General features: G+C 45.8%; 1 protein-coding gene, 1 non-coding gene and 1 pseudogene across 2 annotated transcripts; 2 read left to right on the top strand and 1 right to left on the bottom strand.

Annotated features, from left to right (window-relative positions):
• Positions 1 to 29038: 29038 nt before the first annotated feature.
• LOC146763092 (uncharacterized) lies at positions 29039 to 48276 on the bottom strand (annotated as a pseudogene).
• Positions 48277 to 64532: 16256 nt separating this feature from the next.
• On the top strand, positions 64533 to 67196 carry LOC146763090 (large ribosomal subunit protein eL37-like). Its single transcript, XM_085571124.1, has 4 exons — positions 64533 to 64592; positions 65329 to 65464; positions 65739 to 65823; positions 67085 to 67196. The coding sequence occupies exons 1-4, from the start codon at positions 64590 to 64592 to the stop codon at positions 67152 to 67154; spliced, it is 294 nt and encodes a 97-aa protein (XP_085427250.1). The 5' UTR covers positions 64533 to 64589; the 3' UTR covers positions 67155 to 67196.
• Positions 66903 to 66983, top strand: LOC146763091 (small nucleolar RNA SNORD72). Its single transcript, XR_014952691.1, has one exon. It is a non-coding gene; the product is annotated as a small nucleolar RNA SNORD72 (small nucleolar RNA).
• Positions 67197 to 72089: the final 4893 nt, after the last annotated feature.

Genomic DNA, 72089 nt, shown 5'->3' with positions numbered 1-72089 from the left:
TTACATTTTTTTTCATTTAGTTTTCTCCTAGTAAAGAACTTTTATTCCCATTCCCATATCTTTGCCTGAGAGCCTTTTAATTTTGAAATTGTGGTAATTTGGATGGAGGGGGTTTACCTTTTCCATTTCACAGGAGGCGTTTGCCTCCCTTCACAGACTCCTGTCTTTTCAAACCAAGACAGTGCCTCTGAGTGCTTTTACTGTAAACAAAAAGGGCACTTCAAGAGGGATTGTAAAAAGAGGATGAAAGATGAAATTATTTTTCAGGAGGAATAGAGGTGTCAGGGGCTCTACAATTTGGGGTCCAGAACCTTTGGAGAGCCCTTGATAAAATTAAAAGTCGGACCCCAAAAACAGGAGTTGGTTTTTCTGGTTGATTCAGGAGTTGAGAGGACTACAGTTCAACGGCTGCCTTCTGGGTGTTCAAAGAGTAAGTACTCAATGATGGTGATTGGGGCAAAGGGATAACCCTTCCAAATTCCCATTTTAAAGGATGTGGAAATTCAATCTGATAATAAAATTTGCTTGGGTGATATTTTATTGGTAGAGGAAGCTGACTATAACTTATTGGGGAGAGATTTGATGGTGGTGCTAGGAATAAGTGTAATTGCAAAAGACTCACGGCTTATGGTAAGTCTGTATAAATTAAGCACTGAGGATGAGGAAAGGCTCGATCCCAGGGTCTGGCACACTCCAGGGGAGGCCGGGAGATTGGACATGGAGCCTATACATATAGAAATTGAGAGACCGGAAGATCCCATAAGGATCAAGCAATACCCTATCCTGTTAGAGGGAAGAAAGGGGCTGAAACCAATAATTGAGGATTTACTAAAAAAGGGTGCATTAGAACCCTGCATGTCCAGACATAACGCACCTATATTGGCAGTACAGAAACCTGATGAGAGTTACCATCTGGTACAGGATTTAAGGGCTGTAAATCAGCCAACCAAAACCCTGTTTCCCACGGTCTCTAATCCTTATACTCTATTGAATAACATATCTTTGGATGACACTTGGTACAGTGTAATTGACCTAAAGGATGCCTTTTGGACTTGTCCTCTAGCTGAGGAAAGTCGGGACTACTTTGCTTTCCAGTGGGAAGACACGGAGACACAAAGAAAACAACAGTTAAGATGGACCTCCCTGCCTCAAGGGTTTGTAGATTCACCAAATCTTTTTGGACAAGCCCTTGAATAACTATTAAGTGAGTTTGTGCCAGTGAGGCCTTCCAACCTCTGACGTAGTTAGAAATTAAGAGCTTGTGGTGCAGTTAGAAATTGTATTAAGGTGTGATGGGAAGCACTGGGCTGTCTGGGTGTGAAGTAGTATAGGTTTATAGTGTAAGGTTTAGGCCACCTTAAGACAAAGACAAACAATGTTTGCTTGCCAATGAGAGTGCCTTTGTAAACTGTAAACTATATAGAAGTGTATAAAAACTGCCATCTTCTCTCGAATAAATGAAGAACGTTGCATTAATCATATTGATTGGATGTGTGTTCTGTCCTGTCCAGCTTTCCTGTTATCTGAGGTCCCTGGTCGCAGGCTGGGATAATTACATTACCTCCCCCGCAGACAAAAAGAGAGGTCAGACAACTACTGGGACTTTTGGGCTATTGCAGGCAGTGGATTGAAGGTTACAGTGAAAAGGTAAGATATCTTTATGAAAAGCTTGCCACAGACAGACTCAAATGGACTAACCAATATGAGGAAAGCTTTAAGGAGCTAAAAGAAACCCTTATGGGAGCTCCGGTGCTAAGTCTCCCCGATGTAAAAAGGCCCTTCCAACTGTTTGTGGATGTAAGTAACCACACTGCCCATGGAGTTCTGACTCAGGACTGGGCAGGGCCAAAAAGCCTGTTGGGTATTTGTCAAAGCTCCTTGATCCTGTCAGCAGGGGGTGGCCCACTTGCTTACAAGGAATTGTGGCTGTAGCATTATTGGTAGAAGAAGCCAAAAAGGTAACCTTTGGGGCTTCACTAGCAGTCTACACCCCCCACAACGTAAGGAGCATTCTACAACAAAAGGCTGACAAGTGGCTGACAGACACTAGGCTCCGAAAATACAAGGCTATCCTGATTCACTCCCATGACCTAGAATTAAGGACCACCTCAGCCCAAAACCCAGCTCAGTTTTTGTTTGGGGAACCCACCGGGGCCCCTTCTCACAATTGCGCTGAAGTGGTGGAATTACAGACCAAGATAAGACCCGATTTGGAAGAGGAAGAACTTGAAGAAGAGGAAAATGTTTTGTGGATGGGTCAGCAAGGGTCATGGATGGGAAAAGAAAGTCTGGGTATGCGGTGATTGATGGAAAAACTGGAGAAGTGGTAGAATCTGGACCTCTGAATGCGGGCTGGTCAGCTCAGGCTTGTGAATTGTATGCGGTGTACAGGGCATTGCAGGGACTGAAAGGGAAAAAGGGAACTATTTCTACTGACTCAAAGTATGCTCTTGGGGTTGTGCACACCTTTGGGAAAATTTGAGAAGAGAGGGGGCTGTTCAACACTCGAGGTAAAGGACTAATACATGAAGAGATAATTAAACAGATATTAAAGGTAATCAGGGGACCAGACGCTATCGTCATAATCCACGTAAGAGAACACCAAACTGGGATGCAGTTTAAGATCTGGGAGAACAACTTAGCAGACAAGGAGGCAAAGAATGCCGCATTACTGAAGGTAAGTACCCCGGAGATTGAGGAAGGGGAAACCCAGGAGCTCCCCCCCCATTCCCTCTCCAAAGGAGGTGGAAAGTTACCAGAAGATTGGGGCTCATCTGGAGGAAGGTAAGCTCCCGGGCTACAGCCCAAACATTATCAAGGTTCCTATTGGAAGATACCATACCTCTATATGAATTAGTAAGTTACATCGATTCAGAGAAAGGAAAGCACTTCACTTCAAAGATTATCAAAAATTTTGCAGGTGCTCTGGGAATGATGAGGTCATTGAATCTTTCATTAGTAAATTTGCAGACGATACTAAGCTGGGAGCTTGTGTTGATCTGTCGGAAGGAAGGAGGACTCTGCAGAGAGATTTGGATCGATTGGATGGATGGGCAGAGTCTAACAAGATGAAGTTTAATAAGTCTAAGTGCCGAGTTCTGCATTTTGGACACAAAAATCCCTTACAGCGTTACAGGTTGGGGACGGTGTGGCTGGACAGTGTCCAGGCAGAAAGGGACCTGGGGGTGCTGGTCGACAGTCGGTTGGATATGAGCCAGCAATGTGCCTCGGTGGCCAAGAAGGCCAATGGCATCCTGGCCTGCATTAGGAATTGTGTGACCAGCAGGAGTAGGGAGGTTATTCTTCCCCTATACTCGGCGCTGGTGAGACCACATCTGGAGGATCAGGATGACAGGGTCTGTCTACAATATGAAAAAACATTCTGTTTTGCGAGGGATAAGGAAGGAATGGACCCAAAAAATAAAATTAAACAGGTAACTCAAGAGATAAAAAGGCAGGAGGCTGAAATGAGGAGGAAAAGGGTAGAACAAGAAAGATTAAGGACTCTAAGTGAACAATATGATCAGTTAGAAAAGCAATACACAAATTGGGGCTTACCAACCTTGGATCAAAATTTATTTGTGGATTTGATGCAAGAAATTGCCATGGAATTAGGTCTGTCTAATTGCTGGATCTGCGGCGGGCTTAAATCTTCCAAGAAATGGCCCTGGAATGGTGAAAGCTTAACCCCAGAGCAATTGCTAAATTGGAAAAATGACAAGGCCCGGAAAATAACTCAACGACCCAAAGGGTGGGTCCTAGACACCAGAGTGATTGGGACATTCCATCTCAGCAGAGAGGGGAGGGAGTATTCCAAAGTGGTGGGGTACACCCCGTGTGTATCCACTCTAACCGTGAATTCTATTAGCAAAGGCAAAGTCTGGCAACCAGAAAACCCTACCGGGTGCTGGAGCCAGGAGAGAAAGGGCCAGTGTGAATGGAGTGACAAGTTCGGACTCTGTCGGAACAAAAGCCCTGGGGCCAACCCCTTCCAATCATTGAGTGAACTAAGTACTGGGATGAGCCTGAGAGTGTCAAAATAAGATGGAAAGCACCAAATGGCTTGTATTGTATCTGCGGAAAGAAAGCCTACAGTGAGCTCCCACAATGCTGGAAAGCATCTTGTACGGTAGGACTGATAAGACCTGTTTTCTTTACCCTACCCCGATCTGAACGTAGCTCACTGGGGGCCCCCTTGTATGAGTCCCTAAGCCGGGAGAGGAGAACCTTAAAGAAAAAGTTTCCTCTCTTCAGTGGAGGGCAAACTCCTCAGTGGGGAGGAATGGCCCACTGAAAGTATTATTGAGTACTATGGCCCTGCCACTTGGGCACAAGATGGGGCATGGGGATATAGGACCCCAATCTATTTGTTATCAGATTGCAGGCTGTGGTGGAGATTGTTTCAAATCACACCTCTGACGCTCTCAAATTATTATCTAAACAACATTCCCAGATGAGGGCCTTTGTGTATCAAAATAGAATAGCCCTCAATTACTTACTAGCTGAAGAAGGTGGGGTTTGCGGGAAATTTAATGAATCACAGTGCTGTGTGGAGATCGATGATTATGGAGAGACTATTAGGGACTAAGCCACAGAAATTAAACGAGTGGCCCATGTCCCGGTGCAAAAATGGAATTCAATACTCCAGGCATCTTGGTGGGATCATTTGTTTGATGGGACATGGTGGGAAAAGGTAATATTCTTTATCCTGTGTTCAATAGCTGGACTCATCTTTCTGCCTTGCCTTATACCCTGCTTCATCAGACTGATACACTCAGTGGTACAGGGGATGCAGGTAGCGGCCATGCCCACCGATCCAGAATGTGCAATGGGAAAAAAACCCCAGGTATCCAAAATAATGAAGTTAGGGGAGGATAACCCACACAGCAGAGCCGCCAAAGCCCTAGCTAAGTTTGAGAGACAAGTAAGAGAAGAAGGAAAGACTTACCAATTTTATCATGAGATTCCAAGCAAGGATTGGGATAATGAAAACTAAGAAAAAGTGAAAAGATTGTTTGTTTATGAAAATAAAAATAAATCTATGTAGACCTTAGGGTGCAAATTAATGAATTAATGTAATGAATTAATGTAAAAAGGAAGGGATTGTTATATGTGATGAATGTAATTGGCGCCAATATAATGTTGTTATATTTCATTTGTGCCAGTATAATATGATATGTGTTAGGAAAATAAGGCCTTTTTGTTCATAATATAGAGTCTCTCATGTTCACAGAATAGAGTTTTAATTAGAGTTTTTACTTGTCTGAACATGTTCTCATCTTGCCAGGCATTCCAGTGTCTATCTCATGCATTCCAGTGACTATCTCTCAAGGACGACTTCGTTACAAACTTTTTAGGGAGTTAAAACTGTTTTGAGAAAGCTGCTGCTAGGCACCCAAACACCTAAGCGAATAGATATGTTTCAAGGACAGTTCCGTTACAGACTTAGCAAAACATGTAAACGTGCCTAGAGATAACATTTCTTGTTTTTGAGGGAATTTCCAGGTCGCAGAGACAACCTTAAAGAAGACCACTGGCGCCACCAAGAGGCAGAGAACGACCACCTAACAACAGGGTGCGCCTGCGCAGAAGAGACACCAGAGCGTCACCAGAACGTCACACATCCGGAAGAGACAACCCAATAAGTGGGGGGGAAACAGGAAAGTAGGCGCGGTAGTTGAAACGACTGCCGCCCAGCGCGCGCTGGTTTGCTTTCGCTTTCCGCTATTAATAAATCCTTTTAATTGGATTTGACAGCCTATTGTGCTCGTTTATAACAATTTGGTGCCGTGACTCGGATCGGGATCTGGGGAACCTCTCTCTGAGAGGGGCGCCACGATTCCGCTCCCTTGAGCGGACTCAGACCGGGGTTTTTACCCTCATCCCGACCGATGAACCTAAAAGCCTAGAGAGCGAAAGCAAAGAAAGGGAAGCGGGCCCAGGGTACCCCGTAATTTTTGTGCACAAAAGTCCGGACGAAGGCGCAGGACGCGTGAGTATAAAGGGGATCCGTTCGGGCGGGGTTCGGGATCCCGGAGTACGGCGAGTGTGTGTGTGTGTGAGAGGAGGACTGGCAGCCGGATTCTCCAAGCGAGTGTGGACCCTTAGTAGTGCGTTTTCCAGAGCCCGCGAGGGCCTGGGCCACGAACCAGGGGAAGCGATTGTGCTGTCGTGAGTGATTGAAGGTACTCCGGAGGACATGGGGCAGGGGAGAAGCAAGGATAAATCCCCCTCCCCGGTGGGGGTAAAACTTCCCCCAATTCCTAAGGAGAGTCCCTTAGGGTTTATGCTGACAAATTGGGAGCACTTTCCAGGGGCACCTGGGAAGGATAAGGCAAAGATGATACACTATTGCATAGAAGTATGGGGAGGACAAGAGATTTCTAAAGGTGTGTTTTGGCCCATCTTTGGGTCCTCAGAGGACTGGGTAAAGCAACTGTTGAATGGTTGGGTACACGCTAAACAACCTCCTAACCTTGAGGAGAGTGCCTATGCCCAAGTCTGGATAGAAAAGCCGGAGGTGCTCGTGTTTAAACTCTCGGAGGTTTCAGGGGGAAAGAAAAAGAAGGGGCGAGCGGAAGAAGTAATTATTGCACCCCCGCCCTACATTCCCCCTGCACCAAATGCACCCCCTCCTCCTCCACAATCGGATGAGGAAGAATCAGACTCAGACTCTGATCAACCCTCAGGCTCGCGTGGTCCTCTTACCCGGAGTAAGACGCAAGGCAAACTATTTCCTTTAAGGGAAATGCCGATGGGGGGACCACAGCCGGGGATTGGATTTATTTCGGTGCCCTTAAGTTCGGGGGATGTTAGAGACTTTAAGAAGGAGATGGGAAATTTGCTAGAAGACCCCCTGGGTGTGGCAGAGCGGGTGGATCAATTTTTAGGTCCTAATATATACACTTGGGAGGAATTACAAGCTATACTTAACATTTTATTCACGGCCGAGGAAAAGAACATGATAAGAATTGCTGGAATGCGAGCCTGGGATGCCCTACCCGCGCATGCCCAGCAGCCAGCCGACACCAAATGGCCTCTCCAAAATCCTAATTGGAATAACCAGGATGCGGCCCATAGAGCTAATATGCAGGACTTTCGAACCATATTAATTGATGGCATAAGAGAGTCCGTTCCTAGGGGCCAGAATATAAATAAAGCATTTAACGACAGACAAAAGAAGGATGAAACCCCCACTGAATGGCTAGAGAGGTTAAGGAAAAGTTTCCAGCTGTACTCGGGGTTAGACCCGAATAACCCAATGGGACAGGCAATTCTTAAAGTCCAGTTTGTCTCTAAATCTTGGGATGATATTAGGAGGAAGATACAGAAAATGGATGATTGGCAGGATAGGGATTTAGCAGAATTATTGCGAGAGGCGCAGAAGGTTTATGTCCGCAGAGAGGATGAAAGTCAGAAGAGACAGGTGAAAATGATGGTTGCTGCAGTGAGGGAAAGCAGGCGGGTAGAGGAAGAACAAAAGAGAGTCACTCGGAAGGGGGGGGGTGACAAGGGAAAGGTAGGAGAAAGGGTATGCTATTATTGCGGTAAGAAGGGACATTTCAAGAGGGAGTGCAGGAGGAGGCTAAGGGACGAGGAGGAGTTCAAAATCGAATAGGGGAGTCAGGGGCTCTATTTTATGGGGACCAGGAAACATCAGAAAGAGCCCTTGATAAAATTGAAGGTGGGTCCCCAGGGCCAGGAAATAGATTTCCTGGTCGATACAGGGGCAGAAAGATCTACTATTCAATTTCTGCCTCAGGGCTGTAATTTGTCAAAACAGACAGCCACGGTAATAGGGGCTAAGGGGGAACCTTTTGAAGTACAAATTATTAAAGGGGTGGTGGTGGAATCGGGAACTAAAGTGGGGTTGGGTGACTTCCTATTAGTTCCTGAAGCAGATTACAATTTGTTAGGGAGAGACTTGATTGTCGAATTGGGAGTTCAAATTGAGGTGGTAGAGAAGGAATTAAAGATCAGACTTTGTTCCCTCCGTTTAGAAGATGAAGAGAAAATAAACCCCGAAGTGTGGTATAATCCAGGGACTGTGGGCAAATTAAATATAACCCCATTTACAGTAAAGATCAGAAATCCCGAAATCCCGGTAAGAATAAAACAGTATCCAATTTCACTAGAAGGGAGGAGAGGGTTAAAACCTGAGGTTGAAAGGCTGTTAAACCAAGGACTGCTAGAGCCTTGTATGTCGCCTTTTAACACCCCTATACTCCCGGTAAAAAAGGCAGACGGATCCTATCGGCTGGTGCACGACCTTAGGGAAATTAATAAGCGAACCGTGGCCCGGTTCCCAGTAGTGGCAAATCCCTATACTCTTTTAAGCAAACTGGGACCTGAAAATGAGTGGTATAGTGTAATAGACCTGAAGGATGCCTTTTGGGCCTGCCCTCTGGACGAATCCAGTCGAGATTATTTTGCCTTTGAATGGGAAGACCCTGACACGGGGAGGCGACAGCAACTCAGGTGGGCGGTACTTCCACAAGGCTTTACGGAATCACCCAATTTATTCGGGCAAGCCCTGGAACAAATTTTGCAAGACTATAAAACAGACCCAGAGGTAAAGCTAGTTCAGTATGTGGATGATTTGTTAATAGCAGGTAAAGAAGAAGACAAAGTCCGGAAGGAAAGTATTAAACTATTGAATTTCCTGGGACTGAAAGGATTAAAAGTCTCTAAAGCAAAACTACAATTTGTGGAAGAAGAAGTTAGGTACCTGGGACATTATTTGAAAAAGGGAGAAAAGAGAATTGATCCAGATAGAGTACAAGCAATCCTATCTCTGCCTCTACCGCAAAGTAAACGACAAATTCGTCAGGTATTAGGACTTACAGGATATTGTAGGCAGTGGATTGAGAACTATAGCGGGAAGGCAAGATTTCTGTATCAAAAACTTACCCAAGACGGGCACCTCAAGTGGACAGAGGAGGAAAAATCTAAATTCCAAGAATTAAAAGAAACTCTGGTCCATGCTCCAGTCCTAAGCCTCCCAGATTTAAAGAGGCCCTTCTTTTTATTTGTTAATATCACAGATGGAGTAACTTATGGAGTACTTACCCAGGACTGGGCGGGGAAAAAGAAACCTATTGCATATCTGTCTAAAATTTTAGACCCTGTAAGCAGGGGATGGCCGGGCTGTTTACAAATAATTGCAGGCTGTGCGGAGTTAGTAGAAGAAGCAAGGAAGATCACCTTTAATGCCACTCTGAAGGTATTAACTCCACATAACATACGGAGTGTAATGCAGCAAAAAGCAGACAAATGGATCTCTGATGCCAGGCTCCTAAAATATGAGGGGATTCTATTAGAAACCCCTAATTTCACTTTAGAAACCACCTCATTACAAAATCCAGCCTCCTTCCTCTTCGGAGAGCCCGAAACTGAATCACTGATACATGACTGTGTAATTACTATAGAAGAACAAACCAAAATTAGACCTGACCTGGAAGAAGAGGAATTAGAGACTGGGGAAAAATTGTTTGTTGATGGATCATCCAGAGTAGTTGAGGGTCAAAGGAGATCAGGATATGCCATAGTGGGGGGGCCTGATTTAAAGGTAATCGAATCTGGAGCCCTAGACAAAACATGGTCAGCCCAAGCCTGCGAGATATACGCTATCCTAAGAGCCTTGGAACTATTAGAAGGAAAAGAGGGGACCATCTATACAGATTCTAAATATGGATACGGGGTGGTGCACACTTTTGGGAAATTATGGGAAGAGAGAGGCCTCGTAAATTCACAGGGAAAGGACTTAATCCATCAGAAACTAATAATAGCCCTCCTGAGGGCTTTGAGAGGCCCTACCAGGATAGCAGTGGTCCATTTAAAAGGGCATCAACAGGGAATGGATTACCGGAGTAGGGGTAACAATGCGGCAGACTATGAGGCAAAGAAAGCTGCAATTATTAAAACATTAACCTTAAGTGAGGGAATTAGGAAGGACCTTGTAGATACCCCAAAGGACCCTGGGTCGACTACCCAGGATAAGCTTATATTTACAATAGAAGAACAGGAGAAGCTTACAAAATTGGGAATAAAAGAGGAATCAGGGAAATGGCTGTTAAAGGATGGGAGGGAGGTTTTACCTAGAGCCATAGCCCAGCGGATGCTCAGTAAATTACACCAGAGAACACACTGGGGCGCTCAAGGACTGGTGGATCACTTTGCCACCCATTATATGACGGTGGGCCTACATGACTTAGCAAAAGGGATTACTAGAAGCTGTCCAACCTGTCTACGAGTAAACAGGAGAAACCTAAGGAAACTACCCCTGGGTGGGAGGCCAGTGGCAAAGAGGCCCTTTTCAAATCTGCAAGTAGACTTTACTGAGCTCCCCAAGATAGGGAGACTAAAATATCTTTTGGTTATAGTGGACCATTTAACACATTATGTAGAAGCAATCCCCACTGCCAGAGAAACAGCTCGGACAGTAACAAAAGCCTTGCTGGAAGAAATAATACCTAGATATGGGGTCCCAGAAACGATAGACTCTGATAAAGGCCCCCATTTCACTTCAAAAATAACACAGATGCTAGCAGAAACTCTGGGCACAAAATGGGAACAACATACTCCCTGGCATCCACAGAGTTCGGGAAGGGTAGAAAGAATGAATGGGGAAATTAAGAAACAACTCACCAAATTAGTACTAGAAACTAAATTATCCTGGATAAAATGTTTGCCGTTGGCATTATTAAATGTTCGAACTCAGCCACGAACTGATATAAGACTGTCCCCATTTGAAATGCTATATGGGATGCCCTATTCCCTAGAAAAAGTTCAAACCAATCCTAATATTACTGATCAAAGTATTAATAAATACTTAACCATTTTAATGAAATATAAAAAACAGTTATGGGAAAAAGGGATGTGGGCCCAAAGACCACCCCTAGATCTTGTGTTACACCAGGTACAACCCGGCGACTGGGTCCTCATCCGGAGCTGGAAGGAAGATTCAATCACCCCAAAGTGGGACGGACCATACCTGGTTTTAATCACCACTGACTCCGCAGTCCGTACAGCAGAGAAGGGATGGACTCATGCTAGCAGAATAAAGGGGCCGGTGGATCCAACTCAATTTCATACAGCTTCCAAAGAAGCGAGCTGGAAAATTGACGGGAAGCCGGGGGATTTAAAGCTAACAGTAAAGAGAACTTACAAATAATTTTCATGAACTCTATCAGCTCTAAAGACATTTGGGTTGGAGATAACTGGGAACTGCAAGTACAACTAGTTGGAGAAACAAAACCTCCAGGATACTGTAAACGTCTAGAGGATTCAGCCCAGCAGCCCTTCTATCGGTTCATCCGACTTGAAAAAGAACAGAGACCTTGGGAAGGGGAGGGCCACGCTGAACATCAAAGTATTAGAGTAAGGTGTAGCTGGTTAGACTGTCATTGTTACCCTTTTGCCTGTTTTTCCTGCAAAATCTGTAAAGGATTGTGGTGGGCTCACTGCAGAAAGGGGAGAGCTCCAAAAAGTGTATGTCAACGCTGCTGGCTGGAGCAGCGCAAATTGACATCTGAAGTACTAAATTACAAGGTTGCCACTCGGGAATTGACTAAAGGATCCCCTGAGTGGTGGGAGATTTTCATAAAGGGAATAAACCCTGAATTCCACTGTTACCATTCCAACGAGCCCCTGGGTCCGTTCCTCACGGATATAGTCCAGGTCAAGTGTCGCAAATTAGTTAAAAAACTCAGGTGCGACACCCCACAGTTGAATACAAAAAATTGGATCTCCCGGAGATCAAAGTGGGAGAGAGGGAACGATCCCACCCCTGAAGAATATCTCTGCTGTCGGGAAGATGGCTTGCCCTGTAACTTGTAGCAACCAAGTTGACAGGCGAGACAGAGAGGTAGATAGTGGGGATGAGGGGCCCTCCCAAACCTTGAAAGAGAACGTAAATCATCATGAGTATGAGAATGGTGACAACGGAATGGGGGAAAATGGGAATGTAAAACTGAGCATGATAAGTAACATCCTCCCCTGCAGTGCGTATCACTCAATCCTATGGGTTTTTATGTTTGTATGGTTTCCCCTTCAGAGTGCTACAGTTAATTTACATGAACCCTTTAAATGGACCTTAAGCAGATGGGAGGATCACGATACCCGTCATATTTTACAAACAATAACGGGACCTGGAGCACCAAGCTTCAAAGTTGGGATCTGTGATTTAACTCGGAATTTAAAATGCGGGCGACTGTTAAACTTAACAAGCTTCTATATGTGCCCCGCTTCAAACCCAGGGAAGCAATACTGTAATTACCCCAAACATTATTACTGTGCCTATTGGGGCTGTGAAACAATAGCATCAGCGTGGGCTCCGGGTGGGGGATTAGACAAATATTTAAAAGTAGGACATGGACCAGTAGGATGTAAACGACCACGAGAGTGGCCTTGGACTGGGAAAAACTTACTTGGAAACTGCACCTTTCTTTACCTAAATGTCACTCAACCAAGCGATTCTGGGTGGTTAATAGGCAAAACATGGGGAGTTAGGCATTGGATAGAAGGACATGATCCGGGAAATCTGATTCAAATAAAAAAAGAAGTAGCGCCACACGACCCTAGCCCTATAGGCCCAAATCCAGTAATAAGCAATGACTTAAAAGAAAGTAATAAAGCCAGAGATAATGTTATAGACAAAGGTAATCAAGAACCTCAGTTATTAGTGCAGAGGTATACAACTTTATGGAAAATCATGCAAGCTACTTTTGGAGTTTTGAATCATACCCATCCTAACCTAACTAAAGGATGTTGGCTTTGCTATATGATAAATCCACCCTTTTATGAAGCTATTGGGATTACATCTGAGGCAAGGGAAATAAATGGTACAAATCCAAAAGAGTGTCTCTGGAAAAAAGAAAGAGATAATGTTCCAGGCATTACCTTGTCCCAGGTTAGTGGGCAAGGAAGATGTGTAGGAGAAGTTCCAGCAGATATGCGACACCTCTGCAACACAACAATGAGCATTAGCAAAGCAGACAAGCCTTTTGATTGGCTTATGCCAGCAGTCAATACTAAATGGGTATGTCAACAACTTGGAGTTACACCCTGCTTATCGGTAAGAGCCTTTAATAATTCAGACTTCTGCATTCAAGTTCTAATAATCCCCAGAATCGTATACCACCCAAAAGAATACGTGTTAGAACATCAAAGGACCCCTGAACACTACCTGGTTAAAAGGGAACCACTTACAGCACTAACAGTAGCAATCTTGCTCAGCATAGGAGGAGCAGGAGTAGGAACAGGGGTCGCATCCCTAGTAAGTCAAACCCAAGGTATGAAAGCTCTGCGCACATCTGTAGATGAGGATCTGAGTAGAATAGATAAGGCCATAAGTGAACTAGTTAAATCAGTAAAATCCCTTTCTGAAGTAGTCCTCCAAAACCGAAGTGGATTAGATTTGTTGTTCTTACAGCAAGGGGGACTATGTGTTGCTTTACAAGAAGAATGTTGCGCTTATGTAGATCACACAGGTATTGTAAAAAACACGATGGCTGAGTTACGCAAACAAATAGAACAACGAAAAAGAGAAAGAGAATCCCAGCAGAATTGGTATGAATCCTGGTTTACATATTCTCCCTGGCTAACCACTCTATTGTCCACCCTTGCAGGACCAGTAATTTTACTAATTCTAATACTTACTTTTGGGCCATGCATTCTTAGCAAACTTATTACACTAGTGAAAAATAGGTTAGAAGCTGCACATTTAATGATAGTAAGGCCAAAGTATGAGCCACTTAGCGAAGTAGAGACTGAAGAATATTTAGAATTGAGCAAAAGAGAATTAGAGCGCTTTAATGAACAAAAAGGAGGTTAAAATAAAAAGGGGGGATATTGTTAGGAAAATAAGGCCTTTTTGTTCATAATATAGAGTCTCTCATGTTCACAGAATAGAGTTTTAATTAGAGTTTTTACTTGTCTGAACATGTTCTCATCTTGCCAGGCATTCCAGTGTCTATCTCATGCATTCCAGTGACTATCTCTCAAGGACGACTTCGTTACAAACTTTTTAGGGAGTTAAAACTGTTTTGAGAAAGCTGCTGCTAGGCACCCAAACACCTAAGCGAATAAATATGTTTCAAGGATAGTTCCGTTACAGACTTGGCAAAACATGTAAACGTGCCTAGAGATAACATTTCTTGTTTTTGAGGGAATTTCCAGGTCGCAGAGACAACCTTAAAGAAGACCACTGGCGCCACCAAGAGGCAGAGAATGACCACCTAACAACAGGGTGCGCCTGCGCAGAAGAGACATCAGAGCGTCACCAGAGCGTCACACATCCGGAAGAGACAACCCAATAAGTGGGGGGGAAACGGAGAGCTAGGCGCGGTAGTTGAAACGACTGCCGCCCAGCGCGCGCTGGTTTGCTTTCGCTTTCCGCTATTAATAAATCCTTTTAATTGGATTTGACAGCCTATTGTGCTCGTTTATAACAATATGTGCAATATTTTATATTGTTGCAAGCACACACGCCAGCATTGAGACCTGCCCCCACATACTTGAAACCAGTTTCTGACAAAACCTCATTTGGAACCTAATACATGTGGCTCACCCTGAGACGGGTCATTCCTCGAGGTGATACAGGAATCATCCTGGCAAGGACCCTAGATTGGGATCCCCTAGATTGGGATTGCTGGAATCCTCCAGGCTGATGCATCTGAAAGCAAAGGTTCCTGTAACTCCATCAAGGAAAATCATCACCACCTGTACCCCGAATTGTTCAACCACAGCACAGAGAAAAGAAACTTTATGAATATGTGGGACTTTGAATGGGAAGAAAAGACGGATTGTCAAAATCCTGGCTTCGGGTGGAAAATTTCCTATAAGAACTGCTTGTACCAAGAGGGTAGTGTGTGGGCATAGGGGGAACCTCTGTCAAGGACATCTGCTCTGTAATGCACCCAGTGCCAATCCCGGGCTCGCCACTGTCTTTTTCCTTGTGGCTGGCTCAGAGAGAATTAGATATAAAATAGAATTTTTATTTTTTCATTTTTTAATTTGGCTGGACCAATTCTTATCTATTACAAAGCAATTGATGAGCCTTCTGCAATCATGGAGTCAATGCAAATTATTACCCGGCTGGGGGCCTGCGGCGACAGTAGGGCAAGCTGATATAGTTATGAGTGAACTATTTGTTTGGTCGGGATAACATCCAGTGAACATGTAATGAGGACCCTGCTATTGATATGCCAACTATCAGCATCTGCCATCTGAAGAAAGTATGGACCAAGGCCCAAACTGGAAGTGATAAAGAGGAGCCAAATCCAAAACCAAGAAACACGCATGCTCCAAAAAGGCAGACCTGAGTAGGGGCCATGTAAAATAGTTCCTGGAATATGTAAACTAGCTTATGGATATGCATACGGGTCTATGAATATGCAACAGACTGATGTAATGGAAAAGGTATTTAAGGGATATCCCTGAGAGTGAAGGTGTGCTCTTGGCTGAGTGCTTTACTGTCTTTGTCTCCTATTGTCCTTTATTAAACTGTTTAAATTTTCACAGGGGAGTGAACGTGTTTTTCACAATTTGAGTGGTTTGCCCAGGATGTAACACCTCGCTTCTGAGATCCCAGGGGACACAGAACGGGGTATGTGCCCCGACCGAGTTTGGCGGCCTCACTTGCTTTTTCTAGCATGGATCGGCAGTTGCAGGTAGACACCCGGTGGACAAAAGGAGACACATAAAGCAAGGAAAAGGCAAAAGGTTCCCTAAACCACAGAAGCCCCACAAATTGCTGTGTTACAGAATTTCTGAGAGAGAGAGGGCATGATTTATGTCTGGAGTGAGAATTGAACTACCCACTTAGACTAGGCCCTGATAAGCGGCCTTGATGGGGCCTAGAAGCCTTTGATGCAGTGAGAATTCAGTTGTGGCACAGTTAGAAATTATGTTAAGGTAACTACAAAGTAATGAGCTATTCGAGTGTAGAGTAGAGCTGCAGTGTGAAAAGCCTGACCACCTTAAGGCAAAGGTAAACAATGTTAGCGTGCCACTCAGAGTGCCTTTGTAAACTGTAAACTATATAGAAGTGTATAAAAACTGCCATCTTCTCACTAATAAAGTGGAGAACGTTGCATTAATCATATTGGTTGGATGTGTGTTCTGTCCTGTCCAGCTTTCCTGTTTTATAAGGTCCTTTTGGCTTTGAGTGGCCCCTGAACTGGGACTCAGGATGCTACGAAAAGCTCCCAAATTACTTTTAGGGTAACAGGGAGCAGAGTTTGAGTCGTGCGACGAAAATCACTTCCACATTACTTTATAGCGACTGGGTTGGGATACTAAATTCACTTTTTGTGAACAAGGATCAGGTGAACGGAGCAAAAGTCTCCAGGATCTCCAAATCGTGCTGTTCACGACGGGAGGAAAAAGGCTTTTCGCATTGCTGTTTGGTTGCAGGAGACCGCTGGAGCAGAGAAAAAGACCCCAGCGTTCACAAGAAGCCCGAAAGGCAGTTGTGGACGTGGCCGGGGCTGGGAGATGGAGCGGAGGTGCTGCCGCGCCGAGTAAAGCGAATGGAGCGCCCCGCAGAGGTGGAGGTAAGCCATGAAGGGAAAGAAAGGGGACGTATAGAGAGCGTCCAAGGAAGAGCACCACGGCTGCTTTCATATTCTCTCTGAGACAGGGAAATGATAAAAAGATTCCAATTTTAGAGCAATTGACTCTGTGGGCAAAAGACAAAGAAAAGTTACAGAAAGCCCTGTGAGAAACTGCATTGACTTGTTTGTTCATCAAAAATATGAAATTAGGATAAAAGGGTTGGGGGGTCAGGGCATGGAATTTGCAAGCTTGGGCAAGGCTGGTAATCGCAAACAAAGATTGTGAAAGATCTTGCAGGACTGGCTGGAACTGATAACCGCAGCGGAGGGAGATCCATCACCCCCACTTGTGATGGATAAAAAGGGACTGAAGAGAAGAAAGGTTGTCAGCTTTTGGCAGAGCCAGGCTCCCCGCTGAACCCAGCGTTGTTTGCTTGCTATCACTTGCTGTAATTAATAAAATTATTAATTGATCTTAAAAGGCTGAATCAAATTATTCGCCTCAATTTATAATAAATTTGGTGCCGTGACTCGGATTGGAACACCTGGAGAGGAGGTCTCCTGAGGAGGTGCCCCACTGCCTTTGCTTTAACAGTGGCCTTGCAGGGACACTCCTCCCCGGACTCCGACCGACGAACCTAAAATCCGATAGCAAGCAAAGAACAGCCGGCGACCCCCTTAATCTTTGTGCACGAAGCCCCAGGCAAAGACACCGGATGGTGTAAGTATTTTCCGAAGGACCTGGTGTCCGAAGGAGGCCTGTTCTGGGAGAACGGGACCGCCTGGTCAGGGGTCGGGGATTCTGGAGTGTGACGAGTGTGGTGTATGAGAGGGGAGCCAGCAGCTCGGACTCCCCAAGGAAGTGCGGACCTTATAGTAGTGCGGTTCCCATATCTGGCGACGGACTGGGCCACGAATTGAGGGAAGCAAGTGTGTGTGTGTGTTAGAAAGCACTCCAGAAGATGGGTCAGAGGAAAAGCAAGCCTGCTGAATCCATGGGTGGGGGAATCCCTGTAAAACTTCCCCATATTCCAGAGGATAGTCCATTAGGCTTAATGATTAAATACTGGAATACCTTTCCTTCTAGGAAGGGAAAAGATAAAGTAAAAATGGCTCATTACTGCATGGAAGTTTGGGGGGGGGGGAAACAAATAAGAGGGGATCAGTTATATTGGCCGGTATTTGGGTCTTCTGAGGATTGGATCTGTCAGGCCTTAAATATTTACGTTAATTCCAAAGAACCCTTTAATCTAGAAGAAAGTGAATATGCAGCCCTCTGGATAAGAGGAGAGACAAGGGCAAAATTATTTGCTCTCAATATCGAGAGGAAGAAAAAGAGGTCAAAAGAAATTGAATTACCTCCAGGCATTCCCCCTCCCTACATACCACCACCACCCCCATCTCTTCCATTGCCACCTCCACCGCCACAACCTTTATACCCCCCACTCTCGGAACCTTCGCTAATCGACCACCCGGGTCCCTCGGCACCCACCCAAGAATTATCGGAGAATGAGGGACCGGAAGGTGAAAGGTTGGAGGAAAATATCCCTGAGGGTTCTCGGCGAGTAACCCGAAGCCAGACCCGACAAAAGGGAAAGCAAGAATTGGGTATATTTCCCCTTAGGGAGCATGGAATGGGAATGGTGCCTACCCCAAATGCTGCGCAACCAGGACAGCCTGCCCAGATTCTGGGAATAGGGTACATATCCGTCCCATTAAACTCAGGGGATGTTAGGGAATTTTAAAAGGAAATGGGACATTTGTTAGAAGATCCTTTAGGGGTGGCGGAGCGGTTGGATCAATTTTTGGGACCTAATATTTATACCTGGGAGGAGATGCAATCCATGTTAGGGATTTTATTTTCTGCAGAAGAAAGGAGAATGATCAGAGAAACTGGCATGAGAATCTGGGATGATGAACATCAACAGGGACCATTAGCAGATATTAAATGGCCCCTAAAGAATCCCCAGTGGAATAATCAATACCTGTTACACCCTACCCATATGGGCAATTTGAGAAATAATAATACAGGGAATAAGGAAGGCTGTCCCTCGTGGACAGAATGTACAAAAGGCATTCAAGGAACAACAAAAGAAGGATGAAGATCCAACTGAGTGGTTGGAGAGGCTGAGAAAAGCCTTTCAGTTATATTCAGGAGTGGACCCTAACACTCCTGAAGGGGAGACACTGTTGAAAGTGCATTTTGTGGTAAACTTGTGGGTGGATATTCGAAAGAAGTTGGAAAAGTTAGAAGGGTGGCAAGCAAGGGGGCTGGATGAGTTACTGTGAGAGGCTCAGAAGGTTTATGTTAGGAGGGAGGATGAGAACTACAAGAAGCAGTCTAAGATTATGTTAGCAGCCGTAAGGGAAGGACAGAGGCAATCTCCCCAAGGAAGGGGTGGTGGCCACCCAGGAGGCTTGAGGGGAGCTGGTCGACAGGTGCATGAAGGAAGACAAGGTGGAGGAGATAGGATTGTTTGCTTTTACTGTGGGAAAAAGGGACATATGAAGCGGGAATGCCGACAAAGGATGGCTGATGAAGAGCAGTTTAAGGAAGATTAGGGGTGTCAGGGGCTTTATCTGCTGGGGACAAGAGAAAGAACAGAGCCCCTATTAAAATTAAAAATAGGTCCCCAGCAGCAAGAATATGAGTTCCTTGTGGACTCAGGGGCAGAAAAATAGACCGTCCAGACCCTTCCCCAAGGGTGTAAGATTTCATCTGAAATAATACAGGTGATTGGAGCCAAAGGGGAACCCTTTGGAGTACCTGTAATCAAGGATGTACTCTTAGGAGGTAATTCCAAATTAGGAATTGGATCGTTTTTATTAGTACCAGAAGCAGATTATAATTTACTGGGAAGGGATTTGATGATTGAACTGGGGATAGGGATAGAGATTAGTGAGGGAGAACTGACAGTAAAATTGTGTCCTCTCCGGACTGAGGATGAGAAAAAGATTAATCCAGAGGTTTGGTACACCCCTGTTAGTGTAGGAAAATTAAATATTGAACCCTTTGAAGTAACTATTAGGAACCCAGAGATACCTGTCAGAATTAGGCAATATCCTATATCTAAGGAGGGGAGGCAAGGACTGAAACCAGAAATAGAAAGGCTTTTAGAAAAGGGACTTTTAGAACCATATATGTCCCCTTTTAATACCCCCATTTTACCAGTAAAGAAACCCAATGGTAGTTATAGGTTAGTACATGATTTACGGGAAATTAACAAAAGAACCATTGAAAGGTTCCCCATGGTAGCTAACCCACATACCCTTTTAAGTCAACTTGGCCCAGAAAACCAGTGGTATAGTGTAATAGATCTCAAAGATGCCTTCTGGGCTTGTCCCCTTAAGGAAACTTCTAGAGATTATTTTGCTTTTGAATGGGAAGATCCAGATACACATTGAAAACAACAACTGAGGTGGACAGTCCTTCCCCAGGGATTTACAGAATCCCCAAATCTGTTTGGACAAGCTTTGGAACAAGTACTAGAAGGTTATTCTTTAGGGGAAGGGATGGTGTTACTACAATATGTGGATAATTTATTAATTGCAGGGAAAGAGGAGAAAAAAGTAAGGGAAGAAAGTATAAAACTCCTAAATTATTTAAGCCTTAAGGGACTTAAAGTCTCTAAGTCAAAATTGCAGTTTGTAGAAGAAGAGATCAAATATCTCGGGCATTGGTTAACAAGGGGAACCAAGAAATTGGACACTGATAGAATCCAAGGAATACTTTCCCTACAGGCCCCACGGAACAAGAGACAAGTCCGACAGTTACTGGGACTCTTCAGGTATTGCCGACAATGGATCGAAAATTTTAGTGGAAAAGTTAAATTTTTATATGAAAAATTAACTAATGATGGGTTATTGAAATGGAGCACCAATGATGAAGATCAATTAGAAGCATTAAAAACTGAACTAGTCAATGCTCCAGTCCTTAGCATTCCAGATTTGAAGAGATCATTTTACTTATTTATTGGTGTAAATGAGGGAGTAGCATATGGTGTGTTAGCTCAGGATTGGGCTGGAAAAAAGAAACCGGTAGCTTATCTCTCCAAACTCCTGGATCCCGTTAGTCGGGGGTGGCCCACATGCTTACAGGCTATAGTGGCTGCTGCTCTTCTGGTAGAGGAAGCTGGGAAGATTACCTTTGGAAGTGAGCTAAAAGTCTTATCTCCCCATAACATTTGTGGAGTTTTGCAACAGAAGGCTGACAAATGGATAACGGATGCCAGACTCCTAAAGTATGAAGGCATCCTAGTCTCCTCTCCTAAGTTAAGTGTAGAAACAACAAGCCTGCAAAACCCGGCCCAGTTTTTATATGGAGAACGAATTACAGAACTAACACATGATTGCCTTCAACAGATAGAGGAACAAACAAAAATAAGGCCGCATCTTGAGGAAGAAGAGATAGAGGAAGGGACTCGATTGTATGTAGATGGGTCCTCTCGAGTTCTGGAAGGGAAAAGGAAATCCGGGTATGCTATAATAGATGGGGAAACATTTAAGACAGTAGAATCTGGTCCCCTTAGCCCCAGCTGGTCAGCCCAAGCATGCAAATTATATGCGGTGCTTAGGGCTCTAAAATTATTGGAAGGAAAAAGTGGGACTATTTTCACTGATTCTAAATATGCCTATGGAGTAGTCCATACTTTTGGAAAAATCTGGGAAGAAAGGGGACTTATTAACTCACAGGGAAAGGGGCTGGTACATAAAGAATTGATTCCGCAGGTATTACAAGCCTTGAGAGGGCCAGAGAAAATAGCCATTGTCCATGTAAAAGGACATCAAGCAGGGATTGGAAATTCTATACGAGGAAACAATTTGGCGGACCAGGAAGCGAAACGAGCAGCCCTGATGAATCTAAAGCCAGGGACAGGGCTTGTCAGAAGGAGAGAGGATTGCTCCACTTGTGGAGCTGACTTAGAAGATCCACCGTGTTGGGTTTGCTAAAAATACTACGGGATAGACTCAATAAAATGTGCCTGTGATACCCCTTGGAAGAAACATTGCTGGTTTCATGGACCTATTGATTACATACTAGCCTTCACTGTGCAAGAAAAGGAGAAATTAGGCCAGATGGGGATAAGAGAAAAAGAGGAAGGCAAGTGGGTATTGCCCGACGGGCGGGAAGTACTCCCAAAAGGGATGGCAATGAGTGTCCTACAAGCAATCCATGAGAAAACCCACTGGGGTACACAAGCCTTGGTTGATCAATTTGCTATAAAATATATGTGTATAGGAGTCTATAACCTTGCAAAACAGGTAAGTCAACAGTGTTTAACTTGTCAAAAAGTGAATAAACAACAACTGAGAGAAAGACCAATGGGCGGCAGGGAGCTAGCACAAAGACCCTTCCCACACATACAAGTAGATTTTACAGAATTGCTGAAAGTGGGGAGATATAAATATCTATTGGTATTGGTAGACCATTTAACCCATTACGTGGAAGCCTATCCTACTGCCTGAGCCACCTCAAACACCGTAGTAAAAGTATTACTAGAACAAATTATTCCCCGATATGGATTAATTGAATATGTAAACTCAGATAGGGGACCTCATTTCACTACTAAGGTCGCAAAAGATGTTTTAACAGCCTTAGGAACCCAGTGGAAATATCACACTCCTTGGCATCCACAGAGATCGGGGAGAGTGGAAAGGATGAACGGGGAAATAAAAAAACAACTGACAAAATTGATGCTAGAAACCAAGATGTCATGGGTCAAATGTTTGCCTCTGGCTTTATTAAATATTCGAACTCAACCCCAAACTGATGTAGGAATCTCCCCATCTGAAATGCTATTTGGAATGCCTTAGGATATGGAAGCCCCTACAGACCATCCGTGCTTGAAGGATTCCCAGATTAAGCATTATATCATACAAATTATGACCCGAAGGCAGGAATTGAGGGAAAAAGGGATGTTGACACAGAGGCCACCTTTAGACATTACAATACATAAAATCAAACCAGGGGACAACGTGCTTATTAAATCCTGGAAAGAAAATTCTTTAACCCCACGTTGGGAAGGCCCCTTTGTTGTTCTGCTTACCACAGGAACTGCAATACGGACATCCGAGAAGAGGTGGACGCATGCCAGTGCGGTGGAGTGTCTTTAATTTGATATTTGTTTAATATCTGTTTCCCCCCCCCCCATCCCTAAAAACCCCCTCATCTCCAAGTTGCTAATCCTCCCTTTCCCTGCCCCTTTCCCTGGAACCTTCCCTGTCATGTTAGTTCTGCCCTAAACTCCTCCCCTGCTATTCCCTTAGTGGTTACTGTTCCTACACCCCTCCTCCTGAGTTCTGTATAAAACCTCTGCTCCCGCCCCCGAGGGGGTCTTGGGGCTCACTGAATAAAACCATCCCGTTCACCCCCCAAGTCCCGTGTCGCCTTCGTCTGTCCCCGCGCGCCACGAACTGAACTGCAGAGCTTGCAGGGGGAAGTGGCCGCCCGTTCTCTTCCCTCACCGCCCAGCACAGCACGGCTCGGAGTGCCGCGGCGAGAGGAGCGCATGCCGCGCCACAACATATGGTAGCAAGAGGATGGTTCCCTCCTTCGTCTTGTAAAAAAAACGGGCAAATTCGTGGGGGCGCCCGCCTCACAGAAGAAGAAGGAGGGAAGAGGAAAATCTACGGCCGTAAAAGCTCTGCCGGATGCTATGAGAAGCTGAGCGCCGAGCAAAAAAGATTGAGGCTCCGGGACCTGGAGCAGCCGTGCTGCACGGGCAGCCGGGCTGCAGAGCTTTTTGGCGGGCAGACTTACCCGAGGACCCAGAGAGTGGTTTTGGCAGCGGCTCGGGGGAGCCTGAAGAGGGGCTGACCGAGAAGAGGTTCGTTCCTCGGTCAGCATCTGCAGCGAGACCACCGGAGGCTGATAGTGGCCGAAACCAAGGCTTCGGGGACGAGTCTTGGTTTAACGGGAACACCCAGGCCTCCGGAAGGGCCAAAACCGGGAAGGAACATCCCCAGTTTTTAGCGCAACTTTTCCATCGAGTCAAAGAGAAGATTCAAGCCATCTCCGTCCGAGCCTGCAAGGTAAGGTAGGCTACACGGGGTGGGGATCGCCCCGACGGGCGGCTGGGTCTGCCACTTTTTTTTTTGCGTTTTAACCCCCGTCTGCGCCCAGACTGGGGCTGTAGCCTTGCATGTCCCTGGCAGGCGGGTGGGTTTTCCTTTTCTGGAGGGGGTTAGCACTGAGTGCTATTCTTCGCCTAGTCTTCTGTGGGGACCTAGATTGGATCGCTTTTTCTTCTCCTCGAAAATGTTGTCTTCTCTATCCTCCCCTCCCCATTCTGGGCTGGACGGAGGGGGTAGAAAAGACACCAGTAGGGAACAGCTAAGAGGGCGACACGTTAGCTATAGGAGAGTTGTTAAAACAGGGCCCTTTACACCCACGCATTGCGCCGACATCCAGCTGCGTTGCCCCCCCCCCCCCCTCCTATAAATTTCCCCTTTTTGCTTCTGTGAAGCTCCCTATATCCCCATCCCCTCGGACTTTCCTAAAACCCTTTCCTATCCTCCCTTGGGGATTGCTGTGGCCGAGCCGCCCCAAGTGCCCTGCCGGACACTGCTCAGGCCAAGTGCAGTGTATCTGGCACCCCCTCCCAAGATGGCGCTGGCCACGCCGCTTGGAACCCGCTTTCCCACCTTGACCCTTCTTTTCCGCCCCTGGTTTCCCGCCAGTCCCATCTCTCCCTCAATAGCCCTGCACAGTCCCTGCACGAGGCTAGTCCCTATTGTGGGGAGGCGGGGTTGGATATTCTCCAATCCTTCTTCTGGCTCTTCCTCCGGGGGGAAGGTCGGGAGGGATCTTCTTCCGAGGAAATGGAGCCGAAACCCGGGACTGGGGATCCGTCATTTTGTCTTCCCCCTAAAATGGCAGCACCCCTGTCCACCCCTTACCGATAGCCCCTGTTAATCATGGCAATCACTAATTAAGTGATTGTCTGATTCCCCTATCCTATTCCTTAATGTACCCTACCCAATACTCCTTTTTATTTAACTACGAATTCCTCTTTTTGCTTTTAATTATTTTTTGAATAATCTATTTGTTGAGTTATATTTTATAGAAAGAAATACCATCCCAGTTAATTAATACTCAAGATATTATGCCCACCTCGCAAACAAAGATTCAAATTGAACAAACCACATCGTTATCCGCTGACTCTGCTTTAAGAATTTAAGAAGCTGAACATCGCAAATGCCGTAACGAAGCAAGTTTTAAATCAGATGAAGTCACAAATCCTGCTGTGCTTTGTACCCTTAATTTGGACTTTCGTTTAGGACAATTTTATATATTCCAGATGAAGTTTTTATATGTTTCATATGTTATAATCACAATTAGTTTATAATTTTTTGATGTCTTTCAACTTATGTTTTTTTTTAATAATATGTAATGTTACAATTTGATTTTATATTAAGTTGTTTTGTTATAACTATAATTAATTCAGTCTTTTCTAATATTTTTTTACTTAAAGGCTGTGTTTTTAACCATTATTGCTACAGTAATCGCATAACTAGTATATCGCTTCAGGCTTGCTGCATTGCTGCGAAGTTTAAAAATTTATTAGTTATATTTAGTTGATCTTTTATTATATTTAATTCCAATAATTCCATTTAATTATTTTATTTAAATTAGATAGTTGTAATTTTAATCATTCTAATTAAATTTTTTAGTTTAATTTCTGTCAATTATTCAATTCTATTTCAATTATTTACATTATTTACATTGTTTTAGATTGTTACTCAGAGCAGCAAAACAGCAAGTTTTATACAGTCTTATGTCTAATTTAGGATATTACTACTCTTCCTGCCCTATAAATGCAATAATGTGTCTTTCATGTCCTTTAAGTAATTTACAAAGTTATCATATAATTTTATGTTATATTAATTTGCTTAAACCACAGAATTCTCCTTCCTTTTGTAAAAGAAAAGAGGGAGATGCGGTGGTGTGTCTTTAATTTGATATTTGTTTAATATCTGTTTCCCCCCCCCATCCCTAAAAACCCCCTCATCTCCAAGTTGCTAATCCTCCCTTTCCCTGCCCCTTTCCCTGGAACCTTCCCTGTCATGTTAGTTCTGCCCTAAACTCCTCCCCTGCTATTCCCTTAGTGGTTACTGTTCCTACACCCGTCCTCCTGAGTTCTGTATAAAACCTCTGCTCCCGCCCCCGAGGGGGTCTTGGGGCTCACTGAATAAAACCATCCCGTTCACCCCCCAAGTCCCGTGTCACCTTCGTCTGTCCCCGCGTGCCACGAACTGAACTGCAGAGCTTGCAGGGGGAAGCGGCCGCCCGTTCTCTTCCCTCACCGCCCAGCACGGCACGGCTCGGAGTGCCGCGGCGAGAGGAGCGCATGCCGCGCCACAACATGCCAGTCGAATTAAAGGTCCGATCACCACAGATGACCGGTGGAAAGTGACCAGCATGCCTGGGGAATTGAAAGTTACCATTAAGAAAAACCCATGAACTCTGTGTGTATCATTCAAGTTGATCACAAAGGGGAACAAAAGGGATATAATTACCTTCTTGTTAGTGATTATTTGATAATTTGTAATAAGGTAGATTGTGATTGTTATCCTTTCGTGTGCTTTGCATGTAAAGTTTGCCAAGAACGGCGGTGGGTCCATTGCCAAAAGGGGAGGCTGCCAACTGGGGTCTGTACAGAATGCTATAAGGCTGAACGAAAGTTAACCAAAATTGTGTTAAAATTAGGGGAATTGGAAAATCAGTGGGTTCATTTCAAGTCTCAGGATTGGTGGAAAATATACACAAAAGGAGTGCATCCAGGAAACTTTTGTTTCCATACTAATGAACCCACTCCATTTGTTGCCCAAATTATAAAAGGGTGTTGTCGGAGGGAACTAAAGGGGGTCCCGTGCGACCCACCCCCGGTCAAGAATAAAAATTGGGAACAGTACAAGGTGAGGCAGGAGCAGGGGAAGGGACGCCCAGGCGAGTACCACTGCTGCCAAGAAGATGGTTCACCTCGCGTCTCGAAGCAACCGGGTCGGCGAGCGAGGCAGAGGGGAAAAAGCCAGGTCCCCCCCCAATGGAATAATGCTAAAATGCTCCAACTATTGCCAACCGAGTACTAGGTTCCCCTGGACGACCCATCTGATTGCCTCTGAAACACCAAAAAGGCAACAAACCCAAGAGGGGAAAACAGGACATTATGCCATAAAAACAAGGGCAGGACCCCACCCTTATTGGCAGATTATAAGTATTTTAATGCTTTGTATCATACATAAAGGGGAGGGTTCCCCGGCTCTGCACCAGCCCTTTAAGTGGACGCTAACCGGAATAGATGGCAGGGTAATTCGGAGTCAGATAACATCCGGACCCCCTAGTTTTACCCCACAGTTATGTGAACTAGCCCCTGTAGAGCCCTGTTTTAATACCGCGGGATTTTACATGTGTCCAGCATCGAACCCAGGAAAAGGGTATTGCAATTACCCTGGAGAATATTTCTGTGGGTACTGGGGGTGTGAAATAATAGCCTCAGACTGGCAGGCAGCAGGAGATAAATTTCTTAAAGTATCATGGGGACCCTATGGGTGTACACCTCCACAAAAGGATTCTAGTGGTGCCTTCTTGGGCGGGTGGAAAGGGAGTTGCCAATTTGTGAATTTAAACATAACTGAGCCCATAGACCCAGGATGGATGGTGGGAAGATCATGGGGCTTTCAAAATTGGGAACCTGGAAAAGACAGAGGGAGTGTATTTACCATAAAGAAAGGGCCTGTACCAGCAGACACACAGGCAGTGGGCCCTAATCCTGTAATAGTTGGGGATTTAACAGCTAGGAACCTGATAACGGATAACCAAACTACAACTCCTACAACACCGCCAAGTGGGGATTCCCGGTTTAACACTCTCTGGAAGTTAGTTGAGGGAGTATATAAAGTCTTAAATGCTACTCAGCCAGAATTAACAGAACACTGTTGGCTCTGCTTTGATATTAGGCCTCCATTTTACGAAGCTGTAGGGATATCTGAAAAGGCGAGACATCTTAATGGTAGCAATCCCCCGCAATGTAATTGGAAAGATTCCCGGGATAAAGGAATGACTTTGGCTTCAATAACAGGAAGGGGACGATGTATTGGCAGAGTACCCACACACCTGGAATATTTATGTGAGACGGTTACTAAAGCTAAACGGGAAGATACTCCAGCTAAATGGCTAGTTCCCACTAAAAATACCAAGTGGATCTGCTCAAAAAGAGGATTCACCCCCTGTATTTCCTTAGAAATATTTAACGAAACCTCTGACTATTGTATACAGGTAGCTGTGATTCCCAAAATTATCTATCACCCCAACGAATATATGTATAATGTACAAAACATCCCAGAACACCACATACAAAAATGAGAGCCTTTCACCGCACTTACAGTGGCAGTTTTAATGCTTGCAGGGGGAGCAGGTGTCGGTACGGGAGTAGCCTCCCTAGTAAAACAAACAAAGGAGTTTAATTCCCTGAGGATTGCTGTAGACGAAGATTTGGAACGTATAGAACAATCAATATCACCATTAGAAAAAATCAGTAAGGTCCTTATCAGAAGTAGTTCTGCAGAATAGAAGAGGACTAGATCTGCTATTCTTACAACAGGGAGGACTGTGTGCGGCTCTCCGGGAAGAATGTTGTGTCTATGCAGATCACACTGGGATGGTACGAGACACCATGACAAAACTAAAAGCAGGACTTAAGAAAAGGAAAAGGGAAAGAGAGGCCCAGCAGAGCTGGGATGAGACCTGGTTTAATCACTCTCCTTGGTTAACTACCTTGCTATCTACAATTGCAGGTCCTTTAATATTATTAGTGTTAGGATTAGCATTTGGCCCATGTATATTCAACAAGGTAATTGAAATAGTAAAAAGAAGATTGGAAGCAGCACACCTGATGCTAATCAAAGCCAAATATGAAACTCTCCCTGGAGATCCTGAAGTAGAAGAGACTTTGATTCTAGCCCACCAAGAAATAAAACTATTTGAGGAACAAAATGATAAAAGATTAAATGGGGGACTGTGAGAAACTGCATTGACTTGTTTGTTCATCAAAAATATGAAATTAGGAGAAAAGGGTTAGGGGGTCGGGGCATGGAATTTGCAAGCTTGGGCAAGGCTGGTAACCGCAAACAAAGATTGTGAAAGATCTTGCAGGACTGGCTGGAACTGATAACCGCAGCGGAAGGAGACCTATCACCCCCACTTGTGACACCAATCTCTGCTGGAACTGATAACCGCAGTGGAGGGAGATCCATCACCCCCACTTGTCAAACCAACTACTGCTGGAACTGATAACCACAGTGGAAGGAAACCCATTACCCCCACTTGTGCTGGATAAAAAAGGACTGAAGATAAAAGAAAGGCTGTCAGCTTTTGGCAGAGCCAGGCTCCCCGCTGAACCCAGCGCTGTTTGCTTGCTATCGCTTGCTGTAATTAATAAAATTATTAATTGATCTTAAAAGGCTGAATCAAATTATTCGCCTCAATTTATAACAGCCCTTCCTCGTCCCTAGCGAGACGGGTTGGCAGAACTAAGGCAGCTGTGGCGGTGAGCAGCGGGCTGCAGCGGTGAGCACCGGCCAGACGCCCGGGCAGAGCGCAGGAGCGGCGGGCACGGGGCCAGGCGAAGCGGCGCCGGCCGGAGCCGAGCCTGAGGCGGTCCCGGGGCGGGGCGAACATCGGCGGAGAGACGAAAGGCTCCTTGTTGCCAAACAACAGTGCACGGGGGGAGACGGGCGTTCCCGGGGGCTCGTCCGTGCTGAAATCGGGGCAGGCGGGGCGAGGCCACGGCAGGGACGTCTCCTCTTCCATCCCCACGGTGAAGCAGCAAGGACGGGAGCGATACGGCTCTGCCCCCTCATCTCTCTGCAAACGCAGCCATGGCGGCGGAGACGTCTGCACAGCACCGTGGTTGCCATGGCAGCGACAAAGCCGAGGGCAGCAGTTCTGCCGATGGCAGGATTGCAACACTACAGCAAAAATTTCAACAGTGTTTTTTCAATTCCTTACAAGAGTCAGAAGACCTAAGGAAAAGTATAGCAGTACTGAGTTATTCTCCAAGATACAAAAAAGAATGAACATTATGCAAATCAATGTTATTTCAAATACGATATAGATGAAAATCACTGTATAAAGATAGAAGTATTAGTAATGATTTACCTACCAAAAATGTCTCTAAAAACAAAGCATGTGGGAAATGTCAGTCAGATGGAATGTTGGTATTGAGTTTGTGATTTTTGTTTTTAGGTTTTTAAAGATAGTAATACAAATGATGATTTTTAAGTTTTATAGATAATAATGAAATGAACAGGGTCTATGCCTTTATTCGTGTTCAGCTCTTTATTAAAAAGTCAGGTCGGCAGGGGGGTGTTGTAGCTTCTTCCGGTAGCCGAAGGGTGAGAAGGCGTGCAGAGTCTGTCCCTGGAGTCTCTGTGGCACACTGGTAGCCGGAGGTGAAGAGATGTGCAGTCTGTATCTGAAGTCCCGGTCAGCAGACCGTCCTCTCTCCTTTCCTCCTGGCCCACTGGTAGCCGAAGGGTGGCGGAATGTGCAGAGCCTTCTGCTGAGATCCAGCAGCAGCTATCCCTCTCCTTCCCTTCTGGTAACACCCGGGAGAATGTCTGTCTTCTTTGTGCCTGCTTCCCACAGCCCAGTCCAATCTGGTCCTCTGCAGGTTATGGTGACAGGTCAAACACAGACTAGGGATGGGATTCCCTTTTCTCCAACCAGCACACCCATCCAGCCCCCTCCACTGTAATATAAATTGTGTATTATCTGACTGATTTTTATTTGTTGTTAGTTTCTGTGAAAAATGCATATTTATGATTGGCTTCTGGCAAATGTTACAATGAATATTATATGTATAATGTTAGAAAATTATGCTGTATTAATTCTCTTACATATTGTGTTAAGTGTAGTTTTAGGTTACAACATAATGTTAAAATAGAGACTATGCATGTGGGTGTCCTGGTTTGTAAGATAAGCTTGTATTCTATTTGCCATCTGTTGGAGCTTGGGCAGGTTTGTTATCTCTTCCAAGAACAATGGTTTGCTCCGGAGAGGTAATGGGCCATTGACTGAGTCACTGCAGGCCTGGTAAGTGAGATGCTCCACCCAGAGGGGGAAGCCAAGCACTCTTTTATTGTATAAAGAGGTACCTTTTGGGGGACAGAGCAGCTCTTTTCTTTGCGGGATTTCCCAGAGAAGCAGTTCCTTCGGTGGGACTCCTGAGAGAAGCGGACGGAGCACGGTGAGGAGGCGGCGGCGGAGCTCGGAGGCGGCCCCGGTGAGATAAGTGGAAGATCATTTGTTCACTGTGGTATGCTTGCTTACCTTGGTTTGCATAAGAATGTACTGGTGTGTCTTTGAAATGCTTATTTGCTTACAAGGTGATAAGGAGGTTGAGATTAAAGTCCTGGGTGTGTGTATCTGGTCTGCTTGCTGTATCTCAAAAGAAGAGACTTAGAAGCTATCACAACGACCAGACTCAGACTACATCTGGAGAGTCACGCCTGCAAGGAGAAGTGGGGGGATAAAAGGAAGGTTGGGACAGAACATTTTTGCACGCCGTTGGTGGAGCAGGAGACTCCCCGGCCGCCCAGCGCTGTGCTTTGCCTGCCTTACTCGCTTGCTATTTTAAATAAAATTGCTTTATTGAATTAAGACACTTCAAATTGTCGTGTCACAATTTATAACAATTTGGTGCCGTGACTCGGATGGAGAAGTAGATCAGTCGCTACGGGACGATCGGGAGGCGCCCCGCCCTTATGGCGGCCCGGCTGCCCCAGGCTTTCTGATCACTCTCCACCGACGAACCTAAATTGAGTAACAGGCAAAAGAGAACCGGTTACCCCTGTAATCTTTGTGCACGAAGAACCAGCGAAGACGCAGGACGCGTGAGTATAGGCCGGTTTCCCGCTCGGTTTGGGGTGGTTTTCCCGGAGTGCTGTGTGTGAGAGGTCTCGTGGAGACCAAGTGAGTGCGGACTCTGTATTAGTGCGTTTTCCATTCCCCGCGAGGGGCTGGGCCACGAACCAGGGGAGCATGTGTGTGAGAAATTGAGTGCACTCCGGAAGATGGGACAGAGGAAAAGCAAGCCCTCTGGTCCCATGGGAGAGGGGACCCATGCTAAGCTTCCCCAGATTCCCAGGGATAGCCCCTTGGGTTTGATGATAATTAATTGGGATGCTTTCCCATCTAGAAAAGGGAAAGACAAAGTTAAAATGATACATTATTGTATGGAAGTGTGCGGGGGGGGAACAAATTAGGGGAGACCATTTGTATTGGCCGGTATTCGGGTCCTTTGAGGATTGGATTTGTCAGGCTCTAAATATATATGTTAACTCAAAGGAAGCCTTTGATTCAGAAGAGAGCGAATATGCTTCCCTGTGGACAGTTGGGGAGACAAGGACAAAACTATTTGCCTTATCAGCCAGGGAAAAGAAAAAGAAAAACAAGGAGGAAGATAATATGCCCCCCTACGTTCCTCCTCCATATATTCCTCCACTCCCACCCCCTGCTAGTCAAAATATATATCCCCAGCTGCCTGCGGACCCGGTTGGCCCCGGGGTCCCCACGGCTCCTTCAGACTCTGATGATGAGGCAGAGAGTGGAGGAACAAGGGAAAACAATCGTAGGGTAACTAGAAGTCAGACTAGGAAAAAGGAACAGGAATTGGGGATGTTTCCCCTAAGAGAACAAAGCATTGGTATGATCCCGAATCCCCAAGCGGGACAGGAAGGTCAGCCACCCCAAATAGCAGGGGTTGCCTATGTAACTGTGCCTTTAGACTCTGGGCAAGTCAGGGACTTTAAGAAGGAAATGGGACATTTGTTGGACGATCCTCTAGGAGTGGCAGAACGGTTGGACCAATTTTTGGGGCCCAATGTGTACACATGGGAGGAGTTACAGTCAATACTAAGGATTTTGTTCACGGCAGAGGAAAGGAGGATGATAAGGGAAACGGGTATGAGGATATGGGATGATGAACACCACCAAGGACCCTTAGCAGATATAAAGTGGCCCCTACAAAATCCCCAGTGGAATAACCAGGATCCCTTGCATCGCACTCACATGGGTGATTTGCGAAACATCATCATTCAGGGAATAAAACAATCAGTTCCGCTGGGGCAGAATGTGAAGAAGGCTTTTGGATTACAACAAAAAAAAAAAGGTGAGGATCCCATGGAATGGTTAGAGCGCTTAAGGAAAGCCTTCCGCTTGTATTCTGGGATAGACCCTGATACCCAGGAGGGAGAGGCGGTGTTGAAAATGCAGTTTGTGGCAAATGCATGGGTAAATATTAGGAGGAAACTAAAAAGTTGGACGGATGGCAGACTAGAGGATTAGAGGAGCTCTTGAGGGAAGCGCAGAAGGTTTTTGTGAGAAGGGAGGAGGATTATGGCTGCAGTTGTGCGGGAAGGGCCTAACCCTAATTCCCGTGCAAGGAATGTAGAACAAAGGGAGAATCAGGACCAGAGTTATATTTCTAGGGAAGGAAAAGGAAGAAGTCGTGAAATTGTCTGCTTCTACTGTGGAAAGAAGGGACATATGAAGAGGGGATGCAGACAACAGATAGCGGATGAGAAGGCCTTTAAGGAAGATTGGGGGTGTCAAGGGCTCTATTTGTTGGGGAAGAAACATCATAAGGAGCCCTTGGTAAAGCTTAAAGTGGGACCCCAACAACAAGAGATGGAATTTTTAGTGGATACCGGGGCTGAAAGATCCACGGTGCAAGCCTTGCCGCTTGGATGTAAAAAGTCATCTGACACTGTACATGTAATTGGGGCAAAAGGAGAGCCCTTTGAGGTATCTGTTATCAAGGATGTGATGGTAGAAACTGATTCCAAATTTGGTATAGGTTCTTTACTACTGGTACCTGAAGCAGATTACAATTTATTAGGGAGAGATCTGATAATAGAATTGGGTATTAATTTAGAAGTTATAAATAAAGAATTACAGATAAAGCTCTGCCCTTTAAGGGTGGAGGATGAAAAGAAAATTAATCCTGAGGTGTGGTATACCCCAGAAACGGTGGGGAAATTGCAGATTAAGCCTTTCTCAGTGGAAATAAGTGATCCTGGCAAACCCGTAAGAATAAAACAATACCCTATCCCTAGGGAGGGAAAATTAGGACTAAAACCTGAAATAGATAGGTTATTGGAAAAAGGGCTTTTAGAGCCCTGTATGTCTCCCTTCAATACTCCCATCCTGCCTGTAAAAAAGTCAGATGGGTCCTACAGATTGGTGCACAATTTAAGAGAAATAAATAAGAGGACTTTGGCCCAGTTTCCAGTAGTTGCAAATCCATATACTTTGTTAAGCCGTCTGGGACCTGAAAATCGATGGTATAGTGTTATTGATCTAAAGGATGCCTTTTGGGCATGCCCCCTGGATGAGAAAAGTAGGGATTATTTTGCATTTGAATGGGAGGAAGGGAATTAGCTCACAGGCCTTTTGCCAAAATACAAATAGACTTCACTGAATTGCCTAAAGTGGGTAGATATAAATATTTGTTAGTAATAGTAGATCATCTCACCCATTTTGTAGAAGCTTACCCCACTACTCGGACTACTGCTCAGACAGTGGTCAGAATATTATTAGAAGAAATAATCCCTAGATATGGGATAGTAGAAACAATAGATTCTGATAGGGGACCCCACTTTGTGTCCAAAATAACTGAGGATATCTCACATGCTCTGGGAATTAAGTGGGAATACCATACCCCATGGCATCCCCAAAGTTCGGGAAGAGTGGAAAAAATGAATGGGGATCTAAAAAAGCAATTAACCAAATTAATAATAGAAACAAAATTGACATGGGTCAAGTGTCTCCCTTTAGCCCTATTGTACATAAGAACAAGACCCAGAGCAGATGTTGGGATTTCCTCTTTTGAAATGCTATACGGGATGCCATATGATTTGGAGGAACCCCGAGACCACCCCCGGTTGAAGGACTATAAAATAACCTCATATATTATTGCCTTAATGAAACGCCGCAATGAACTTTGGGAAAAAGAAATCATTACGCAAAGACCCCCTTTAGATTTAAAATACATAAAATACACCCAGGAGACTATGTGTTAATAAAATCCTGGAAAGAATCTACACTAACCCCACAATGGGAAGGTCCTTATCTTGTGTTACTCACTACAGAAACTGCAATTCAGACTGCAGAAAGAGGATGGACACATGCCAGTCGAGTAAAAGGACCAGTTAACAACACTGTGTGGCAAGTAACCAGTCCTCCCGGGAACCTGAAATTGAAGTTACAGAGAAACTAATGGACTCTTATCAGATTGAATACACATCAGACTTATATTACTTAGATAGTGGACTAATTAGTAATTCAAGTGTTAGAGTAAAGTGTAAAAATCAAAATTGTAATTGCTATCCTTTTGTATGCTATATCTGTAAGGTGTGTGGGGAACGGTGGTGGTCACATTGCAACAGAGGGTATCCTCCACGAGGAACTTGCAATTCCTGTTGGAACGTACAAAGAGAGATTACAGCTTGGGTACTGACCTGTAAAGTGACTAGAGGGGAAATCCGATTGGAATCTAAAGAGTGGTGGGAAATTTTCTCAAAGGGCATTCACCCAGACTATTACTGCTACCATACAAACGAGCCGAGCCCATTTGTGGCAGAGATCATAGAAGGCCTTTGTAGGAAAGACCTAAAAGGGGTCAGTTGTACCGCACCGGAGGTAAAAGATCAGAATTGGCGTTCTAATTGCATGCGGCAAGGCACTAGAGGGCATAAATCCCCTCCTGAAGAATACTCTTGCTGCCGAGAAGATGGTACACCCTGTGGCTCGAAGCACCCGAGTCGACGGGTGAGGCAGAGGAGTAAACAGCTGTGGAGGAAGGAGCCCTCAGGATGGAATACGCAAGCAATATTTGCGGAACTACCCCGGGACTGGGAGTAACAAAGGCAGAAATAGTTTTTGGGCTCAAGGGTATTTTGGTGAGAACCAGCTAATAGAGGGAAAGAAGTCACAAGGGTATAATTGTTGCAGTGTGAGAAACCAGACCCCACATGCCATTTGGTACTGCTTGTGATTTTCCTTTGTATATCTTGTAATACTGCGGAAGTAACAACTCATGAACCTTTCAAGTGGACTTTAGGAAGATGGGAGGATTCACGAGTTATAAGGAGCTGGAACTGGGGTGGCATCCCTAGTAAATCAACAAAAGGAATTTAAAGCATTAAGAATTTCAGTAGATGAAGATCTGAGTAAAATTGAGCAGGCCATCGATGGATTGGTAAAATCATTAAGGTCCCTATCTGAGGTGGTGTTGCAGAACAGAAGGGGTTTAGACTTGCTATTATTACAAGGGGGATTGTGTGTAGCCCTGAAGGAGGAATGCTGTGCATACGCTGATCATACAGGAGTTGTTACAGACACCATGGCAGAATTAAGGAGAAGATTAGAGCAGAGAAAGAGGGAAAGAGAGGCACAGCAAAGTTGGTATGAATCATGGTTCAATCAATCTCCTTGGTTAACTACCTTGTTATCCACCCTTGCAGGACCTCTGATACTGATAATATTGGGACTGACCTTTGGGCCATGCATCTTCAATAAGGCAATAGAAATAGTGAAGGGACGCTTAGAGGCAGCACATTTAATGCTCATTAGGGCAAAATATGAACCCATACACGATGTAGATGAGACCCTAATACTAAGTCACCAGGAGTTACAAAGATTCAGTGAACAAAATAAAGATAAACAAGAAAAGGGGGAAATTGAGATAAGTGGGAGATCATTTGTTCACTGTGGTATGCTTGCTTACCTTGGTTTGCATAAGAATGTACTGGTGTGTCTTTGAAATGCTTATTTGCTTACAAGGTGATAAGGAGGTTGAGATTAAAGTCCTGGGTGTGTGTATCTGGTCTGCTTGCTGTATCTCAAAAGAAGAGACTTAGAAGCTATCACAACGACCAGACTCAGACTACATCTGGAGAGTCACGCCTGCAAGGAGAAGGGGGGGGATAAAAGGAAGGTTGGGACAGAACATTTTTGCACGCCGTTGGTGGAGCAGGAGACTCCCCGGCCGCCCAGCGCTATGCTTTGCCTGCCTTACTCGCTTGCTATTTTAAATAAAATTGCTTTATTGAATTAAGACACTTCAAATTGTCGTGTCACAATTTATAACACCGGCGCAGAGGAAGACTGGCCCCACTGCCGCCAGATCTTCAGAGAAAACTATACCCTTCTAAAGATCACCACTTCAGCTGCAATTCATCAGCCACTGCAAGAGGAGCAGCTATCATTTCAACCGGACTGCTACCAACACCCCGAATCCTCAGGTTGTGGACTTTATCACTAGTTTTGTTTGTACCAATTGCATTTGCCTTTTTAAATTGTTATTTAGTTTTCTCCTAGTAAAGAATTGTTACTCCCATTCCCATATCTTTGCCTGAGAGCCTTTTAATTTAAAAATCCTGGTAATTCGGAGGGAGGGGGTTTACCTTCTCCACTGCACAGGAGGCTTTTGCCCTCCTTCACAGACTCCTGTCTTGTCAAACCGAGACAGTGGGGGAAGTTTTTTAAGGGATGAGATACTTGCTTTGAGGAACACCTAAATCTTCCAAAGGAGAGGAATTTCTGGCTTCTTATCAGAAGAATCTAATTTCTTCAGGCCTTGCTCAGACTCGAAGACGCCAGGGGATTAAAGGAAGCAGTTGACATACAACAGACAGAGTTTCTTGTTTAGAATAGAATGTATGCATAACCATAAAGGATGTATGAATATGCAATGAGTGTATTGGTTTAAGGGTGATTCCTTTGTTCACAAGTTATGTTTTTCATGTTTTAGTGTCTGAGAGCATCCGGACGTCCGTAATTCTTTGCTTTTTATTGTCTTGTAGTTGTCGTAACTCTAAAGTTTATTACTCTAATTGTATTATTATTTTTATAACCATTTTATTATTATTAAACTTTTAAAATTTTAAAAACTGTCCTGGGTTGTAAGATAAGCTTGTATTCCATTTGCCATCTGTTGAAGGCAAAACCGGTTGGACAGGTTTTTGTTATCTCTCTCAGAGACAATGGTTTTGCCCTGTAGAGGCAATGGTTTGTTTATACACCATTGACTGATTCAATGAAGGGCTGGTAAATGTAACACCGTGAGGGGTCCCACCCAGAGGGGGGAAGCCAAGCACTCTATTGTTGTTTAAAGGGGTAGCTTTTTGGGGAGAGGAGGCAGCTCTCTGGGCGGGACTCCGAGAGAAGCAGCTCTCTCTCTCTTCGCGAGATTCCTGGGGAAGCAGCTCTCTCTCGCTCTCTCTTCGGCGGCACTCGCAGCGAAGCAGCCGGCGCGCGCTGAGCCGACGGCGGCGGAGCTCAGAGGCAACCCCGGCGCAGAGGAAGACCGGCCCCACTGCCACCAGATCTTCAGAGGAAAACTATACCCTTCTAAAGATCACCACTGCAGCTGCAACTCATCAACTATTGCAAGGGAAGCAATTGTCCCAGCAGAACTGATACTGGCATCCCTCAGGTTCTGGACTTTTTCTTTCACTGGTTTTGTTTGTACCGATTGCATTTGCCTTTTTTTTTTAAATTGTTGTCTAGTTTTCTCCTAGTAAAGAATTGTTACTCCCACTCCCATATCTTTGCCTGAGAGCCTTTTAATTTAAAGATCCTGGTAATTCAGAGGGAGGGGGGTTTGCCGTTCTCCATTGCACAGGAGGCTTTGCCCTCTTTCACAAACTCCTGTCTTGTCGAACCAAGACAGAATTTGGCGCCCAATGTGGGGCCCGAGGGCATTGAGAGGGAAAAAGGATTAACAGTTCTTAAATAATTTGGTTTTTTGTTGTGTGTAAAAACATCTTCAGCATCACCATGTGGTCTAGTTTACCTTGGTTTGGGTGGCATGTGATCGTAGCTATACTTTTCCCATTTGCAGACCCTTATCTAAAAATAGGTCCTATAACTAAGGCTACAGTGTCTGTTATCAAGTTTGGCTTCTGGGTTAATTGGGTGAGGAATTCATGGATCTTTAATTTCCTCTAGAAGGCAGGTACATGAATTCATAGCTACCACACGTTAAGTGTATGTTTTTAGAGTTACTTTAATAACGGTACCTACTGCGAGGAAATAGCACCTGGGCAAACTTTCTCTCAACCTTTTAACCATCTTTTTAAGTCTACTCCACCAGTTCTCAAAGGGTTAAGATCCTTTATAAGTGCTAATGATACCATACAATGGGTGGTGTTGCTAATAGTCCTGTTATATTTAGCATTCAAAGATAAGGGAAGATTAACCTAGATAACTACCCTCACACCTACACCACAGACTCGAGATGCTGCTGCTCCAGAGCCTGACCCTGCCCCACAGCCCACCTCAGAAATGAACCGCCCAGATTGAGTGAGGGTTCTGGTTAAAGAGATACGAGAGATGCTGAAGGAGTGCATTTCCCCAGCTGGTGAGAAACCGGCCCTTTGCCTTGAGGAGGGACAGTCTAATAGTACAGCTGTAGAACCCACTAATGTTACAACTGTCCAGGTTCCAGCTGAACAACAAAGGCAGTCACGGTCAGCAGCAGTGGCCCCGGTAGAAACAAGGAAGTCTAAGGTGAAAGCAGAGCACCCTGCAGATAGGGACAAGAATAGAGGAACCTCACAACCCACAGGGGAGCCAGAGATTGCTATCATCACCGAATCCCTGACATACGAAAGTCTTCGCAATCTGCATAAAGACATTGTGCGACGAGGGCGTGAGACTTATGCTACCTGGCTACTCCGGGTTTGGGATCTTATGGATACAGGCGTGCAGCTGGACAGTAGTGAGGCAAGGAACTTGAGACCCTTGACCCAGGACTCGGGTATAAATCAGGTTTTTGTAAGGGAACCAGGGTCCCTTTCTCTCTGGGAGCGGCTCTTAATGAGTGTCAGGGAGAGGTTTGTCCACAGAGAGAGAATGCAAGAGCACCATCATAGAATGCGCTGGAAGACCCTCGAGGAAGGGATCCAACAGCTGAGGGAAGTGGCAGTATTAGAGGTACTCTTTAGGAGGGATAGACGACACAATGATGACCCTGACAAGGTCAGGTGTACGGAACAAATGCTGTAGACTCTGGCAAATCTTGGGCCATCTCAATACGCCACCTTCATTGCAACAATCAATGCTGACACCCACCGGGAAACAATAGGTTCTGTTGCCAACAAACTTAGGAATTATAAGAGTATGATTAATGGCCCAATGCAGGCTCATATCTCAGCTGTGATTAAAGAGTTTAAAGAGGAGATAAGGGAGAAGATAAGGAAGGTTAATACAGCACCCGTGAGAGTCACAGGCCCCAAAATCAGCACCCAACAATCCCCAGCTAGAGAGAGAGGGTACACCCCAAGGGCTAATCTGTGGTTCTTTCTGCGTGACCATGGGGAAGACATGGGGAGGTAAGATAAGAAACCCACTTCTGTCCTGGCAGCACGGGTCCGTCAACTCAAGGAGGGAAACTCTAACCGGGGGAGCTCCACCAAAGTGAAGGTAGCCTCAACCTCCCGTGACCAAGCTTGTGGGTACGATCTGTCAGACCCCCTTGAAGGGACCTCTAGTATGTATGCCCAAGGAAAGAATGATAACCAGTGTTAGAGGGGCCCTGTCTCTAGCCAGGGAGAGGCACGGGAAAACCGGATCTTCTAGACAGTGTAGATCCGATGGCCTGGCACATCAGAGCCACAAAAATATAATGCTTTAGTTAATACTGGTGCACAGTGTACTCTGATACCGTCAGGACATGTAGGGACAGAGCCTGTTTCCATTGCTGGTGTGACAGGGGGATCACAACAATTGACTCTGGTAGAAGCTGAGGTGAGCCTGACTGGAAAGGAGTGGAAGAAACACCCTATAGTAACTGGCCCAGATGCTCCGTGTATCCTAGGCATAGACTTCCTCCGGAACGGATATTACAAAGACCCAAAGGGACTCAGGTGGGCTTTTGGAATAGCTGCTGTAGAGGCAGAAGACATTAAACAATTAAACACCTTGCCTGGACTGTCAGAAAACCCCTCTGCAGTAAGACTCCTAAGGGTAGAAGAACAACGCGTGCCAATTGCGACCTCGACAGTGCACCGCCGGCAGTATCAGACAGATCGAGATGCCGTGATCCCCATCCACAAAATGATTCGGGAGCTAGAGAGCCAAGGGGTGGTCAGCAAAACCCACTCACCCTTCAACAGCCCCATCTGGCCTGTGCGCAAATCTGACAAAGAATAGAGATTGACTGTAGACTATCGTGGCTTAAATGAAGTGACTCCACCGCTGAGCGCTGCTGTACCGGACATGCTGGAACTCCAGTACGAGCTGGAGTCCAAGGCAGCAAAGTGGTATGCCACCATTAATATTGCTAATGCGTTTTTCTCCATTCCTCTGACAGCAAAATGCAGGCCTCAGTTCGCTTTCACCTGGAGGGGCGTGCAGTACACCTGGAACCGACTGCCCCAGGGGTGGAAACACAGCCCCACCATCTGCCATGGACTGATCCAGGCTGCACTAGAAAAGGGTGAGGCTCCAGAACACCTGCAATACATTAATGACATCATTATGTAGGGAAGCACAGCGGCAGAAGTGTTTGAGAAAGGTGAGAGGATCATCCAGATACTACTAGAAGCTGGCTTTGCCATCAAGAAGAGCAAAGTCAAGGGACCTGCCCGAGAGATCCAGTTCCTGGGAGTGAAATGGCAAGATGGACGGCGCCAGATTCCCACTGAAGTCATCAACAAGATCACAGCTATGTCCCCACCAACCAGCAAAAAAGAAACACAAGCTTTCCTGGGTGCCATAGGTTTCTGGAGAATGCACATTCCTGAGTATAGCCAAATTGTGAGCCCTCTTTATCTGGTTACCCGAAAAAAGAATGATTTCCACTGGGGCCCTGAGCAGCAACAAGCCTTCACCCAGATCAAGCAGGAGATCGCTCATACTGTAGCCCTTAGCCCAGTCAGAACGGGACCAGAGGTCAAGAATGTGCTCTACTCTGCAGCCGGGAACCATGGGTTGTCTTGGAGCCTTTAGCAGAAAGTGCCTGGGGAGACTCGAGGCCGACCACTGAGATTCTGGAGCCGAAGTTACAGAGGGTCTGAAGCCAACTACACTCCCACAGAGAAGGAAATCTTGGCTGCCTTTGAAGGAGTTCAAGCCGCCTCAGAGATAATTGGCACAGAAACACAACTCCTCCTGGCACCCCGACTACCAGTGCTGGGGTGGATGTTTAAAGGAAAGGTTCCTACTACCCACCATGCCAGTGACGCCACATGGAGCAAATGGATTGCCCTCATCACTCAACGCGCCCGTATTGGAAACCTGAATCGCCCTGGGATTTTAGAGATAATTACGAACTGGCCAGAAGGTGAAAACTTTAGTCTCACTAATGATGAAGAGCAAGTACAAGTGGCAAGGGCTGAAGAAGCTCCACCATACAACCAACTACCAGCAGAGGAGACCTGCTACGCTCTTTTCACTGACAGTTCCTGTCGCATCGTAGGGATGAACCAGAAGTAGAAAGCAGCCATATGGAGCCCCACACACCAAGTTGCACAAGCTACCGAAGGAGAAGGTAGATCGAGCCAACTCGCCGAACTCAAGGCCGTTCAGCTGGCTCTAGACATTGCTGAAAGGGAGAAGTGGCCAAAGCTCTACCTTTATACTGATTCATAGATGGTAGCCAATGCTCTGTGGGGCTGGCTGGAAAGGTGGAGGAAGGCCAACTGGCAACGTAGAGGAAAGCCAATCTGGGCTGCTGATATATGGAAAGACATTGCCTCTCGGGTGGAAAAGCTGACGGTGAAAGTCCGTCATGTAGATGCCCATGTCCCCAAAAGTTGGGCTAATGAGGAGCACCGAAACAACGAGCAGGTAGATCAGGCAGCAAAAATAGAGGTGTCAAAGATAGACTTAGATTGGCACCATAAGGGGGAGTTATTCCTGGCTCGATGGGCTCATGATGCCTCAGGTCATCAGGGCAGAGATGCCACCTACAAGTGGGCACGAGACCGAGGGGTAGATCTAACCATAGACAGTGTTTCCCAAGTTATCCATGACTGTGAGACGTGTGCTGCCATCAAAGAGGCCAAGAGAGTGAAGCCCCTATGGTATGGTAGGCGGTGGTCCAAGTACAAGTATGGGGAGGCCTGGCAGATTAACTACATCACACTGCCCCAGACACGCCAAAGCAAGCGCTACGTGTTGACCATGGTAGAAGCCACCACTGGATGGCTGGAGACTTTCCCTGTACCTCATGCCACTGCCCGGAACACCATCTTAAGCTTAGAAAAGCAAGTCCTGTGGAGACACGGCACCCCTGAGAAAATTAAGTCTGACAACGGCACCCATTTCAAGAACAGCCTTATCAACACCTGGGCCAGAGAACATGGTATCGAATGGATATATCATATTCCCTATCATGCTCCAGCTGCCGGCAAAGTTGAACGGTGCAACGGACTCCTTAAGACTACCCTGAAAGCACTTAGTGGGGGAACATTTAAAAACTAAGAAATTAACCTGGCAAAAGCAACCTGGATGGTCAACACCCGGGAGTCTGTCAATCGAGCTGGCCCTGCTCAGTCAGAACCCTTACACGCAGTAGATAGAGATAAGGTCCCTGTAGTACATATAAAAAGTATTTTAAGGAAAACTATTTAGATTAATCCCACCTCAGGCAAAGACCAACCCATTCGTGGGATTGTCTTTGCTCAAGGACCTGGTTACACTTAGTGGGTAATGCAGAAAGATGGGAAGACCCGCTGTGTACCACAGGGAAACTTAGTCTTAAGAGAGAACTGGGTGTAAGATTTCATGGTGTGCAGATGGAAATAGAATAAGGGGTAGATAATGTCCTGGGTTGTAAGATAAGCTTTTATTCCATTTGCCATCTGTTGAAGGCAAAACCGGTTGGACAGGTTTTTGTTATCTCTCTCAGAGACAATGGTTTTGCCCTGTAGAGGCAATGGTTTGTTTATACACCATTGACTGATTCAATGAAGGGCTGGTAAATGTAACACCGTGAGGGGTCCCACCCAGAGGGGGGAAGCCAAGCACTCTATTGTTGTTTAAAGGGGTAGCTTTTTGGGGAGAGGAGGCAGCTCTCTGGGCGGGACTCCGAGAGAAGCAGCTCTCTCTCTCTTCGCGAGATTCCTGGGGAAGCAGCTCTCTCTCGCTCTCTCTTCGGCGGCACTCGCAGCGAAGCCGCCGGCGCGCGCTGAGCCGACGGCGGCGGAGCTCAGAGGCAACCCCGGCGCAGAGGAAGACCGGCCCCACTGCCACCAGATCTTCAGAGGAAAACTATACCCTTCTAAAGATCACCACTGCAGCTGCAACTCATCAACTATTGCAAGGGAAGCAATTGTCCCAGCAGAACTGATACTGGCATCCCTCAGGTTCTGGACTTTTTCTTTCACTGGTTTTGTTTGTACCGATTGCATTTGCCTTTTTTTTTTAAATTGTTGTCTAGTTTTCTCCTAGTAAAGAATTGTTACTCCCACTCCCATATCTTTGCCTGAGAGCCTTTTAATTTAAAGATCCTGGTAATTCAGAGGGAGGGGGGTTTGCCATTCTCCATTGCACAGGAGGCTTTGCCCTCTTTCACAAACTCCTGTCTTGTCGAACCAAGACAAAAACCAAGGGATTGGCGTTTTTCACAGTTTCTTTACTATATGCATTGTTCTGTTCTTTATGTTTTTTCATGTTTATAACAAAGATGTTGATATTTCCATTTCTTCATGCAAATTTTAGGGAACAGAATTGAGAAAGGAACCTCCAGTCCCTGTGGGAGGTGTTGGGTTTGTTTGTATTTGAACAGGTGCAGAATCTGGATGGATTTCAGTGAAGAATGTGGAAGTTATCAATTGCAAGAAAGCACTGATCTCTCCACAAGCGGAAGCAGAAGATGCACAGAAAATATAGATTGTGCAAAGATTTGTGTTTCACCCACAAAATATCATGGACTTTGGGGTGTTTTTTTCATAAGTGTGTGTTTTAATGGTGTTATAGAATTTAGTTACTAGGTTTTGATTGGTTTTAGTAAGGCCTGTGATTTTTCTGTCCATTTTGCCATTGTTTTTCAATGGCAAAAGAAAAAGGGACAGTTAGATAATTGTAAGCATAACATTATTATAAGTTATAGCTTGTATTTAGAATTAAATTTGTTCCTTTCATGTTAAACAGGGCAATCAAGAACATGAGAAATATGTAGTAGGGCGCACTTCTGTAATATTAGCCTCATTTTTCACCCCACAAGTTACTTCAGTGCAAGCTCTCACACAATTGAAAGTCCTGGCCCGCTGGACAGGAAAGTAAATAAATATTCATTCTAAAATGTTAAGTGAGTTTGCCACTGATATAGGTAGTACCTATCATGCAGTTCTTCAAAACAGAGCTGCCATTGATTTCCTTCTTCTAGCACAAGGACATGGGTGTGAAAAATTTGGAGACATGTGCTGCATGAATTTGGCTGACCACTTCACAAACAGCTATCACAATTGACAGACAATATTAAGAAACTTGTTATTGTAGACCCTTTGTTTGCTAATTGGCTCAATTCTTTAGGTTTTCCTAGTTGAGTCAAAAATTTAGTTCATTTTGGTATTGTATTTTTTCTTATTACTATGATTAGTTTAGACTCTATACTGTGTTTATTATAGTGTATGCAAAAGATAGTGCACTGTGCCTTCAAGTCAGCCTGGGTAGCTCAAAAACAAAAAAGAGGGAATTGTTACAGAATTTCTGAGAGAGAGAGGGCATGATTTATGTCTGGAGTGAGAATTGATCTACCCACTTAGACTAAGCCCTGATAAGCGGCCTTGACGGGCCTAGAAGCCATTGATGCAGTGAGAAATCAGTTGTGGCACAGTTAGAAATTATGTTAAGGTAACTACAAAGTAATGAGCTATTCGAGTGTAAAGTAGAGTAGAGCTGCAGTGTGAAAAGCCTGACCACCTTAAGGCAAAGGTAAACAATATTAGCTTGCCAATCAGAGTGCCTTTGTAAACTGTAAACTATATAGAAGTGTATAAAAACTGCCATCTTCTCACTAATAAAGTGGAGAACATTGCATTAATCATATTGGTTGGATGTGCATTCTCTGTCCTGTCCAGCTTTCCCATTTTATGAGGTCCCTGGCTTTGGCTGTGCATGAAGACCTGAAGAGGATTGGTAAGTATTCTTTTGGGGGGGCAAATACGGGGGATGAATATGTGTGAATGAGAGGTGGGCTGGTTATCCCAGACCTGCCAAGTGAGGAGTTGTGGGAACCCCGGCCTTATTCTGGGTTCCCATGTGGTGGTGAAATTCCTCCTCCAACCCGTGCTTCCAAAGAAAAACTCCGCAGGCTTTTGCTGTTTGGTCTCAAGGCAGTTTATTGTTAGTTATCTAAAAGATTGTCTTCTCGGGCTGCGGCTGCTTGGTCAGCAGCCCGGGCAGAGGCACACACACACCCTGACACCCTCTCTGTCTGCTGTCTTCTTCTTCTCTCCCCCCGCCCAGGGCTGCTGCTATCTTTTATATGATATATTACGTATTACATGTTTATAGTTTTCCCCCAATACCTACTACCTATATTACAAAGTGCTTTTCTACTCTAAACCAATCTGTGAGTGCCAACATCACCAAGAACATGGAGTCAAGGAAGAAGAAGGAGGAAGAACAGGATCAGCTCACTTTCCTCCATCTTAGAACTCCTGACCCCCATGTACAAAGTAAAAACCCCCCTGTACAAGTGTTAAAACCCCCCTGTACAATACTAAAAAAATTTACCCTCTGTTTTGTAACTAGTTTTACTATACTATCTAACCTTTTGTGACTGCTTGTTCCACCTCGAAAGTTGGTAACTCATTCCATGGCTCAAACTCAAAATCACAGCTGTTTCCAGCTGTCTGCCAGGGTCTAAAATGCTTCTGACCAAGGCCTGGAACCTCTAAAAATGTCTGAGAGACATTTTGAGTTCCCACAAGGAGTCTCCCACACTACGGTGAGGCTTCTGGGTCTCTGACTACTCTGCTTGTCAGAGAGCCGAGTCCTCGAAAGCCGGATAGCGTAATGAAATCTTCCTCTATGAAGGCGGGACGGCACACAGGCGGCTTTATTCCAGGAGGGTTTATTGAGGAACAGCAATTCAGGGAGCGAAGGGAAAACAACCACTCCGGGAGGGAGCTCGCTCTGAGAGCTTCGAACAGGGGGCGGAATCGGGATTATAACGGGGACAAGAGAGGGAGGGTCCAGGCATGAAGCGTTCAGTGAGGGAAGGCTTCGGGGGCAGAGTCAGGGTCGAGTGGCAGGGTTATAACCAATGAGGGTAAAGGGAAAGAGCGGTTTCAGGGAAGGAACCAATGGAGGTATAAAGAACAAAGAATTTTCTAGCACCAAGGGATGACAGACATACTGATTGATAACAGGGGAGGCAGGGAACTACACACCTGTCACCTCCCAGGGTAATTCGGGGGGACAGTTTCCCAAGTCCCCTCCCACATCTCCCCCGTTCTTGTTAATTAAATAAATATTTGCTAAAGTCTTGGTAAGCGTCTTTTTGAAGATGGTTAAGGCAACTGAAATCAGAAGGATAATTATGAAAATCCAAAAGAGTCCTTTTAAAATGGAGGCTGCCCACCCGGGAATGCCCCACTGCATCAATAGTTTGTGGACGGGGTCCACAGCCGAAGTTTCCGTTTTGATGTCCTGTACTTCGGTCCGGATCCGCTGGATGTTGGCTTGGATGGAAGTGCTCCGTGATGTTAAATTGAAGCAACACAATCCTTCGAAGTCCTCGCAGCTGTGGCCATGGGCGAGCAGCAGGAAATCAATAGCCGCTCTGTTTTGTAATGTGGCTTGCCTGGTGGTTTGCTGGTCTGCCAGAAGATCGGAGAGGGCGGCAGACGAGGCGTTGGCATGCTTACTTATCCAACACTCTAGGTGAGAAAGCTCACCGAGGGCCTTAGCTGCTGCATACCATGGTAAAAAGATGGATACAGCGACCCTCTTTGTTTTTCCCCAATCGTAAATTTCGGAGTCACAATTTTCGTCGAATTGAGCATATGATCTTTTGGTGCGTGCCAATTGTCTTTCTTTTTTCCAATCTAGAATTTGAGTTCTGTTTGGAGTGAGGGTAGCAAGCTTGCCAAGGCTGCATGGGCCTCCCTGGAGCCGAGATGGAATTCCCGACCATACTCTGTCCCCACAGATAAGAAACATCCCCCTGGGCAATGTCTTGGGATGAGTGGATGAAACCGAAATCACCTGGCTAGTATAATTGCACCAGGTTTGGCTGTTATATTTTTTACTGATAGGTGTTACATCTTTCCGGTATGTGTTTTTGGCCAAGTCAATTCCGTGCCAATTTTGACTTGGCCTCCTATAATAGAATTTGACACAATATCTAGCTGTGGAGGACCCCAGTAAGTCCAATTCTTGGGGTTCCTCTTTGCTGTTGGGCAAAATTTTGGTCCACTCATCTCAAGTATCGACCGGGTTAGGCCTCCTACCCGTGGTTCGGAGCAGGTCGGAATTGGATACCGGCCAATCATCAGCTACCAAGGGGACCCCTACCAGGCAAGTGGACAGGGGATTGTCCACGTTGCCCATGGCCAGACATAGGTTATCCTGCTGCAAGGACTTTGCCAGCGTGATCCAGACGTTTTCTTTCGGCTGTGGTACCACCCAGCCATCTGCTACATGCAGCCACAGGAGGATGGAAAGCGTGGCTGCAACCAGCTGGGCGCAGTGGGACATCTTCTGTTGTTCCTTTTGGGTGAATGATGTTCTGACAGCCATCCTAGTACTAAAATTAAACAAAACAATATTACCAACATACATTTGGTTCCCTCCCCTCCCCCAGCTCCCCCTTTTGGGTTAAAATAAAAATAAATTTCAGGACGGAGGGGTAAAGGGATGACGGGTTAGGTATGAGGGTAGAGGGAACGGCACAGGAGGGGATGGGGTGGCGGAAGTTGTTAAGTCTTGCAGAGGTAGGTATGTCCTTGTGATGAGGACCCGGGAGACGATGTTGGGTGGTCTTCCGGTCCTCTTCTTTTTTCTCCGTCGCCACGCCACTGCATTATCTGGTGGTGATTGTGATGGGGTCGCTGGGTTGCTCTTCGCTGGGGGGTCCGTGGTAGTGCTCTCCAGGTACGGTTTGACGTATTTTCCAGGAATCCATTTGGGACCCTGGGCTGTGGAAACACAAGCGTACCCTCTCCCCCACGTTATCAGAGGGTACGGCCCTGAGATGATTTTTGATTCTGGGTCTCTGATGAGGACTGGCGGACGCTCTTTCAAAATTGCCCTGGTGTTATTGCAAAAGTGTCTGAGTGCAGGGGGATTCGGCTCCCGGTCAGAACAATTTAAAAAATTAAGAACATAAAGTGCCTTGCATAATCTTTCAACTGGTGTCATGGCCAGAGCCGAATCGTGTTGTTGTTCTAGCAGCCTTTTTAACTCTTTGTGGGAGCGTTCCACTATTGCCTGTCCTGTGGGGTTATGGGGAATGCCGGTGGAATGGGCAATTCCCCATTGTTGTAGAAATTGTGCGAATCTTGTCGAGGTGAATCCAGGCCCATTGTCCGTTTTGATGGCTTTTGGGACTCCTAATGTGGCAAATGCCATGAATAGATGTTTGATGATATCTTTTGTTTTTTCACCAGTGTGGAGTGACGCGAACACGGCCCCAGAAAATGTGTCTATGGACACATGCAGGTATTTCAGGCGGCCAAAAGGATTATAGTGAGTGATGTCTGTTTGCCACAGCTCCAATGCTGCCAACCCTCGGGGGTTTATCCCCGTTGGCAGCGGTGGAAGGGCGAAGGACTGACAGTTTGGGCATGTGGCTAGTATGGCTTTGGCTTGTTCTTTTGATATTTTAAATTGTCGGGCAAGGGCAGGTGCATTTTGATGGAAAAACGCATGGCTGAACCTTGCCTGTGCAAAGATGTCTGGTAAGGTTAATGAAAGTGCAGGTGCAGAGTAATGAGATGTCATTGCAAGGAGGTCGGCCATCCGGTTCCCCTCTGCAATAGCTCCTGGCAGGTCTGTGTGAGCCCGGACGTGCATAATATAATAGAGTTGCTCTCGGTGGGAGATCAGCCAGATTAATTCCGTGAGCAAATCGAATAACTGTTTGTTTTGAACTTCTTTGAGCAGGGCGTGTTCTGCCCGTTCTGCTACCCCGGCAACATAAGCCGAATCTGTTACCAGATTGAAAGGTTGCTGAAATTTTTTGAATGCTCTCACGACCGCAGCAAGTTCTGCGATCTGAGGGGAACCCTCAACCAGTTGGATGTCAGACTCCCACTTCTGACTCTCCGGGTCCTTCCAAGTGATCACCGATTTGTGGGATTTTCCCGACCCATCGGTGAACACCGTGAGAGCACCTTTAATAGGTGTTTTATTTTTGAATGACTTTGGGGCCAAATATAACGTGTCTTTGAATATTTTATGTTTAGGGTAATGAATGGAAATCTGTCCAGGGTAACTGTCTAAAGCAATTTGCAAACTTTCGTTTGTCTGAAGCAGGGATTCCAATTGTTCCAAATTAAGAGGTAAGTAAATGCACGCCGGGTCACACCCTGCGAGGGTCCGGAGGCGTTGTCTGGCCTTTATTATTATCCTAGCCATCAACTCTGCAGGAGTTGAAATAGTTTTCGCTGGCTGGTGCGGGAGAAACAGCCACTCAATGATAAGGAGTGGGTCCTTCCGCCCAGCGTCCCATTGAAAAAGCAGACCATGGAAGTTTGGGCACTTACCCAGTATGGCAAGGGTGACGGGAAGGAGCCGATCCACACGGTGGGCCTGACGGGATCGTATGGCCTCAGCGACTCTCTCCAGGGCTCCTTTGGCGGCAGGTGTTAGCTCGCGAGGGGAAGCTAGGTCGCCATCTCCTCGTAGCAGGTTGAAGAGCGGCGCCAGCTCCTCCGTGGTGAGTCCCAGGAGAGGTCGGATCCACGTGATGGTACCGCAGATCTGCTGGAGATCCCGCAGGGTCCGTGGGTCGTCTTTGACGGTGACAGATTGGGGCGCGACAGTCCTTCCCGTAATGTGAAAGCCCAAATACTTCCATGGCGCTGACAGCTGGATCTTTTCTTCAGCAATTTCAAACCCTGCAGCTTTAATGGCCTTAACAGTTTTGGAAAGTGTGATCTGCAGATAAGCTTGTGTTTCAGCGCAGATCAAGACATCATCCATATAATGCAGGATGATCGCTTCAGGGAACAGCTTCCTGATCGGCGAAAGCACCTGGGCCACAAAAGTTTGGCAGAGCACCGGAGAATTTTTCATTCCCTGGGGCAAAGTGGCCCATTGGTACCTCTTATAAGGCTCCGCCCTATTGATGGAAGGGACGGAGAACGCGAATCTGGGGGCATCTCCGGGATACAATGGGATGTTGAAAAAGCAGTCCTTGATGTCAATGACTGCGAGCTGCCAATCCCGGGGAAGCATGGAGGGTGAGGGAAGGCCAGGCTGCAGGGGGCCCATGTCCTCGATTACCTCATTGACCCTGCGCAGGTCTTGGAGCAGGCGCCATTTGTCTTTGCCAGGTTTTTTAATAACAAAGACAGGAGTGTTCCAGGGGCTGGTGGAGGGTATTAAATGCCCCAGGCGGACCTGCTCCTCCTACTAATTCATGGAGCGCTTTTAATTTCTCCTCCACAAGGGGCCACTGGTCTACCCACACTGGAACATCGGTCTTCCAATTCAGCGGTGGGGAGGTGCGCTCCGCAGTGGCCCATACTAAAAATCCCATGCAGGGCTAGGGATATCGAGGCGGGCACCCCATTGGGACAAAACGTCCCTGCCTAATAACATGATGTTAGATGAAACAACAAAAGGCCGAATGGTGGCAATCTGTCCCTCAGGGCCCTCCACACTTACCAGGTGTTTGCTGCGCATGGAGTTGACAGCTCCTCCCACTCCGGAGATTGTGCCACAAGGGGGCACCAACTCCCAGTCGCGGGGCCACTTTGACCGGGGTATGATGGTGACGTCTGCCCCGGTGTCTGCCATCAGGTCCAGTTTGATGGACTTTCCCTGAAGCGATAAAACAGTCTCAATCATTGGTCTGGATTTGCAAACATTTTGTGTGAGGAAGACAAAATTGTCTTCCCCGGAGTCATGTCCAGCGAAATAGTCCTGTACTGGTGGATCAGTGAGGTCGGCCACGTCGAGGAGGTACATGGCAGCGAAGGGGAGCCCCTTGGTGATGGTGCAAGGTGGTTGATGGCAGACGACTGAGACGGTGACCTCGGACCCCGGCTGAAAACACACCACTTCAGGAACGACGGTAACACGGTCTGGTGTGAGCCTGCAATCTCCGAGTATTAACACTGTTACCTCACAATTACGGTAAGGGGGTTCCAGGAACCCAGCGGGAACTCTCACCAGGTCCTCATCCTGGAGAGTCACAGTGATGGAGCTTTTGAGGACCCGGTGAGTGTCTGAATTTAAGTTGCGGGTTCTACGGAAGAGGCGGAGCCCGTCGTCGTGGCTCCGCCAACCCTCCGGAACTGTCCGCTGGGCCACCGGTCCTCCCGGATGGTGGGGAGGCCTGGGCGCTGTGAGGGGCCACTTGTTGTCCTTGCGCGGCCCCTCCCCGCGCTCCGCGACCCGTTTCCCGCCTGCTGATGGTAGGGCATCGGGTTCCTGGGTATTGGTCTTGGGGAGGGTGTGTACGAGTAGTGTGGTTGCTCCGGGGGCCAGTATGGGCAGTTGGCTTGTATGTGGCCCATCTGGCCACACCCGAAGCACCGGATGGTGTTCATCGTCAACATCGCCTCCCCAATCCCCTTACTTACTGCAAGGGCGACAGTGGTCTCGGTGGAGGCGGCTTTCGTGCAGGCCTCCACCATCTGTGCGATGGTGGGTTCGGGGTCCTGAGGTAAAGTCCTTAATATCTTCTTTGTCTCGGCTGTCGCGTTGGTCATGGCCATCTTTCTCAGGAGCTCTTCCCTCGCTGCAGGATGGTCTATCTGCCGGTCGATGGCCTCCCTCAGCCGGTCCACGAATTTTATGAAAGATTCCTCTGGGCCCTGGGTAATAGCTGAAAAGTTCTGGAGCGGGGTTTTCCCATCGGGGATTTTTAACAGTGCCGCTCGGCCAGCCTCCTTGATGTCATCTAGGACCTCCGTGGGTAACAGTATTTGGTCCTCTGGCTGGCTGAATTCCCCCTCCCCTGCCAGGGCTTCTATGGCTTCCTCTCCCTCTCCAATTGCCTCTGCTAAATTGTGTTTTTTCAGAAGAGGCTTGAGGAGCTTTCTCCATTGAATGTCCCACAATAAAAGCTCGGTGGGAGTGAGCAGGGACTTGGCAATATATTTAACGTCATGCTGGACCAATGTATGGCCCGAGAAAGTGAGGTCCAATACATTCTTAAAGAAAGGAGAGTCTCGACCATAGTCTTTGGCAGCCTTCCTCAGTTCTTTAATCTCCACATATGGGAGTTGCTCCCAGTGTGGCCACTGCCCCCTGGTCCTCACCACAGGTGCTGCGAACGGCCCCAGATCTTTTGCGAATTCTAAATCCCCATCCTTAATTGCCTCTGCCCTGATCCGGGCCCACCCACCTCCCGGCCTAGGTGTGGGCCGGGGGCTGTCGCTGTCCTCATCCTCATCGGAGGACGAGGCAGGACGAGCAAGGGCTCGGACCTTCCCCTTGGCCGGTGGGCTTCGGTGGCATGAAGCCCGGCAGGCCAAGATGGCCTGCTTCCGGCCAGGCCGACTTCCGGTTCCGGTGGCGTGGGAACCAGAAGAGGCCTGAGGGGAGGCGTGGCCAGGCTCACCCACCGGGGTGTGGCCTTCCGGCAGGGGGTTCCCTCCCACCGGGGCGTGGCCTTCCTGCAGGCCGGTCCCTCCCACCGGGGCGTGGCCTTCCCGCAGGCCGGTCCCTCCCACCGGGGCGTGGCCTTCCTGCAGGCCGGTCCCTCCCACCGGGGGCCCACCCAGGGGTGTGGCCATGGGGGCTGGAGGGGCGGGTCCCGACGACGTAACAATCGACGCGGCGGTAGGGGCGGGACCCGACGCAGGGGCGGCACTCGACGGAGGTGGAGCCTGAGGGGGACTGGCAGGGGCCCGAAGGGAGTGAGGAGGTGGAGAGGAGGCGCCATTTTGTCCCTCGGTGGCGGGCTGCTCGGCCATGTGGCCGGCGCCATTTTGTGAGGTGTGGTGACAGAGATCAGGAATCGAATAACATGGTTTTAAACTGGGTACAGGGGTTTGAGGGCTTTGGGGAGAGGAAAGACTCGCACTGGGATGGCCAGTCCCAGGACGAGGAGAGGACAGAGTGGGGCGGGGAGCAGCAGGGAGACGGTAGCAGCCCTGTGCCTGGTTATGGCAGGATCTGCTGCCCGACCCACCCTTAGGGGAAACCGAGTTAGGAGTGGGGGGGGCGGGATGAGGGTTAGGAGAACCGGGAACCCAACTCTCACCCTTTTGTTTAAATAAAGTGTAAATAGAATGAAAAAGTGGAAAAAAATGCCCCACAGAAAAATTCCCCTTTACTTGTAATGCGTATAACAGTTTCCCAATATTTCCCCAGAAAATAAGAGAAGAAAAATCATCCCTGGAGGTGTCAGGGAAGTTATCGAAAATAAGATTAACAAAAGCCTTAAGGTCCCTCTTTTTAAAATAAATGTTACCCAAAACAAGGGAGGATTTAACGTGGAGGTAAAAATCCCGCCGGGCAGGAGACAAGCGGTTGCCCATTCTCACTGCAGAAAAAAGGAAATCCCCAAAGAGACAAAGCGAGAAACGAAAAGGAAAAGAGACAGGGTCGGGTGCCAGACAGGGCACCAGGAACTCACGACAAAGAAGACCGCTGTCAAAACGAAAAAGCCTCTGAGGGGGAGAGGAAGCGCTGCAGATCTCGTCCCGTTCGGAGTCTGCTCCCAAACTCGAAGTCGAACCAGGACGAGGTGTCTGCAGCCCGCGAGGTAGGCGATCTTCTTCAACGAAGAGCAGCCGCTCGTGGAACTGGCGGCGAACGGCGCTTTTCGTCCTCGGGCAGCCGGATCACAGAGCCGAGGCAGCCGAGGAGACGCTCTGCGGCTGACTCCTGAGAGGGGCCAGTCTGTTCGGGCGCCAGTTGAGGCTTCTGGGTCTCTGACTACTCTGCTTGTCAGAGAGCCGAGTCCTCGAAAGCCGGATAGCGTAATGAAATCTTCCTCTATGAAGGCGGGACGGCACACAGGCGGCTTTATTCCAGGAGGGTTTATTGAGGAACAGCAATTCAGGGAGCGAAGGGAAAACAACCACTCCGGGAGGGAGCTCGCTCTGAGAGCTTCGAACAGGGGGCGGAATCGGGATTATAACGGGGACAAGAGAGGGAGGGTCCAGGCATGAAGCGTTCAGTGAGGGAAGGCTTCGGGGGCAGAGTCAGGGTCGAGTGGCAGGGTTATAACCAATGAGGGTAAAGGGAAAGAGCGGTTTCAGGGAAGGAACCAATGGAGGTATAAAGAACAAAGAATTTTCTAGCACCAAGGGATGACAGACATACTGATTGATAACAGGGGAGGCGGGGAACTACACACCTGTCACCTCCCAGGGTAATTCGGGGGGACAGTTTCCCAAGTCCCCTCCCACACTACGGTTCCATTATTTTGTGAGAAAAATGGCCAGTAAATAGACAAAGCAAGAGATAAAAGGAGTGAGAGAATTCCCTGGGCTAACTGGGACTGGGTCTCAGGGAAGGTGTGGGACCCATTGGAAGAAGGGAGACGAGGGTTTTCCTGGCACAATCCACTAGGAAAGCAGAAGAAAAAGTGGAAGGGGGCCCCTAAAAATTCTGCTGTGTTGAAGGATAAATATGCCCAAGAGCATCCAGGGTTGAACAAAATTCTGCTGGATTGTGGGATAAACACGCCCAAGAGCATCCAGGGTTGAACCTGCTGGGTTGAGGGATAAATATGCCCAAGAGCATCCAGGATTGAACCTGCTGTGTTGAGTGATAAATGTGTCTAAGAGCATCCAGGGTTGAACAAAATTCTGCCAGATTGAGGATATGCCCAAGAGCATCCAGGGTTGAACAACACAGCTGGATTGAGGGATAACCAAGAGCATCCGGGGTTGGCCAATAATATTTTGAGAATTTATAATACCTGTGGGTGGATACTAACAAGTGACTTGAGAACAAAGGTACCTTATTTTTGTGTTGTCCTGTTGTGAATGGGAACGTGTGAGACAGACAAAATAAAGAAATAAAAGTGAGTGTGAATGGAGGAACTTAAATGTAATGTATGTTGTTGATTTTGGGTTTAACTTTATTTTCTGGAAGGAGGTGTTTTATATTGTGTTGTAGAGAGAAGGAATTTTTGGTGTTATGGAGTGGGTGGTTTTCTGTGTTGTGGGGAGGGGGTGAAATTTTAGTGGTTGGGTGTAGAGAGCTTGGCAGAAGAATAGTTAAATAGCAAGGGACATGAAACTGTAAAATTAGTCAAAGTATGAAGGGCTACGTGACTGCTGCAAGGTCTCCATGACCCTGAAAGCAGGTGGTATGCAGAAATCAGGATGATTGAAACTTCTTGGTATGTAGAAAAGATAAAGAGGAGCAAAGAAGTACTAACTACAAGGACAGTAGAGCGAGATAGTTGCACAAGTCACATAGCAACCAATTAGGAGCTTGGCTTTTACAATATGCATGAGCTAATTAGCGAGTATATATAAAATGTGTAATCTGTCACAATAAACTGAGACTTGATGATCATGATATCATGAGTCTTGTCTCCCGCGGCACCCCCCAACAGTTGGGAAGTAGGAAACGGGGGCCAGGGACAAATAGATAAAATCCTGAAAAATAAAACAGGACAAAGAACCAGTAAGTTGGGCTCAGGGAAAGGAGGGAATAAAAGAGTGCCAGCAGATATACCCCAAGATAGTTCCCTGGGAATGATGTTAGCTAACTGGGATATTGATCCTTGTACAAGAAAAAAGGATAAAGTAAAAATGATTTAGTATTGTATGACAGAATGGACAAAAAATGAAATAAGACCCAACTATGTTTATTGGCCTAGATATGGTTCTTTTGAGAGTTGGATTTGCCAAGTCTTAAACACGTTTGTAAATTCTAAATAACCACTTAATCCGGAAGAGGGAGAATATGCTGCGTGCTGGACAGGAGACACGGAACCCCTGGGGATAAGTTTTTAAAATAGCAGAAGCCCCAAAAACAAAGCAAGAAGAAAAAAGAAGGGCTGGGACACCCTGGAAATGTTGCCTAACGCGCTCCTGCTGGTTCCCCCAGCTCAGGATTTTCCGTCTGCCCCAGACGCGACAGGGTTCCCGCCTGCACCGGCTCCTGCCGCCTCGCTTGCGGCAGCCCCGTCCGCCCCAGCCCCGGCCACCTAGACTGCTCCGGTTCCTCCAGTCTCTCTGGCTGCGCCAGGACTCCCGCGTGCGCCGGCCGTGCCGCTTTTTCCAGCGGCTCAGGTTGACCCGGTTTTTCCAGCCCCCCGGCCTCTTCGGCCGTCCCAACCCCGGCCGCTCCGTCCGCGCCGACACCAGCCGCGCTGGGCACCGCTGCTCCGACCGCCATGGACCTCGCGCAAACTGTCCACGCCCCAGTTTGATTTCCGCCGGAAGGCTCCTCCCCTTTGGCGGTTCCGGCGACGGTCTCCGCCTCCGCACCCCCCCCCCCTCCCCCCCCCCCCACTCCTTGGAAGACTCAGCCTCGATGCTGACTCCCGCCCCCAATACCCTTTCTCTGGCAGCCCCATCAATCCTCGCCCAGGCCGCCGTTTCCTTTGTAACGACGTCTCCTGCTGTTCAAGGGAACTTTCTCCTTAAAGGAGGGACACCATACCAAAATACAAGCTCAGTTAAAAAGCTGCTTAATAATCTTTCCCCTGACACTTCCCCAAAAGAAGGGGAAAAAGCTATGAAGAATGAAGAACAAATGGGTTGGGATCAAGAGGTTAGTTTATTTCCATTACGAGAAGTACCAATGGGTGGAGTCCAAGGGGGGACAGGATTTGTAAACGTCCCCCTGACTTCTTCAGAAGTCAGAAATTTTTAAAAAGAGATTAAAGGATTATTGGAAGATCCCATAGGTACAGCTGAACAATTAGATCAATTCTGCATTTTTACTTGGGAAGAAATGCAGTCAATAATGAAAATACTATTTTCCCTAGAAGAGAGACAGATGATTAGAGCCGCTGGAATCAGAATTTGGGAAAGGGAGAATCAACAAGGTATACCAGGGGACCAGAAAATGCCAATAGCATGTCCTAACTGGAACCAAAATGAAGAGGCTGGGCAAGGACATATAAATGATTATCGTAATCTGATAATCAGAGGAATAAAAGAGGCAGCACCCTGAGGGCAAAATGTTAAAAGGGTCTTTGAGGGACAACAGGGAAAAGAAGAGACCCCAACAGAGTGGTTAGAGAGGCTCCGAAAGAATATGAAACAGTACTCCAGAATAGACCCTGAAGCCATAGCAGGGCAAGATCTATTGCGAGTTAATTTTGTCACTCATGCCTGGCTGGATATTAGAAAAAAACTGGAAAAGGTGGAGGACTGGCATGATAAATGATCTATTAAAAGAAGTGCAAAGGGTTTATGTGCAGAGAGATGAAGAAAAAGCCAAAGTGGATGCAAAGATTGATAGCCACAATGCGACAAAGCAATTTCCAGAGGAATCTAAATCCCTCAAGTACCACCCCAAATGTTCAGGTTTCAGAGACAGGGAAAATGCATGATCCTGGCACGATCAAAATTCCAGGAGCAATCTAAAACTGCCTGTCATTATTGTGGGGAAGAAGGGCACTATAAGAAGGAAATTCCCTCACCTAAAAAAGGATCTGAAAATTTTCCAAGCAATACACCCAGAAGAGGAATAGGGAGGTCATGGGCTTTATTTTCTGAGGGACAAGTACCATCTAGAGCATTTGATAACTTTAAAAGTAGGCCCCCAATAGGAGGAATTAGAATGTATAGTTGATACTGAGGCAGAGAGAACTTGTGTGGTAAATATCCCTAAGGGATATGATGTCAATAATGACACTCTGAAGGTAACAGGAGCAAAAGGAGATGGGTTTAAAGTCCCTGTTATTAAAAATTGAAGGGGAAACCAGAATAGGGATGGGTGATGTCTTATTAGTTCCTGGAGCAGGCAGCAACTTAGTGGGGAGAGACTTACAGGTGCAACTACGAATCGGAGTCATACCAGAAGAAGGAAAGATGACAGTTAAAGTATTAAAGCCGGGCCAAGAAGATGAGGAAAAGATAAACAAAGAAGTTTGGGCTGGGGAAGAAAATAGGGGGTGTGGGAACCCCATGCTTGCTCTGGGGTCCCATATGGTGGTGAAATTTCTCCTCCAACCCGTGCTTCCAAAGAAAAACTCCGCAGGCTTTTGCTGTTTGGTCTCAAGGCAGTTTATTGTTAGTTATCTAAAAGATTGTCTTCTCGGGCTGCGGCTGCTTGGTCAGCGGCCTGGGTAGAGGCACACACACACCCTGACACCCTCTCTGTCTGCTGTCTTCTTCTTCTCTCCCCCCGCCCAGGGCTGCTGCTATCTTTTATATGATATATTACATATTACATGTTTATAGTTTTCCCCCAATACCTACTACCTATATTACAAAGTGCTTTTCTACTCTAAACCAATCTGTGAGTGCCAACATCACCAAGAACATGGAGTCAAGGAAGAAGAAGGAGGAAGAACAGGATCAGCCCACTTTCCTCCATCTTAGAACTCCTGACCCCCATGTACAAAGTAAAAACCCCTCCTGTACAAGTGTTAAAACCCCCCTGTACAATACTAAAAAAATTTCCCCTCTGTTTTGTAACTAGTTTTACTATACTATCTAACCTTTTGTGACTGCTTGTTCCACCTCGAAAGTTGGTAACTCATTCCATGGCTCAAACTCAAAATCACAGCTGTTTCCAGCTGTCTGCCAGGGTCTAAAATGCTTCTGACCAAGGCCTGGAACCTCTAAAAATGTCTGAGAGACATTTTGAGTTCCAACAAGGAAGAATTGGAAGTTCCAAAGTTTAGTGAGGCGGAAGAGAGTGAACTAAGTAGGATAGGGGGAAGGAAAGATCAGTTAGGGAAATGGAAACTTCCTGATGGAAGACAATAACTTAATAAGCCACTTACTAGAAAAATATTAGAAGACATGCATCAAAAAACTCATTGAGGTACTCAAGCTCTGTGTGATCACTTTCTAAAGAATTATGGGTGTATTGGGATTTTTGGATTGGCAAAACAAGTAACTGAAAGGTGTATAATTTGTCAAAAGTTAAATAAAAAGGTAATGAGGAAAACAACATTTGGAGGCCTTGAGTTAGCTCTTTGACCATTTCAAAGTATACAAGTGGACTTTACTGAACTTCCCCAAGTACAGAGATGGAAATTTTTATTAGTAATAATAGACCATCTAACTCATTGGGTGGAAGCTATTCCTGCCGTCAGACCCACAGCCAATGTAGTATGTAAAACCCTTTTGGAACAAATTATTCCCAGATATGGAATGGTTAATAGGATAGACTCAGATAGAGGAACACATTTTACGTCAAAAGTCTTACAGTAAATAACTCAAGCCTTGGGAATAAAATGGGAATTACATACCCCATGGCATCCACAGAGTTCAGGCCGGGTAGAGAGGATGAACCAGACTTTAAAGAGAATTTTAACAAAATTAATGATTGAAACCCAAATGTCATGGGTAAAAGGCCTACCTTTGGCTCTATTCAGGGTCCGAACACAACCCAGGTCAGACCTGGGAGTGTCACCCCATGAGATGATGTTCGGATTACCCTTTCTGAGCATCCAACATGAAACTGCTACTTATGAAGTAGGGGAAATGAGTTTTAGAAAATATGTCACCACAATTGCAAAACCACTTGAAAATTTGCGGTTGAAAGAGATAATCCCTCAAACCACACCTTTAGAATTTAAAATTCATAATATCCATCCAGGGGAATGGGTACTAGTGAAAATGTGGAAAGAACAATCTTTAACTCCACAATAGGAAGGTCCTTTTCAGGTACTACTGATGACTGAGGCAGGAATCCGTACCAGGGAATGAGGGTGGATCCATACCAGCAGAATCAAAGGACCTGTGGAAGAACCTAAGGAATGGACTATAACATCTAAACCGGGTGATACCAAATTGACTCTCAAGCGGGGACTGAGTGGTAATGAACTGAGAGGACCCAAATGATCCAAGGAATGTATGAAGAATTACACCTAATTGGGAAATAAGTCCGAGCTTATATCAGTGGTTTCAAGTGTCGCCTGGATAAGTCCTGAGACAACTCTGATAGCCTCCTTGGGGAGGAATACTTCCACTTCAAACAGGAGGATCAGGACTGTTTTGGACAGAGTTCTCGTATTCTGACCTTAGACTGTGACTTATATAAAGAAGAGGAGGAATTACAACTTCAATCAGTGCCATATCGTATACCCTATTTGATTCATCCAAGTACCGGACATGCTAGCTGGGTTAAATGTAAATGTTTAAATTGTGGGAAAAATTGGTATCGTAGTTCACACATTCAACACTCTCCTTGCAGGAAGTGTCAAGTGCCAAATCTATCCTCTATCCAGGTAGACCTCAAAACAACTGAAATAATAACTTTGTTTTGTGGATGGGAATTATTAGTGCCTGTTGAATGGGAAATACCTGAAGAATGGTGGGAAACTACAGTTAAGGAGTGTCAAAAACAATTTGCATGGAAATTAGCAAAAAGGAAGTGACAAGGAAAAAGAGGGCAAGACTGGATTGGCCGCTGTACTCGCCACCGAGATGATCATATATACCTGCTATAGGTAGCAACCCCATAGGCATGGGAGGTGGGGGTATAAGCCATACCAGACCTCTGTTATTCCTTTTTCTGTCACTCATTTTTTGTCTTTTCCTTTTCAGGATACCGGCAAAGTCATGTCACAGATCTTACCAAAAGCTGTATACGGAAAGACACCAAGGTTCCTTTTTTATTACACACACCCATATCAACAGTCACTATTATAACCCATCCAAATTAGGCAACTGTATACAAAATGGGAAAAAGCACTAGATTGCTGAAAATTTAGGAACAAGTGGTAACAGGTTGGGAAGTAAATGTCCTAAAGGACAGAGATGGGTTCGTTTCACTTTTACTACTGGGAGTAAGGTCCAAGATTTGGTTAAAGAACAACTGGTAAGCAGAAAGGCAAAACCAGTACAGCAATCAAAATCTGTGCCAATTTCACTTCAAGATTTAGATATAAAACTTGAACAGCAATTAGAAAAGGAAATAGATACCTTAAGATTGGGGAAAAACCTGTTTGTGGAATTAGGGGAAAGAATAAGTAAGGAACTTAACATGACCTACTGTTTGGTTTGTGGGGGAGCTTTGATGTCAGAAGAATGGCCATGGAAATGCAGTAGCTTAGGCTTGATTGAACTCCTTAAGTGGAACTAGGCAAATACAAGGGGGGAAAACCAACTAGAAGGGTGGATTTTAAGCTCAACAGTGATAGGAGAGGAATGTCGCTGTCGCACTGGGAAAAAATTTCATAATGAAGTAGGGAAAACTCCCTGTAAGAGATATAAAGTTAGCAATGGAACTTCTACATGGTGGATCCCAGAGGAACCAACTCAGTATTGGACTCGAGGAGAAATGAAAAGAGGAATTCTAAATATAATAACAAAATTGGACTTTTTCAATGTAATGATACAGGCAAAAATCCTTATTCTGAGATCCCAGAAATATCCAAATTTTGGGAAAAGAGAAATCAACAGAAAAATAATTATTGGAAGGCACCAGATGGCTTATTTTGGATATGTGGAAAGACAGCATACCCAAGACTCCTCTCTAGCTGGAGAAGGAGTTGCACTTTGGGAATTATACAAGCAGGATTCTTTTTTCTACCAGAACCAAATGAAGATCAATTAGGAGTACCAGTCTATGAGGACCTAAAAAGAAATAAAAGGGACTTGACTGGGAGATCCCAAAAATGGGGAGATGAGGAGTGGCCCCCAGAACACAGTGGAAACATATGGGCCAACCACCTGGGCACCAGATGGGAGTTGGGGATATCAAACCCCAATTTATATGCCGAATCGTATTATAAGACTTCAAGCAGTTCTGGAGATAATAACAAACAGAACTAGTCAGGCAATAGAATTAATATCAAGGCAACAAACCCAAACAAGAGCTGCAGCATATCAAAATAGGTTGGCCTTAGACTATTAGCTGAAGAAGGGGGTATTTGTGGAAAATTTAATACATAAGATTGTTGTTTCAAAATAGATGACAACAAAGATGCCATCCTAGATATAGTCAATTATATCAGAAAAATAGCCCATGTACCAGTCCAAAAGTGGGAATCAATGCTAAAAACTAGCTGGTGGGATAATGTATTGGGCATAGAATGGTGGAAGAAACTAGGCTTCTTCCTTTTATGTGCTACAGCTGGTTTGATATTTCTTCCCTGCTTGATCCTCTGCTTTATTCAGCTAATCACCAGCGTAGTCCAGGGCATGCAAGTGGTAACAATGCCTATAGACCCAAAATTGACTACATCTAAAACGGCACAAAAAATTATGGTGTTAAAAAAACAAAATAATATGGAAGACCCCTTGAAGGAAGCAAAAATTATTTATGAAAAAAATAAGCAAATAATGGAGGATGGAAAACAAGAAATACTGCTCAAGCCAAATGATTTGTAAAAAGGGAAGAGGTGGGATTGTTATAAATACATATTATGTTGTTGGTTTTTCACAAATATTAGGATGAATGTTATATGTATAATGTTAAAATAACTTTGCTTTTATTTCTGCTATTAACAAAAACTTAGACGTAGTAGTAGGGGTAGCTGATATAGTTATGAGTGAACTGTCTGTTTGGTTAGGATAACATCCAGTGAACATGTAATGAGGACCCTGCTATTGATATGCCAACTATCAGCATCTGCCGTCTGACGAAAGTATGGACCAAGGCCCGAACTGGAAGTGATAAAGAGGAGACAAAACCACAGCCAAGAAACACGCATGCTCTAAAAAGGCGGACCCAAGGAGGGGCCATGTAAAATAGTAATCTTTGCTTTACTGTCTTTGTCTCTTATTGTTCTTTATTAAACTATTTAAATTTTCACAGGAGAGTGAACGTGTTTTTCACACTTTCCCTAATAAACTGTCTTTATCTCAACCCATGAGTTTTCTAGCTTTTACCCTTCCGATTTTTACTCCCATCCCACTGATGGGGGAGTGAGCAAACGGCTGTGTGAGGCTTGATTGCTGGCTGGAGTCAAACCACAATAGCTGGCATGTAAGAATTTAAGTGGTGCATCTGAATAAAAAACAATTTTACATTAATAATGTCCATTGCAATGCTTTAGGCAGACTATCACCTTGCAAGTGTGGGGCTTGGTAGGAACACTGACAAGCACAGCGTGCCTGTTTTTTAAGGCAGTTCACTTTGAAAGTATGTATTACAGCCACAAAGATCCTTTCACTGAAGGGGAAATTTTCATTTCAGTCATGAAAATAGGTTTCACTTGACGTAAAAATAAAGCCAGGACTTGATTCTGCAGCCAGAAGTGGAGCTGTAGGCACCTGTGAATAGCAGCATGGGTACTATTGCAGGGAATATGCATTAGAGTTAAAAATGATGTACCAGTAAGGCAATTTAGGTGGTTAAATTTACACATAAATACCCCTTAATCATTATTTCCAGGACCAGTTGCACCATGGCCTAGGACACATTGTGTCGCCCTAATAAGCACCAGTTTTTGTGTGATGTCACCGAGGAACCTTTGGGGTCTGGCCCCCGAGGGTCTCACCCACGACACCACAGCTTTCAGGGACCCTGCCTATCCCAGTAGGCCGGGCCCGGCGGGAAGGAGACATCACACGGAGAGGACTCTTGAGTACAACTTGAGGTGAGGCTAAGACAAGAAGAGCACTCACTTTCTGCCGCGCCGAGCCAAGCCGGGCCTATCCCGCCGGGCCACCGGCCCGGATGACTCCGCCACGCCCAACCGAACAGTCCCAAGCACGTCTCCGGAAGCGCTTGCCAGACTATAGCGGAAGCGGGGCGGGGCATAGTCTCTTTGGTGCTAACCCCCGGAGAAGATGGTGAGTGCTGAGGCCTGGGTACGGCGATATCTATCATCATCCGCCGCCGTGCCGGGCTCTGTAAGGCCGTGGGCCTCGTCTGGGGCGTGGGGCGGCCCTGCGCCGTGCTGTGGCCGGGCTCGGTGGTGGGGCTGCGCTGCGGGGAGACGAGGCTGGGACCTGAGACTGAAGGCCTGGCAGTGAGCCCCGTTCCTGGCCTGTGTGGGGGCGTCGGACATCTCGTCCCGGGCGAAGAGGCAGCGCTGGGGTATGGGGCTGTGCTACCGCGGGATCTCCTTCGGGGTCCCCTCCGTGCTTGCTGCGGGCCTGGCCGGGACAGCGCTCTTCCCAGGCATGAGGGAGCCTTTCAGATGACGTAGTAAGAGGTAGTTTGCCAAAGCCTCTTGCGAGTGTACGGTTAATCTATGAAAATAAGTACATTTCCTCAGGAACATCACCGATAAATTTGAGGGAGATGAGAAAGGAGTTGGAGATAACCACTCAGTACCTTCATTTTATTACAGCACTGGGCAGGGGGATAGGAATGGCAAAGAGAAGTGTAAGAAACTGATTTCTTAAAATGGAGAATACCTATAAAAGAAACTGAGTTGGTGTTTCAGAGATCAGTGTGTCTCTGCCATGTTTACTGAACTTGGTGAATTTGAGAGTGTTTTTTAGAGAAGCCTGTGTTTTGAGTTGCATGATTTTTGAGTGATAGTGATATTTACAATGTGCAATGTCTTGAAATATTTCTCAGACAAAGGGTACATCATCATTTGGTAAGCGACGAAATAAGACACACACCTTGTGCCGTCGGTGTGGGTCCAAGGCGTACCATCTGCAGAAATCTGCCTGTGGGAAATGTGGTTACCCTGCTAAGCGTAAGAGAAATTGTAAGTAAGAGTTGAGTTTAAAAACTTGTGGTTTTTTGTCATCTTCAGTAATCTTTTTCCAACCAAGAAAGAATATACTGTATCATCTTACAGTGTTAGGAACTTATTTGAAATTAATACTGATTTAACTGTATTTCAGCTAATGTGCAGTATTACTGAATAATTTACTTAATTTATAATTGTTTTTCTGTGAAATTGAATAGTTGTGCTATTCAAATGTACCATGCAACTAATTCTTTGGTGTAGATGAGTAACAGTAATTTCTGTGTTCTAGATAACTGGAGTGCAAAGGCTAAAAGACGCAACACCACTGGTACTGGTCGCATGAGGCACCTGAAAAGGGTCTACCGTCGATTCAGGTACGACATTTTATTACAAACTAGTGTAATCTGACATCTTCAATGGATTTCACTGAATTATAAAATTCATCATTCAAACTTAACACTTATTTAGTATGCTTGATGAGGTATGGTATTTCTTTTAAAATATATTGTGGAAATAAATTATGTCATATCTTCAAAAGAATATACTGCCAATTATAAAAAGCTCATTCCTTGTTAAAAAATAGGCTCTATAGCAAACTGATGTTTCTGTTAATTGTAGATAGTACAGAACACAGAGGGTATTGTAATAAAGCACTCACATTTGAAAAGGCATACTTTGTGTAGCATTACCTTTTTGGGAGTCTGAAATTTATGGCTGCACTGAAGTTGGATTTTTCTAAGAAACAATTCTTGAAATGCATTCCAATCCCTTCTTGCCCACAAGAAAAGGATTTAAATACTTCAGTGGTTGCTCTTTAATTTGGAGTACAATTAGTAACATCTGATTCTAAATTACAGGTTTCTAAAATGTATTATAAAGCTTTGAGTTGTACTTAAAAGGTACCGTACTGTTAAACTTGCTAAGAATTTCTTTCTGTATGACCTCCATGTTCTAAAGTACAGCTCTGTAACTTTTGCCCTGATACACCAGAAAGATGGATGAAAAAGCCAAGCAATTCAAGAGTATTTTCCTAAAAATGTAGATTGGATTTAATAGTGAAAAGTAAGTCTTTTAAGTCCCGGACCTAGGTGTATTTGAGGGATCCATTCATCAGGGCTTTTTTGGTAAGCATAGTCTTTCTCAGAAGCATCCAGAAAACACCTTACAATGTGCGACTGCAGCCTGATTTCTACCAAGTGTTGCTGAAGTAGAAATATCATCTCCAAAAGCAAGCTTAGGGTTGATCTCTGTAAGAAATTGACTTGCACTTCAGTGCTAAAAAATGCAAAATCTTTTGCTGAGCTGCTTAGTAGCAACATAAAGTAAGGCATGCCTTCAGTGGGTGTGCTGTATCAGATTCAGTCTTGCAGTGTTTACTCAATTAATGAAATCTTCCTGTTTGAAGAAGTAATTTACTTCAGCAGAAGAGAAAACCATATTGCTTATTCCAAACATTTTATGAATTATGTTTCTTAAGAAAAACCTCTGAACATATGAACTCCATAGTGATTTCAGTGCATTACTGAGAGAAGCTGAAAAAAGCTGGTGAACCTGATCTGAAACATTGCTTCTTGGAAAATAACTTGGAGCAAAAGTCAACCTTTCAAAAGATAATAGCCATATTTCTACTTCTAGGAATGGATTCCGTGAGGGAACCACGCCAAAGCCCAAGAGAGCAACTCTTGCAGCCTCCAGTTCATCATAAAGATACATGTATTTGTTAAAATAAATTGTCTTATCCAGAAAATGTCATTTTTTGTACATGTTTTACTTCAGTGAAACATGGTATATTGTGTCTGGCTAAGCTGGAGTTTGTTCCCCCACAGCAGCCCTCCCAGTGCTGTGCTTTGCATTGGGAGCTGGAAAGGTTCTGATAACACACCAGTGTTGTGGCTTCTACTGAGCAGCACTGGCACACCATCAGCGCTGTCTCTCCAACATTCCCCCATCAAGGGGCTGGGCGTGGACAAGATCCTGCCCAGGGACACAACTAGGCCAGCTGACCCAAATTACCCAAAGGGATATTCCATACCATATGACATCAGCTCAGATATAAAAGCTAAGGGAGGGAGGAAGAATGGGGGTATTCACTACTTTACAGTGCCTTCCAGAGCAATCACTCTGCGTGCTGAAGCCCTGCTTCCCAGGAAGTTTCTGAACATCACTCGCCAATGGAAAGTACAGAATAAACCTATTTTTTTCTTTTTGCTCATGTGTGCACAAACTTTTGCTTTAGTAAACTGCCTTATCACAACCTACAAGTTGTTTTCTGTCTTATTTTCGCTCCCCTGTCCAGCTGGGAAAGAGCAGCTTTGTGGGCACCTGGTGTCCAGCCAAGGTCAACCCACTACAGTCCTTTTTTGGCACACAATCTGTGGGATGAGACAAATGCAGTTAAATTTATATAAATATATAAATCATTCTATAGTAAATAGTAGTTATCAAGTAGCAAGCTCCTGCGGGGGACATGGAGTTTGTCAGCTGCACTCATCTCTGTTTTGCTGAGTTTGGGAACAGGTTAACACAATGGCTCTATGCTTTGCCCTTACACTGATGGCCTTGTTATGCTGGGGGAACTGTCTTGTGGACAGTGAGGGAATACACTTCCCTCTGCCTGCCTGAGATTAATGTGAAGGCTTTTATAATGCAGCATCCCGTGGTCATTGTTCATCCTTATGTAAGCTGCTTAATACTGTTTACGATATTAGCTAATACTGTTGGTACACTATGGAGTTCATGGAATCTGGTGTCATCCTGGTGTAAGAGAAAACAAACTTAAGGTGAGGAGATATGGAAATCTGCCCTGAGGCATCCAGTTCCTGACTGGGAGGGTGGGTGGAAGGATTTGGGCAGGTTCCTAAGGCAGTTCTCACCTCCCATTACCTGGCACTTTGCACCTGAACAGGTAATTAACCCTGACAAACTGACCTGTCAACTGATAGAGGGGTGCTTTGCCTACCCCACTGAAAACCAACAGCTCCTCACCCTGTACTGAGACCTGGCCTGTGCCTATTGAGCCACAGTTCAGTACTCTCAGAGGAAACTGCGTTTGAGGATAATAATGGCTGAGATATGGACCCAAAGAACAACTACAGTTATTGCCCCAGTAGTGAAAAAGAAAAAATGGACAGGGCAAGCTACAGATCCATATAATCTATTAGAAAGGGAGGAAGAAGAGGAGGATCAGTGGAGAAAGAGGGGTGAGGCTTTCAGCGCTGTGTTTAATACCAGTCACGTCATTGCGGGGGGGAGTAGTTCTGGTTGCAAAAAATGCCACAGCCGGAAACAAATGTGGCAATTTTTGACTGGCTCACTTAAGCTAAGGGGCCTGTGGACCCTGGTACCCTGTGCCCTGCCGTTTCTCCCCTCTCTTCCCGTCCTTCCAGGACATTTTTGCAGGAAGGATGTTTTTGCAGGACGAGGGGCTGAGGAGAAAAGGCAGCACCAATATCAGCTGAGTCTAGCCGAGCTGAAAAAGGAGTCCAGCGGGGTATTAGGAAGAGGCAGCGAAGCGGCAGAACTGACCCACACACACCCTCAGCACACTGGACTGGTGGTAGAGGTGGTGCGGGAACCTGGTGCCGAAATGAATTCAGTGGAGGGAGATTCGACCCGGTTTGGACAACCAAGCTTCTGGGGGGTTTGTTTAGTCATTGTATTTTTTGTTTCATTTGTTGTTTTTGTTTGTTTGTTTGTTTGGGGTTTTTGTTTTCTTTGGCGGGGGGGGTGGGGGTTGGTTGCTTTTTTCTTTTTTTATTTTGGTTTTGGTTTGGTTTGTTTTTTTCTGGCAGCAGTGCGGGGGGAGGGCGTTAAACTGCAGAACCCTTAGCCATATTGCCTCTGTTCTCAGGGCCTACCTGGTGGTCTAGTGCAGGAACAGCAGCTATCTTGTTTTCTCCTAGAGGGTCAGGCTTCATATTGCCTTTGTTGGTTATACCATTTTCTTTTTGTACAATCGTTTATTATTATTGCTGTGTTTATTGCACGCCTCTTCAGTAAATTGCGACTGATTTCAGTCTTCCTTAGTACTTACTTCAACGTTATAGAAAAGGAGGCAGCTCAAGTGGCCTTAATTTCCTCAATGAGTTTTTTAAACCAGGACAAGGGGAGGATGTGCTCCAGCCGCTGGAGCTGAGATTCTCCTGCAGCCTGTGGTGAAGCAGCTGTGCCCCTGCAGCCCACGAAGGTCCACGGGGATGCAGAGATCCACCTGCAGCTGGTAGAGGAGCCCCATGCTGGAGAGTAGCTCATGCTGGAGCAGGTTTCCTGGTAGGACTTGTGACCCCATGGGGGACCCACGCTGGAGCAGGCTGTGCTTGAAGGACTGCATCCTGTGGAGAGGGACCCACATGGGAGCAATTTGGATTGTTATCTGTGGAAAGGACTCACACTGGAGAAGTTCGTGGAGAACTGTCTCCCATGGGAGGGACCCATCCGGGAGGGACCCACCCTGCATTAGAGCAGGGGAAGGACTAATCTCCCTGAGCAGCAGCAGGAACCACATGTGATGAACTAGTCATAACCCTCCTTACCCATATCCAGGTGTTTTTAAAGTCTTATTTTACTTCTCATTATCCTGCTCTGATTTTGTTAATAATAAATTAAATTAATGTATCTAATTTGAATATGTTTTGCCCATGATAGTATTTGGTGGGTGATCTCTCTGTCCTTATCTCAACCCATGAATCCTTTGTTATATTTTCTCTCCCATGTCCAGCTGTGGACGGGAGTGATTGAGAGGCTTTGATGGGTGTCTGGCATCCAGCCAGGGTCAACCCACTACAGTCTTTTTGGTGCTATCATTTGGATCATGAGGATTTTGAGATAAAGATAGTAATTGGGAGAGGTAATGGGCAAAACAAGTACTGAACAATGTTAGAGAGTAGAATGATCATGGGGAATTGCTGTAATTGTGGCAAAGGGACAAGGGGTGGATTTTGTGTAAGTTGTCCATTTTTGTTCTGTGTTATGATTATGTTATTTTGGTTTTTGTGGGGGGATTTTTTCCATGGTCTTCACCATGGGCTGCAAGGAAATCTCAGCTCCAATGCCTGGAGCATCTCCTGTCCCTCCTCCACTTACCTTGGTGTCTGCAGGGCTGTTACTCTCACATTCTCACTCCACCCTTCTTTGGCCACAGTTACATCTGTACAAGAGCTTTTTTTCTTTTTCTTCTTAAACATGTTATCACAGAGGTGTTACCACCATTTCTAATTGGCCCAGCCTTGGCCAGCTGCCCATTCATCCTGGAGCCAGCTAGCATTGGCTCTGCTGGACATGGAGGAAACTTCCAGCAGCTTCTCACAGAAACCACCCCTGTAGCCCCCCTGCTACCAAAACCTAGCCATGCAAACTCACTACACATTGGGATTCTTGAAAATGCATGTATTTACACATACAAATTCTTGATGGTATGCACTGAAGCTATTAATTAAAAATAATCTCTTAATTGACTTTTCATTGGATAGCACCTCCACCTTGAAAAGAGCCATCATCTCTGTGTTGAATTTAAAAAGAGGGTTGTATGTTACTCACCTTGCCTGCAAGAGAAATGGAATATTGGCACTATGGACTGAGTTTCATTGTGTCCTAGCATGTAGAGTCCGAATTTATCACAAAGATGGTAACTTGAATAATGGCTCGAAGTTCTGTTCTGGGAGGGAATAGTTTAAGAAGGATTCAGAGTCTGAGACATTATTCACTGTTTTGTGGCTCTGAAAGGCCTGCAAAAGTATTGCCTATTCAGTGGGTCATTGCTTGTGTAAAATGAAACTGTCAAGTCTGGAGTACACATACTGCCAGACATGAAGGGACTGGAGATTTGTTATTGTTGAGACAGAAGCTACTCAAATGGTCTGGGAAGGTCCATGTGAAAAGTTGACACACAAATAGATCAGAGTTAATTAGTGAAAGGACTAGAGCACAAGTCTTATGAGGAGCAGTTGAGGGAACTTGGGTTGTTTAGCCTGGAGAAAAGGAGGTTCTTCGGGACCTTATAGCTCTCTACAACTACCTGAAAGGAAGTTATAGTTGAGTGGGGGGTTGGGCTCTTCTCCTAGGTAGCAAGTGACAGGATGAGAGAAAATGGCCTCAAGATCCATCAGGGTAGGTTTAGGTTGGATATTAGGGAAAATTTCTTCACTTAGAGGTGCGAGGATGCTGGACTCCAGGACGGTTTGGATGGATGGAGAGACGAGAGATCACTGAAGGCTGCTCTTAGAATATATGGTTTATTAGAGATGGTGAAAGGCCCTGCTTGGAGTCACCAGATGTGACACATGGCAGGCCCTAGGGAGTGGGGAAAGGGAGAGGCAAGGGGTAGGGGGAGATAAGAGAGGATCCCAAGAGGGGGAGGGTGTTCCAGGAGAGGGGGAGTTCCAAGAGAGTGTCTGGCTCCTCAGGGACTCCTTATCAGGGGGCTTCAAGGTGGGCTGGAACAAGACTTAGGCCAATGGGGTCACAGATACCTGATGCTTCAGGGGAGGGTTACAGGTGTGGGATGAACCATACATTTTGGGGGGTGAGATAGAACAGTCCATTTGACCTTTGGACCTATCTGTAGGTAGGGGCATTGTTCAACCAGAAGGGGGGATTGTCTTCATCCTGGCTGTACTATTGTTTTCTAGTTGTTCAGTAACTA

Source organism: Lonchura striata, chromosome W (assembly GCF_050655825.1).
Source record: "Lonchura striata isolate lonStrDom1 chromosome W, ASM5065582v1, whole genome shotgun sequence".
Taxonomy (NCBI): Eukaryota; Metazoa; Chordata; class Aves; order Passeriformes; family Estrildidae; genus Lonchura; species Lonchura striata.
Note: the sequence above shows the minus strand (reverse complement) of the source record. Positions and strands in the feature narration are given on the sequence as shown.

Coding starts and splice junctions, on each gene's coding strand:
- LOC146763090 (XM_085571124.1), top strand. Junction 65,465..65,738: donor TGCTAAGCGTAAGAGAAATT/GTAAGTAAGAGT, acceptor TCTGTGTTCTAG/ATAACTGGAGTGCAAAGGCT. Junction 65,824..67,084: donor AGGGTCTACCGTCGATTCAG/GTACGACATTTT, acceptor TTCTACTTCTAG/GAATGGATTCCGTGAGGGAA.